Consider the following 72,089-nt stretch of genomic DNA (forward strand, 5'->3'; position numbering starts at 1 on the left):
TTGTGATCCAAAGATGGCTTTTGTAACAATGGAGAAATATAGGACCTTTTAAGCTCAGGCGGCACACATCGTTGGGTCAGAGAAGCGTTAATGAAAGAGGTAATGGATTTGCCCAATGAAGACGCATGTTGTCTAGCAAGATAAGCTGGGAAAGGATCATAGCTAAAATGAGTGGGTTTCAGTCTAGAAATAAGTTTCATCACTTCGTCTGACGAGACTGAAGAGAAAGGAAATGAAGGTAAAGTGGATGAGTTTCCTGTTGTGATGTCGGGGTCTGGAGTAGAGGCTTGTCGAATGGGTGACTGAGAATCACTTTTAAGCCTAATGGAGAGAATTTTGTCCGACCAAAAAGACATTAAATTCATCAACCAAGGTAAGAGAAGGAGGAAGACTGGGTATGGTATAGGGCGGAAAGGATACAATTTTGTATAGTTGCAAAACGTGCTTTAGGTCTATTATCAGTCAGTAACTGCTTCCGGAGCAACTGAGATTTAGCAGATACAATGACCCTTTTATAAGTATTTAGGACTATTTTAACGATCTGGCGATCACTGGAATCTCTAGACGTTAACAATTTGTTCTCCTTCTTCCAGTAGTCTTCCTTAAGCATTTGTAATGACTCTGAGTAGCAGTGGCTATTTTTCTTTGATGGTCTATTTGTACTTTGAAGGTCTAGTTGTACTTCAAGGTATCAGGGAATCCTCCCCACACTGCCCCTGGACCCAACATCCATTTGCTCTGATGGGTCCCGGCTCGGGGTGTCGTTCTCTTGCTGGTCCCCAGACTCCAGCAGAGAACCATGTTACGGGTTCAGGAGATGCCTCAATTTAATACATATGTGACCAAAATGTAGTCTACGGATCAGGCAGGCTTGTGGCCCATATATGCAGAGTTCATACAGATCAGCCTAGGGAGTATGAGTATATCAGCTCTGTTAGCAGATATTCTCCGCTGAGAAGCAGTCGAAATGAAAGATACAGTTTTTTTGAACACTTGCTCAATCTTCTACTTGAAAAGCACATTTACACACTTGCACATTTGCACATAAATGTTGCCCCTTTAAATGAGCTGTTTGCCCTCATTTCATTGTTGCCGCTAGGTATGAATTAATTGCCCCAGTTGAGTGCTTGCTCCATTGTATTACCTGTTTGCCCTAGTTAAATTGCTTGCCCTAATGTTATTGCTGCCATCCTAGCAGCCTAGATTACCCTTTGTCCAACTGTGTGAATTGTTTGCCCTGTGTTTTGCTCCTCCGTAATTATTGTAATGGAATGTTTGACCTCATTTAATTGCTGCCCCACTATGTTTTACTCCTCAGCCTCCTAGGTTGTTTGCCCAGGGAATGATTATGTGCCCCATCACTAACCACATCTTCTTCATGTGCAGATGATCCATGCCACTTGCACACATCAAACAGCAGAATTATACACCTCTACAACCAACTTACATATCTACTCTACCACCGCTCAGGCCATTGCACCCTTGCATCACAGCCACGCGGTACTCCCATCTAGACACGAATGCCTCTATGCCTTCGACAAAGACCACCTAAAAACAGACCCACGCACATGACTGGTGTACTTCCGAATTGCTTGCATTAACTTTTCCCTCACTCGCCAAGAACATAACCCATCTCCTCTTTCCGCTCCACCATGGTGGCGGGGCACCAGGCAAATGCAGTGTTGAGCGGTACAAACCCTGTTAGAATAACATAACATATGATACATATCTATTCCCTGCCCAAGGCTGCAGCTCAGCGCAGAATTAAATTGGTGCATCAGGATGACAACACCGGGATCCGGCTTTGAGCTGCATTGTGACTGACAACGATTACCCAATAATGGTGACAAATCTCCTCTCCATATTCTGCAGGTGCACCATTGTGCGCTCACTATTCGACTGCACCAGAAGAATCCCACCTGCCGTTGATGGTATAGCATCCTAACTCTTAATGCAAGATAGCCAGACTGCACTAACATGTTCTAGTGCGTGTGGATCATGCACACAGGAGAATATAAAATGGCAGCCACACTCGCCAGAAGAAATGGGCCACATTTTTCTCAAATCTTATCAGGCATTGACTGAATACCTGATTGGCCAGATCGCCGTTCCCCTGGTCATGGCACCCCTAGGCATTTATTAATGTATGCCTGTGAAAAATGTGAAATTACAAATATAGCAAAATCCCTGTTTACAAATACACTCTTCGAATACAGTGCCAACTCAGTTACAGAAATTGCTTGCTCAAGTACCTTTTGGCCTTAAGTGGGGGCTTCCCCTCCGAGGATCTCGGATGGAGTAGCAGGTCTGGGTGAAAGGGGTCAACCAGGGAACTATCTCTGCATTTCTAAATGCTCTTATTGTGCCTTTTGCACGGTTCTCCTTCCTGAGGAGTGGCCAAGCTCACAGAACGGTGAGAATTCTCAGTGCTGCTGGAATCCCATTCAGTGCCCTCTTGGGCTCCCTGTGGGCTAAGGGGTATGTCACCTTGTCCCTTCCATCAAGCCTTTCCCTTAGTATGCCTCTCTTTTGTGTGTCCAGATAAAACATTACAATACATTTTTGTATTGTAATTTGCAGGATATATCAAGTGCAACATTAGGTAGCAAGAATTTGACCCAAAAAGTCCATCTTGGGACACATGGCATTGGCGTTCAGTGAAGCACAGTATTGCATTACATTACACATGATTTCTACTGTAGCACGGCACAAGGCCATTGGCGTTCAGTGAAGCACAGTATTGCCTTACATTACACATGATTTCTACTGTAGCACGGCACAAGGCCATTAGCGTTCAGTGAAGCACAGTATTGCCTTACATTACACATGATTTCTACTGTAGCACGGCACAAGGCCATTGGTGTTCAGTGAAGCACAGTATTGCCTTATATAACACATGATTTCTACTGTAACACGGCACAAGGCCATTGTCGTTCAGTGAAGCACAGTATTGCCTTATATAACACATGATTTCTACTGTAGCACGGCACAAGGCCATTGTCGTTCAGTGAAGCACAGTATTGCATTACATTACACATGATTTCTACTGTAGCACAGTACAGGGGCATTGGTGTTCAGTGAAGCACAGCATTGCATTACATGACACATGATTTCTACTGTAGCACGGTACAAGGACATTGGCGTTCAGCGAAGCACAACTGTAGCACGGCACAAGGCCACTTGCAGAAACTGCACCAACCAGCATTCCCCAATCAGGAACTACTCAAAGAGTCACTGAATTCATTTTTTGGGAAACATCACATGGTTAGATCCCACTCCAACATTGAGAGCACATGCAAACCACTAATTCTTTTGAGCACCTGCAAAAACAAGCGTTTTACTAATTATGTATTGATAGACCAACACAATTCCTGACTGGTGCTTATTGTCCTTGAATCACACCCTATAATCTGGTCTAACTTCCCCCGGCATGTGTTAGCAGATTTCTACTTCATCCACACAAATTGATAGGTGCTGTCTGGAGCAAATATCGGTGAACAATTCCATTCTGACAAAAGAACGATCAAAACACTCTCAAATTGACCTTTATCTTTCCGCTCACCGAATGTGTGATTTTACACAGTGGTCTGAAATAGGGAATGGATCTGAGCTGCATGAAGCATGCACTTCCAGATATATTCCCGTTATCATCATTGGCTTGTCTGATTTGTTGATTGTATGGTATAATCCTGCCTGTTGAATGCCGCACCCAAATCAGGCTGCTTTTCTAGACCGATTTGGAGCAGTCTTCAATGGGTAGGACTGTCATGGCATCCGTGAGAAGTGCACCCCTGAACTCCCTTCGGAGCTGGCCCCACCCCCTCCTGCTCTCTACTCACATGATTTTCTTTCATTTGGGTGTTCCACCCCCATAACCCTGCTTCGCATTGCCCCTCAATCCCGCTCTCTTCCCACCCAGAAACATTGCACACCTATCCAACAACACACAAACACACTCACTTACACACACCTGGCTGCTCCATCGTGCCCGCGGCTTCCCACTTCAGCTTGTTCTGCCTGTCAGCCCCCTGTACACACTCATGTGCGGCGGGGGGGCTGGGCTTTCTGAGAGGCGTATGGAAATTGGGATTTTTTGCCATAATAGATTGCAGGCAAAAGACCTGATACTGATTTGTTATATAATGTAATGATAATGGGCCTTATTGATGTATGTAGACTTGTTCATATTCCCACAAATAGCTGTTATTTCCGTCCAAGTCATCTGTGCAACTAAACAGGTGAAGTGCATTGAGGTTTGCAGAGTAATGGCTGAGATGCTCTTTGTTCATAAGACCCTTTTGTCATTGCCAAAAGTAGCCTTTCTTTCCGTATGTGTGCACAGTGATTTTCTACTCTCATTTTCTGATTGTCATTTTGATTTTCCGCAAGGCGTTTCTGAGTTCTTTGTTTTTTAGACTGTATATAATAGGATTGAACAGCGGGACAATAGCGCAGTACAACAGGGCAAAGACCTTGTTCTGATTTAGTGAATACATGGAGGGCGGTCGCAAGTACATAATGATAAGAGATCCAAAAAATAAAATCACCACGGTCAAGTGGGACGCGCAGGTGGAGAAGGCTTTAGATCGGCCCTCAACAGATTGGATTTTCAAGATGGCTGAAATGATGTGGATGTAGGAAATGATGATAGGAAGCAAGGAGAAGACCTGCACCACTGTTCCAGTAATAAAGGAGAGTGTCTCAATCCTGCGGGTGCTGGTGCAGGAAATCTTCATTAGGGCTGTGATGTCACAGAAGAAGTGGTTGACCAGATGGGACTTGCAGAAAGACAGTGCTGAGGTCATCACTGTGTGTGGTACTGGCCCCAGGAAAGCTAATACCCAGGCGCCAGCGGAGAGTTGAGAACACAGAGCCTTACTCATAATGACGGAATAACGCAAGGGATTGCAGATAGCAACGTAGCGATCATAAGCCATGACCGTGAGCAAGAAGAATTCTCCATACACCAAGGCCATGAAGAAATACAGCTGAACCAGGCATTCTGTCAAGGAAAATGTTGGTCTCTCAGCAAAAAAGTCGGCTAGCATTTTAGGGAAGATTGTGGTGGTAAAAGTAACATCAATGAATGACAAATTGGTAAGAAAGAAGTACATGGGAGTGTGAAGCTGTGTGTTACAGCAAACCAGTGTGAAGATAATAAGATTCCCTCCAAGAGTAACCAGGTAAACCATTAGAAAAGCAACAAAGAGGGGGACCTTCAGCTGAGGAAAATCAGAGAATCCAACAATAAAGAATTCAGTGTCAGAGGTCTGATTATCCATGTTCATGGTTGATGAAGTACTTCTAAGACATACGTTCTTTTAAATTGTCTCCTACATGTAGTATTTTGCTGACATGTCAAAATTGCCTTCAGTGCTACCTCAACATCTCCAAAGCATCTTCGCAATATTGGGTTGATGAATTTTTGACCAGAAAAGACTGGATGTGAGTAATTGATGTTCTTTAGAGCATATTGTGTGAATCACTATCAGACACTCTGGGCTGAATATCAGGGAAAGTTGCAAACTCATAATGATTTATATTGAGTTCCCCCTGGACACTATCACTAATAAAGGCATGTGTTTCTGGTGCCATCTGCAAGACATCATGGATTGAACTTATCTAATAAGCTCTTGTCTCTTCCAGAGTTGCATTCAGTTTGAAGTTCAACAGATCTCTGTCCATCAAAAGTCAGAGGTTGGACATTTCCAAATCTGTCAATGGTGCAGGACTGTCCGTCCACTGTTTCGAGTGTTCTGCCGAACCACCTCACTATAGTGCATGTAGTTGAAGAACTGCAAAGTGCTAATGCAGGACAAATGGACATGTTGTATCCTCCAAAATGTGGGATTCAGGTTGAACTGAGGATGATGACCTAACCTCATAAAGAACAAAATAACAGGACATTAATTACCACTCAAGATATTAAAACATCCAATTCACTCATCTCATGCTAAAATGCAAGTAAACATTAATTCTTCAATCCTGAACAGTTACACAGATAATTTAATTTGATTTAAATAAAATGACTCCAAAGTTCTGCTCATAACACCACTTTGAATTCACCATTTATTTTGTGATATTTAAACAGTGAATAGAAGTCAGTGGGATCGATCTAGATTCCTGTGCACTATTAACCACCCTCAGAGTTAAGGTGTGTAAGCTGTTCAAGAAAGGCAGAAAATACCCTCTCCCCACAGATCACCCACTATGATCTGAATAGAAATGTACAGAAAAATTGCCTCGTCGCGCCTTGAAACACTTGTGTAAAGGCACGTTATAAATGCCATATTGTATCATGTAAAGTGCTCCAACACCTTCTTAGGCCTGTTTAAATATCAGAAAAATTGGAAATTGGGGCGGGCAATTCGTGCTCAGATCAATAATCATAAGGTATAGACAATATATAAAATGACACAGTTCTGTAATGTCTGTAGTGAGGTTTATTCCACAAATCAGTGCAGTGGTACAGCCGACACGTGTTTCGACCTCCTGGTCATTTTCAAGGCTGTTTAAATCAAATTAAATCAAAATATTCCATCACATTGTTACAGTAGAACAAGAAACATAATTATTTTCATAATTACACAAAAACAATGTATACAATGTAAATTGTGCGCAAACAGAAGTAATTGAAATGAATGTACAAAGAAAACCCAAACATACCGCATTTCAGGATGGAAACGGTTGGTTGATTCAATTGGATATTCCAAAAAGAGACAATAGTAGAAAAACAAGACAAAAGACCAAAGATAACAAAGTGAGCAAAGAATATCTGTATTGTATAGATCCATCTGCTATGTCTGGATGAGATGATGGAGACACATAGTGGATCGTAGTAAGACATGCCATTGGGATGTGAGACCCATAGGACTATCTCTTGCTTAGAACACCTCATAGTGCAATTAGAGGCTTTTTCCACACTTGTGTTGGAGCATGCTTCATTAAATAAATGACATATCATATCATATCACCTCCGTGGTAAAATTACTTCCTCGGTCCGACTCAATCCTTTGGGGAAGGCTGAAACGAGAGAAGATGTGGTTGATCATTAGTGCGGCAGCCGTCTCCACCTTACAATTCAGGGCCGGAAGACATTTTACCCACTTGGCAAACAAACATGTTACGCTCAACATGTACTCGTTTCCTCTAGAGGAGCGAATCACTGGCTCCATGAAATCAACTTTCAAATCTGACCATGGCAGTGTCATTCCCCTTTTTTTTTAGGGGAGCTCTGTGTGTGAGGGTACTTGGCTGAGATTGAGCACACATAAGACACCCCTTCAAGTAGATATCGAGGACCTGACCCATGTGTGTCTAGTATGTAACATATCGCAAGATTTCTAATGTTGTATGAAACCCCCTATGACTGTCAGTGGCCGCGTCATGGGCATGACTTAACATCAGGCTTTGGAATGGGGTAGGTACCACCCACTGGTCACATCCAGATAGGGATCTCCGTACCAACAAACCGCCTTGGATTCAGAACATTTTGGAAACACTTGGAGATCCTCTTTCTCGGTATAATCTGATTCTGTCGGAGGAAAATTCACGGGGTCTTCAATATGTTGTATGCTCGCTCATTACAAATAATAAAACAAACAAACAATAAAATTTCCCAATAATTGGTTACTCTTTTTATGCAGTAATCAAATTTGCATCTAGGGTTTCTTTACTCCGCTGGGCAGTTGAGAGTTCACTCTTGGAATGGTTTGGGACCTGGTGACAGCAGTGGACTGAATTTCCTCCAACAGGCATTTGGTTTCTATGAAATCCCTGTGAATTGCTCTGGTTTTTGCCAACTGGTCAGCCAAGTAATTCCCAGTTTTGTCTGGTCCCTCTGTTTTGGAGTGACCTCTGATCTTTTTCCAATAGATGATCATCTCATTAGAGGTCACTAGATCATCAATTCATTGGATTAATTTCCCATGCTTGAGTGCTTTGGTATTTGCACACAGCATGCCTCAATTTTTCCAGTTCATCAGGTGTTCCACAAACCCTTTCTGGACATAATCAGAGTCAGTGATTATCAGTTCTTGGAGTTGGTGGTACACAGCAGTGAGGATGGCTTGATGTACTGCCTTCGACTCTGCCACCTGACTACTTTGAGGACCTATTTTTTAACCAGCAGAGGGTTCGAGGGTATCATTCACCAACGCATTACCAATAACAGACACAAATTCCTTTTCACCATATTGTCCTTAGACTTTCATCCTCGAGACAGTTTTCTTGAGCACAGTCATGCAAGTCAGCCAATACTTGCGCGAGAGCACTCTTCTTATTTTGGCCATATTGGATCTCCAAAGGAAAGCCTTGCATGGACAGAATACAGGAGGTAATCCTAGAATGACTTACAATCCATGTTCGTATTCGGTCACTCTGTAAGTATTGCAAGGGTTGGTGAGGAGTCTCCACTATGATGTGCTTCCCTTGGATGAATGGGCTGTAATTCTTCAGCACCCACACGTGCTTTGTCGCAATCATTGAATTTTTCCTCTACAGAGGACAAAGTCTTGCTTGCGTACAAGATTACTTTGTTGACCTTGTTGTGCTTTTGGTACAATCCAGCTGTTAATCAAGTATCTGGGAACGCTGTCTCCAAGAAGACCTCCTTGTTCTTTATGAGGTAAGCCAAACGAGGTGCTTGAGAAAGGCTTCTCTTTAGTTGTTTTACTGCCTCTGATTGTTCCAGACCCCATTACCATTTGACCCCAGCCTAAAATAAATGGACTAAAGGTCGAGTGACTTCTGCGTACTCTTCAATGAACTTTCTACTATAATTAGTGAGTCCAAGAAGGCTTCCTAGTTCTCGCAGAGTAGTAGGTTCTTTCAATTTCAATATCAATAAAATAATCACTTGGAATCACCCCAACGTGGAGACATACCTCATCTTCTGAGACAGTTCAAATAACGTGTCTTTGATTATGTTCATCTATTGTGTATAGTGGATTTTTGTTTTGGATCCCCTGATGAAGTTCAAGCAATTTGTTCCAAAATATATTTGAATGAAACATGTTGGGCATAAGAGAACCCTAAATTGTAAGGTGCGGTTCACTGACCAATTCAGTGGTTATAGTCACCCCAGTAGCAGTTTCAAGGGGTAGACAATTAACAGATAGGTGATTAACATACCTTCAACAAACCAAGAACAGTAGTTGTTTGAAGGTGCTACCTACCAAAGCGTTACTATACACCAGGGTTTAATTTCTTATGTGTTGCTCTGTTTAGATTTGTATAGGCAGGAGCTTTTTTTGGGTGTATAGGTGACACCTACGCAGGTTTGTGTTGTTTTTTATCAGTTTTTCAATATATTTTATTTAAAACTGATTTAGAACGTGTATTGTGGTTTTGTATTTGATGTTTTAGTAAGAGTGCACTATGTTTTACACCTTTTTAAAATGTGTTAATTTTTAAGATTACTGTGTATTGTGTTTTCTCTTTAATAAAATTGTATTTCGTTACATTTGTTTTTCAAAACCTTACACTCGGTCCTTATTTGGTCCACGGACCGAGAGTGGGAGCAGGGGTAGAGTTTGAAGAGGAGAGAGACGGTTTGTTCCTTTTTTTTCTAGTATTGTCCACAAGGCTTTGAAAGGAGTTTGGAACAGGCGTCTATAAATAACTCCATTGGTCTCTCATAGTTATTAGTGCCAATGAGGAGTATCTCCATCATACTGGCATTAAGGCAGAGATCATTGGTGGCACACCACTCCTGAATTGCGGACAGACAGTTTAGAATGAGAGAAGGAGTAGAGGCGGCTGAGGGGAGCCTGAAAGAGAGCTGGGTGTCCTCTGCATAACACTGAAAGTTGGAGCAGAGAGCAGTGATGCAGTGGGGGGCAAGAGGTACCAGGTATTGGTTGAACAGCCAGGGAGAACGGTTTGATCCCTGGGGAACACCACAGGTAGAGAGAGAGATAGAAGAAATGAAGGACCCCAGCTGGATCTGAGAGGGTCGATCAGTGAGAAAGGAGTTCAGCCAGGCCAGGGCCTGATCAGTGATACCCAAGTTATCACGGAGGCGATTGAGCAGGATGGCATGGTTGTTCATATCAAAAGCAGATGAAAGATTGAGGGAAATGAGGACAGAAGGAAGGTTAGAATCAAGGTTAGAGAGCAGGTCTTCACAGATGTTCAGGAGAGCAGTTTCTATGCTCTGGCCTCTCTGAAGCCAGACTGGTGATCATCGAGGCAACCAACAGATTCAGTGTAAAGATTAAGCTGGGTGATGGCCAGCTTTTCCAAGTGTTTTCCCAGGAAAGGAGTAATGGAGATTAGGCGATAGTTAGTCATAGAGGAAGGATCAGCAGATGTCTTCTTTAGGAGGGGGTGCATATGAGAGTGCTTAAGGAGGGAGGGAAAGGTTCCAGTGGCAAATGAGTGATTGCAGAATATGGCCAAGGCTGGAACAAGGGTGTCAATGTGGTCCTTGATGGTTCTGGATGAACAGGGAAGAACCTGTTTTGATGAGAATTTCATAGATCGGACTTGTCTAGAAACATTGTCAGGGGTGAACAAAGGAAAGGAAGAGAAGGGAGGCAGAGAGGATGCCACAGGCAGCTCCAGGAGTGTAGGAGGAGAAGTAAGAGGAAGAGAGGGTGGAAGGATGTCCTGAGTTTTAGTGATGAAATGGGAGGCCAATGCCTGGGAGGGAACAGGAGAGGTAGAGACTGCAGCAGGATTGGCCAGCTCCTTGCAGATTTTTATGAGTCCGGCCGAGTTGATAGATGCCGCAGAGGCACGGGCTTGAATGTGTGCTCTCTTCTTGGCGAGGACAGAGAGTCTGTACTTCCTTTGGAGCAGGCGGCAGGCAATTTTTCCAGAGGATGCAACGTTTGCCCTCCACTTCCACTCAGCCACCCTGCACTTGCGTTTGAGGGTGATGAGGTAAGAGTCGTAATGATGATCAAGAGGTGGGAGATACTAGGTGTTTTTGTACAAAAGGTTTTTGATAGGGCAACTTAACCATAACGTCCCTTTAACAAAGTTTTTTTTGTAGTGAATTTTGGACATTTTTAGTAGGGCAACGTAACCGTAATGGCCCTTTGAGAAATGTTTTTTCAATGATTTACATAGATTGTCTGTACTGTAGGTGATCAATAACATTAGGTAACCAAAATTTTACAAGGGTTCCAATAGTAACACAAAAGCATACTGTAAAGCAACATTTGACTTTACTGCCCATCTTTCTACGAATTGCACAGTAGCATATGCAGTTGCACAGCATCGCCACATGGTGCAGAACTCATACACACTTCACAAGGGTACCGGTGAGTCGTTGATAGTGCGGAAGGACATTGTATATTGTTGTACGAACTTGTAACTGAAACAATTCCTGTGCACAACTGAACAGTGCAAGTTTACATGACAATAGAAGCAAGAGTACATACCAAGGTATTTTATTCAGTGAACCCCATTGCACCCTAAAAAAATGGGGGCTGAATGCCATTGCCAATACAGATTTTGCGGCACTAACCCATTCACCAAAAAAAATAATGGATTTTTTATCTTTAACCGGAACGCCTCTGGCGTTCCCGATTGAAGAAAACAAATCCTTTTCCAAGATGGCCACCATTGAAAGGGAAGGCGGCCGTTGCATACAAAGTCTTTTTTCGCTTTCCATTACAGATGCCAGAAAGTGAAAAAGGGAAACATGTGACCGTAGTGGGCGAAGAAGATTTGTATTTGCTCTAAAATTTGAGGTTATCAGCAACACCTGTAACAGCAAGCCAGTGCCTGGTGGACATGGCGACTGCAAATCAATGTTTTATCTCAACTAGTAAATGGCAGTATATATCTCCCGACATTGTGGTCAGTAAGCATACCTACAGCGTACCCTTCAGAGACGAAAGGCATACCGTTGATTTCTTATGTACATGACAACACTTAGGAAATATGAAAATAGTACCACATGCAAAACACAAAACGTGTGTTTTCGTGCGCAATGAACTGTACATAGATGTATGGAATATACAGGGATTATGCTTGGCAAAAATGCAGTAATGGCAGAAATATTGCAATCAATACCATTACCACTGACCTGTGCACACATTTTTGTGTGTCACAAGGTGAAATGGGTGAAGAAAGGTGTACTGAGAAGTTATAAGGAAGCATTGCTTTTGAAACGTTTCTGTACAGCAAACACTTTCACTGCACCTGATCTCATTTTTCCACTTACAGAAAGATACCAAATCTGACAACATAGCGTCTTCATGCAGAACTGATGTCGGTAATTGGGGCATCTGGGTTTCAGAAAGTACCCTAACGGCACAAAAGCATAATAGATGGCCCTGAGCCTAACGTTGCCAAAGCAAGTGGTGTCCAATAGCGCTCTGGATAACGTACCTTGGCAGCGTAAAGAAATGATTCCATAAAGGCTCACGTAGTGTCATACGCCAACTATTAAAGAACATTCTACAACCTGCAACGTTGTATGGCAGAATATGAAGGGGAACATGAAATGATTAAAAAATACACTACCATGTGAGCAGTAGAAAGGGACTTTTATTTCACAATGCACGGTGTTAAATCATCGCCCTGTTTTCAGTTGCAAAGAAATGGGAAGTTTGAGTCTCAGCAGCACAATTAAAATGTTACCTTTGGTGGTCAAGTAGATTTTTCCCACACAGTCACCATGCGTTGGCGCCACAGTTTTTAACACACACACAGTATACAGTGGCGACACAGTAGTCTGTTTCCTCTCACATTCACTGTCAAGACGACGTCAATTGCTGTGATGAAGTCCATCAGAAAGTATGGTATGTTACTTATAATGTTACTGCCAATGGTGACGTTGTTGTTAAACCAGACTGAAATTATGCGTTGTTGACACAGAAGGCGAATCCCTGTCACACTGATTTAGAAGGCGACGTGAATGGCTGCGAACTATGACACCAGAAAGGATGGTATGTTGCTTCTTACTGCTACAACAGCGTACGGACATAGAGGTCCGATGCGGTCATCCCATTCAATGATGACGCACATACAACCGGTGACGAAAAGCTGCACTTGACGATTAAAAAAAATGTCAGTTGGACGCTGAAGGCTATGGCATTCCCAGTACGGAAGGAAGTAGCTGCGGGTAAAATGAAAAAAATATATCTATCAATACAAAGGCTTTGCGGAAAAAGCGACAATGTACAATATACATAGCAGGCAAAAAAAATGGATTGTCACATAAATGTCATAGGTAATAATGGAAATTGTAGTGACATTGTACACATGGCGCTAATGTGCGATATGAAATTTGAATGGCACACAAACTTCCAAAAGCATTACTAGTAATACATTTGTTTTTTTTAAGACTAAGTAAAGAATGGCAGGTTGGTATACAGGCCTCTAAAAAAAGCTTACATGATATGCACAGACTCCATTTCCACCTCCGCAGTCACACAGTAGTTCTTTGCTAGAAGACTTCCACGGGAACTGCTATTTCATGTGCCTCACAAAACTTTTTGAAGCATAAGTTAGCAAAGGGAATGTTTCTCAAACTGTGACTCCCTCCATTCTTTCTGTCTCTGGTCCCTGTACATCAAGGTCGAAAAACAATTGACCCTTATGAGGTTTGGTGCATCCGCGACCATACTGAGCGACTACTGAAAAAATGAAATGAGATGAATTGACCTTCACTCCGACCGTAAATACATTCTCTTTTTGCAACTACATATCAGCAGTCACTCATGAGAACCGTTTCTCCCGACCACGTGCAGACGCACTCTGTTTATGAAACCGTGCAGATGGCTGCCTCCCATTCGAAAATATAGGACGCCCGTCTAACCGCAGTAATTTTGATGTTGGCTTCTTACATAGACGCAGTAAATAATTGTAGTACATTGTCTACCTAGTTGCAGTGCACGGTACGATAATGGTAACAAGATTAAAGTACTGTTTCACTTTCTACTGCCACTTATAAGTAACGCTTACCTTTCGACACAAGGTTCCAAAAGGGTTTGTTTGCGGTGATTTCGGCGTACAACTCAAAAACTAAGTGACCATGGCGGCCGTATGAAAAGAATGCTACGCACTTGACGCTACGGCAGACCCAATGGGTGAATGCGCAACATCTTGACGTACAGCATGCCATAGAAATATTCTCCACTGAGCGAACAGGGAAGTGGGTCAGCGGAGCGGACATAGATATCACTAATTTTTAGAGTGCTATTTTTTTATCATTTTAAAGGAAACTACAATAAGAATTATCACCAAATTTACAAAAGCACGCTTTTGGGAACAAACCCCAGCCGCAAAATTGATGACAATCCGTCCAGTGGTTTGGCCTGTAGCCGTGCGCAAAGTTTTTGCCCCATTCAGTCTATGGGAAAAAAAGACGTTTTGGGACCACCCCTATAACTTTGGCCCCCCTTGACGAATCCTTTCCAAACTTTGGAAACAAATTCAGAGTAGCCCATGTACTTTCTTTTTACAAACTTTGGTAAGTGTTTGTCCAGGGGGAGCCGAGTTAGAAGCCGCCCAAAAAGTGCTCTTCCTATGGAAACAGCAACTTAACCATAACTACATGGCCACTATTGCGGCCATCTAATATATATACAGGGAGTAAAGTAATTTACAATCATAAAGAAGGTATACAAATCAGGATGAGAAAATAAAGTGTGTAGAAATGTTCATGCAAGGGAAATAAATGTCAATGTGTTATGTGATCTTGTTTTGTTTTCCAAATTGTATGCCTATTTACTGGAGGAAAGAAGTACTGTATAAAATACTTAACCTCTCTTTTACTCTCTGCAGACTCAATAACTCCTAACCTTCACAGCCTATGGGTAGGAGGTAACAAAAAGGGAGGGGTTCCAGGACCACCCCCCAAAATCCTAAAAGAGTGGAGTGCAAATCAGAGCACCACTCCCTCCTGACAGGAAAAGAGTGAACGTGCTCCAACGAGGAAATTCATGAAGTGAGCCAAAGCAAAAAGAAAACAAACACCCCGCTCTCCCTGGCTCTTTTCTATGGGTCAACTGCGTCAAAGACCCAGGGGGGACTTGTGGGGTGCAAATGCAGCCCCAGAGTGACATAGACTAAGAAGCCATGCCCGGCCCCTATTGTGAGATTGAAGCTGGCTAATGAAGAGTGGAATAGAAAAGCTAGTACAAACTGTGATTTCGACATAAGGCCTAGTTAAATTTAAAAAATGGTCTCCTTCCACTGTGTTAAAATGGACAAGTGCTCAAGTGAAAGGGAATCTACCTCAGAGCTTAAAACTGCTGGATATGCCCAAATGAACGGGAAAAGACATTTGTGGCTGGAAATGCTGTTTTTCATAAAATATGAAAAGATACAATTTCAACATAAAGAGGCAGATAGCAGCATGTAACATTGACTTCTATTCAGCGCAAAATGGTGATCCAGAAATCCAAAGTGAGACAAGCATTTAGCAGTTGTTACTAATAAAAAGACTTCTTTTCATCACATAAAACAACAGCATGTCAAGAGAAAGGGCTATTTGGTTTTGTAGAAATCAACACTTTCCTATGTTAAACTGTGGCCTATGGGTGAATAATACAAAAAGTTACCTTATATTTTTTAAAATCTTGTATTGTAGTTATAAACAGCAGGACCAGATGCAATACAAACATATTGGGCCTCATTACGACCCAGGCGGTAAATTACCGCCTGGGTCGTACCTTTACCACCATGGCGTAAACTACGTTTACGCCATGGTGGTTGGCGGACTTACCGCCCCATTCCGAGGTGAGTGGGGCGGTAAGTCCCCATTGACCCATTTACCCTTCCCCATTCCAATTTTTGCCCCATAGGGCATAATGGGAGTGGGGAAGGCGTTAATTACGCCACCGTAAATTACGGTGGCGTAATTAACTCCATGGTCCCTTAGCGCCATGGATTTTAACACCTGCTAAAAGCAGGTGTTAAATCCGCCATGGCGCTAAGGGACCTCGGAATCAGGCGGTAAGGGTCGGCGCTGTTTACGCCGCCGTAAACCCCTTACCGCCTGGGTCCTAATGAGGCCCATTATGTTGAACCCATCTTTACAATTTAAAATGCTACTCTATTAGAATTATGTATGTAGCTTGTTTTCCCCACTGAACTGAAATGTCTGTGCCTCTGAAACATTGACCTCAAGACCTTTGGGCTGTGCCCAGCAGGGAAAGCAGGCCTGGTTTTCGGTTTAAAATACAAAGAATTACAGAGAATTTGATCAGAATTGTGGTAGGTAGCTGTAGATAGCATGGCCAGCAGAAATTACCTTAAGGTCAAACCTCCCCATTAACTTTCCATTAGCCCCAAACAAGGTGTTTCGAAGCCAAAGAGGGGAGGGTAGGATAATATGAGCGAGGCGGATATCCTGGTCATGTGACAGAAGAGAAATTAAATTAAGAAAGGTGGGGGCTATTGTTAAACTGAGGGGAACATGTGAAGCATCGGCAGATTAACATAGGAATGCATTTTCCTTAATAAAAAGCATTGTGTGTTCCACTGAGCTCAACTCAGACTCATATTAAAGGAGATAAGAAGCCCGTCTGTACCATGTAAATGATTCTGGCATTCTCATAATTCTGAGTAACTGGAAACCTGGTAGGGTAATAGATTATGAAATCTAGAAGTGAAATGGGGAGTGCCATATTTTTCACTAGAGCGGTACAGTAGCAAATTGTGAAAAACAGTAGCTCCTCCCAGGAAGGGGGCGTGCCGAAATAAGATTAGTATTTTCCGACTTGCAATAAAATATAGAACTCAAATATATAAATGTGCCTGCAGTTATCAGAAAATTAAGGTCTCTGCCATGTTGTGAGATTTTTAGGAACACTGAAAAGGTAAACCCACCTGTTATTTTGGGATGATGAATCATATGAAGATATGATAAGGCCTTACAACATGCTCATACACAAGTGTTTCATATCTTTCTCCTTCCTCAGCCTCCTTCATCCATACCTCCCAACTCCTTATCCTATCAGCAGGCAGTGGGCGTATTGGGGGCAGGGTGAGGGAGAGAGCTAGCCAATCCGTATAATGGAAATAATGATAATATGTGAGTGTCACCAGCCCTATAAGAGATCAGTTTTCAATCTGAGAGGGGCTTTTCACTTGACTTTTCCACTCTATTCCTAGAGGTATTCCACTTCTGGACTCTTTTTAGGAACAACTAGCAGAGAGGCAAGGAAAGCTACCAAGGCCATCAGGGTAAACCTTGCCAGGAGAAAGGCTGTTTACCTGCAAGGCCTTAAACCGTGCATGGGAGACAAATATTGTGAAATGTAGAAGTTAGCTGGGCCTGCCATTTAAAGAGCCAGAGGACTGGGTGCCGGGAATTATCCTTGCCTGAAGCCTTTGACCAGATCTGTACTGTCCTCAGAGGAGAACTGCTATTTCCCTCGATGCCCCATAACTAAGGCCTCCCATGTAAGTAGATTAATCCAAATGGCAATAAAAGTGTGGGGGAATCTGCCAGCCTTAATCTCCATCTCACATAGTCGGTAGGGGGTGGAACTGGGGAGACCCTTGGCACATTTTATTAAATATAACTCAAATGTATTCCCCCATAGAAAACCACCCTATCCATTTAAATTGAATTGTTTTGGGAACTGCCTGCCTTAATCCTTTCCATTAAATTGTGGTGGAAGGGGTGAAACTGTGTAGACCCTTATCACATTTGATAAAAGTTAAATCAATCAATTGCCATGTCGAAAAATCACGGCATGGGTGTTGTTAGAGTTCAAAACTAACAAAGTTCATGCACATTGTGTTAGAGCCATTGAAGACTATAAGTACTTGGGTAACTATTTTTGTGAAACTCCTGACGTCTGTACAGAAGTGGGTGTCCTTAATCCCAAAAATAGGTAACCCTAAAACTCTGCCTTTCAAGTGATCCTGCCCCAATCAGCGAGCCAGTAATTCCCCTATCCCAAAGGCATTGACCCACTGTCCAGGACTAGTCTGACAGCAAAACGATGTGCAAACGGACAGCTTCAAAGGCTGAGTGCAGCATCATACGAAGCTTCACCTTTTGCGTGTGTGCTTGTTGTCATACACACGCGTGGGGAAAAGGAGTGACGTGAGGAAGGAGGGGGGCACAAGCCCTGTATAGTATACGCACCGCTGCCTCCGCCACACCTAGCAACCACAGTGACAGGACGTGGGTATCGTAATGGCCGCCTAAGGGGTCGGGGGAAGAGATAGCAGTGGCATGTGAACTCCTTCCCCGTATACTATCCCCCCTAGGCATTGCAACCGCTTCAACCAGGAAAGGCCACCGCAAAGAAGAGCGTGTACTGTTAGCACACCTAAGGCTGAGGCGGGAGCCGCCTTGTACGCGTTGAAAGGGAGGGAACTGTAGTTGCAACTCCCACCCACCCCCTGCACAAGAGGGAGGGGTACGACAGAGGGGGATACTTTAGTAAAGTGGGGGTTTCAGGGCCAGAGGGTTTTCAAGAAATGCATGCTTGGTGGATGGAGTTTCTTTGGTTTTGCAGGGGGCTTCTTCTGCTATGACCAAGTATTGTGCCTCTGAATCGTGACTTCTGTGTGTTCCTTGGACTCCCATTAGCTTAAATTGTGTCTTTTCACTCCTTTTGTTTGGTTCCGTGTCCTTTTGCTTTTAAACCCCACTCGAGGCTCTTGGCCCCCATTTGGCCGCTCATTATGGGATTTTCACACCGTCAAAAAGTCTGACCCACTTAATTAATTACTGAGCATGCGCAGACTCAGGACGCATGCTCAGTATGGCACTATGGGATTTTTTGACAAGTAGCAAAAAGTGACGTTACACTGGCATATAGCAATTGCAGATAACGAGCCCTCTTATCTGCTTCTACCCTAATTCCTACACTCTAACACTCTAACACATACCAGCACCCAAAGTGCCAACGCGGTGAGTGAAGGTTGCAGGCTGCACCCCGCTTGAAGGCACGCTGAGAGTACGGTGTGTGTGGGAAATTGGGAACGTTGGAGGAATACAGCGTGGCATCACAACGGCAAAGCCTCATTGAGAAAGTGTTCCTCCAAGTGTCATTGCAGGCCATGGAACTTGAACAGTCTGTACCTTAACTCTTGATGTGTCATCACTGTTTGCTGCCTTTCTTCCTCCAGAGCATGCCGAAGCACTCGTGCAGCTAAACGTGCGGCTGGAGGAGCAGCCGTTACTTTGACTCACAGGAGGTACAGGAGCTACATTCTTATACTTCATTGCCCCTTGAACTAAGTTGGGGTAGTGTAAGTGGGGATGTTACTGGGCTTGCGGTGGGGCCTCAGCCATCTAATTCTTTGGTCTTAATTGGGCTGGATACTGCGTGAGAGGGCCACCGCTTGCTCAGTGGCCTTCTGTAACTGCTGAACCCATATGCATGCATAATTATTTGCCGACCCCATACCCTCACCCGGAATAATTTGGCTCACACATTGTTGTCAAGTGTTGGCAATAAAAGGCTGTAGGTTTTTATTGTACAGATATGGTTATGGAGATAACAATAATCACATATCATGTTAGTAACATACTTTTGGGCACCGGGTCTTGGGGTTACCCCCTCTGGCCCGTGCCCGCCTTCTCATGTCCCACGACTTGTTGTGGGCACCGTACAGTGCCTTGTACTTCCTTTCCTTTGTACCTCTCCCTTATTTGTAGGGTGGGAGGGTTTTGTGGTAAAGAAGCAAAGGTTTGGAAGGCACTGAGTAAACAGTGCACCTCCTGTGTGTTTGGGTCCCCTTTCAGGGTCCACAAACTGTTTGTGTTTTCTCAGAGCATGCCACTCTGTATTTATAAGACCCAGGCGAGCCCTGGGTCTTTGATATGTATAGTAGTGGGGTCTGGTGTTCCAGCCCCCAGAAGGATAGCCGACTGTCTGGCCCCCTGGGGGGGCAGGTCTTTGAACCTGATCCCTGCCTGACTGTTGGTTTCCTTAGGTGCTTAGCACCTTGCTGTATGGAGGAAGGGTGAGGTGATAGTTCACACCTCACCCTTCCTCAGCTTTGTGTTGCACAGACTGCGTGTCTCTCTGGCTTGGGGGAAGGAGAGGAGCAAAGAGGGGGAGAGGTTGGGCTGCCCCTCTCCAGGCCTGCTGATGGTAACAGCAGTTACCCTGCCTCGCTTTGGGCGGCCCTGCAGCATTGTCCATAACTGCTGAACCCATATGCATGCATAATTATTTGCCGACCCCATACCCTCACCCGGAATAATTTGGCTCACACATTGTTGTCAAGTGTTGGCAATAAAAGGGCGTAGGTTTTTATTGTACAGATATGGTTATGGAGATAACAATAAATACATATCATCTTAGTAACATACTTTTGGGCACAGAGTCTTGGGGTTACCCCCTCTGGCCCATGCCGCCACACGTGGGCAGGTTGGCGGCTGACCACGTCCCCCCGAAAGTATCTCCTAGTGGCAACCCCTGGAGGCTAGAGTTGCTGTAATTTCTCTAAAGAAATGTTCCATGCCCAGGTTTGATAAATGAGTGCCGTCTTTGTGAAAGAGATCCGGGTCACCCAGTGTAATGGCCGGGTGCTTTATGAAGCCCAGTCCTCTTGCTGTACAGAATTTCTCTAGCCCTCTGTTGAGTTTTCTTGTAGAGATGTCTTTCGATTTGTAGCAGTTGGCCCCTTGCCATTTCTTTCTGGGTAGGATGGCCGAGAAATATATTTCTGTTCCCGTCCAATTATGTGAGATGCCTGCTAGGGAGGAGCACATATCCTCCAATAAATTTCTCCTTCCAATGAATACCAGGTCATTGCCCCCTAGGTGTATGACCAAGAATTCTGGCGGGTCTCTATATGCGACCAGTTCTGCTCGGTTTTCGTGGATCTCGGCCCATTGTAGGCCTCTGTATCCCCACCATGAAGAAATGGTGTTTCTGAAAGGTGGCCTTTCTTTGGTCTCCTCTGCCCATCGGCCCGTCCTGAAGATAAATGAGTGGCCGACTAGCCATGCTGATTGGAGAGCGGTCCTCCCTCTGCCTGTTGTTTCTGTAGGAAGGGGGAAAAAGAAAAATGAGGGAGGATGGCTATATTAGCTGTGGTCTGATGTATCTTTTGTAGCCATCTGTCTTCCATCGCCCTATGTTTTTTAGTTGTTGGGGAGCTAGGCCTCCTTGCCATGCTAAGGTGGCGGCACCTATTCTGAATGAATGGGTGCCAAAACCCTTGGGGTCCCACCCTGCTTTGCTGATTGCTTTCATCAGCACCCCTTTGAATTGGTAGCGGCTTAGTGCTGAGGCGTCCTTGTGGATAAGAAACCTCCCCCATACCTTGGGCCTTTGCGTGTGATAAAGGTTGGTGATACATACCAGGCAGTTTGCTGCCTCCCTCATCAATGCAACAAATGTTGATGGTTCTTTTGGCCCCAGTTTTTGATTGTTGGATTTCTATGCTGACGCTCTCTTGTCTAATACTGACCTCCATGACACCTAGGCCGTTGGTAGCCTTGGTGCTGGAGGCAATGAGCTCTCCAACACGGAAAGCCCCGAAGTATTCCAGGAAAAAGCCTGTTTTGAATAATAAGATCTCATATGGATGCCAGCATATGGCATCCAGCTGGTTTGCAATTTGTATCAGTTTGTTGAAATCCAGGGGGCGGCGGGTGTCCACCTGGAGGCCCTCTATTCTACCCCATCCTTTCATTGCGTAGGAAATAACAGCGCTCTGCTTGGGGTCTGAATCACCCCGTATTTTTACGAGATTGCAACTAGGTGCCTTTTTGCCCAGTCTCTCTTAAAGCCTTGGTCATGTGCCCATTTTAAAAATATTTGTATGTCTTTAATCGTTATTAACTCTACATGGTTTACGCCTGCGGCTTTAAATGCTGTTTGTAAGCACTTACTGTACTGCGCCCCGGTGGTGCTGCCAGTGCTTTCTCTGCCATCTCTGTTAGGAAGCCTAAGGAGTTGTTGGCACCCGTTATTGAGGTGCCTGGTTCTTGTTGGGCATCCCAGCCATGGCTCTCTGGCACTGGCGTTGATGCCGTTGTTTTGTTGGCACCCATTTTTGAGGCACCTGGTTCTTGTTGGGCATCCCGGCCTGGGCTCTCTGGCGCTGGCGTTGATGCCGTTATTTTTGATTTTCCATTATTGCCCAGTATTCCGCTGGTATTGGCGTCATCTGTTCCTAGGCGTGAGGCGCTAGCTCCCGGAATCTTGGCCACTGAACAAGCATCTGCAATGTTATTATCCACCCCAGTAATGTGCTTTGCTTTGACCACAATGTTTTCTTGTAGTGTGACTGCTGTGATGGCTTGTAGGCCTTTTAGCACTAGAGGGCATTTGGTAGGCCTTCTGTTTATGGAGCCTACTATGGCCATGTTGTCGCACCAGACCAAGAGTTCCGTGTTAGCTACCTGCCTGCCCCAGATGTGTAATGTTAGCCAAATGGGAAATAATTCAAAGAGGGTGATGTTCTTAGCCCACCCCACCTGTTGCCATGAGTTGGGCCAGTGTCCTGCTACCCACTCTGAGTCTAGTATGGCTCCAAACCCCTTACTCCCGGCTACATCTGTGAAAAGGACCCTTTTTGTCCATGTGTTCAAAGGCGTACGCCAAAGTGAGGTCCTGTTGAAATCTTTGAGGAAATTCCCCCAAATTTCCAGGTCTTATTTCATCTCTGTGCCTAGGTGGGATGTGTAGGTGGGGTTTGGTGTATGATTTGATTTTTAGTTCCAGACTTCTGGAAAATACCCTCCCTTGGGGGATTATTCTAGCAGCGAAGTTGAGACTCCCTGCTAATGATTGAATGTCTCTAACTGTGCCCTTGTCTTTTGTTGTCAGGCCTTGTATTTTCTCCAGGAGTTCTGCAATTTTTGTCTTTGGGATCTTGCATGGGCCCTGTACAGAGTCAATTTCAATGCCCTGGAAAATTATGTTGGTGGCAGGTTTGGTAGTTTTATCCTTTGCTAAAGGTATGCCCCACTGTGCGGTCATTCCTTCTAATTTCGCCAGGGCCTTGTTGCATTCATCAGAATTTGCTGGGCCCATTACCATGAAATCATCGAGGTAGTGTAATACTTTGGTCCCTGGTCTCTGTTTTTGGAAAGCCCATTGAAAAAAGGAGCTGAATTGCTCGAATAGGGCGCAGGATACTGCGCACCCCATGGGGAGGCATCTGTCTGCATAGAATTTGTTGTTAAAAGTAAAACCTAACCATTGCTGGGAATCTGGGTGGACTGGCAATAGTCTTAAAGCAGATTTGATGTCTAGTTTGGCCATCAGGGCGTTCCTGCCACATTTCTGTATGAGTCTTACTGCCTCCTGGAAGTGTGTGTATGATACCGCCGGTTCCGTGTGTGGAATGCCATTGTTTAGTGATTGGCCTTTGGGATAGGATAAGTGGTGAATTAGCCTCATTTTCCCAGGTTCTTTTTTGGGGACCAGCCCTAGTGGTGATATTATGTAATCTTTGAGGGGCATGTGGTCCCAGGTTCCTGCAATCCTGCCTAACAGCAATTCCTTCTGGATTTTGCTCTCCACTATTTGGGGGTTGTCCCTGGCCGACTTCAGGTTCATTGGGATGTTCTGTGACCCTTCGCCTTTAAAAGGGATGGTAAAACCCTTGGTGAAACCCTGCCAGATTGCCTCGCTGGTTTCCCTGTCTGGGTAATTAATGAGTGCTTCTCTAAAATTGTTTGGGTTGATGGGGGTTCTGCCTGGTGCCAAACTTGGGGTTGAAAGGGAGTTGATGGTGCTAATCTTTTGCATTTTTGGCTGGCAGTCTGGTGCAGTTGCTTGCTGCGTGGTCACCATTGCAGTTTTTGAAAGCGTGTTTGTACCAGCAGTCCTAACCCAGGTGCACTGGTTTTTTCCCAAATTCCTGCATGGAATGTTGGCTTTTGGAGAGTGGTTTTTGTTCTGCCTGTGGGTATTAGACTTAGCCGCCCATGGCTGGTTCTTCCGAAAGGGCTGTTTATGTTTCTCGTTATCGTTATTTCTGGGACCCTGTGCATTTTTGCTATTTTTGGAGATGTTCTGTGAGGCCTCTTCCTCTGATGGGGGCTTGGCGTTTAACGCGTTTAACGTGTATAAGTCATTTTGGACCTCGTCCCATTCTATGGCTGGCCTCTCTGACATGCTTCTCCTAAATCTTATATCATATGCTAGCCAGGTCTTCCCTTTTTGAGTGATTTTTACTTCTCTTATTTTATCCATGTAAGCCCATAATTTTCTGCCATCATTGGGGAATTTCTCTTCGTATATTGTTGCCAAGATGGCTAAGGCCTGAAACCAGTTGTCCCAATTCTGTTCTACCTGGGCGTTTCTGGCTATGGCTTTCTCTTCTATCTTTTTGGGATCCCTAAAAGCATCTTTCCCTTTGTGTTGGGCTTCTATAAGTGAAAAGATGTCTATGAACTCTTTGGCCCATATGGCTTCTTTGATTGTGGTGTCAATATTCCATGCTAAGCATCTTTTATATATATTCAGGATTTCAGTCTGGAAGGATTTCATTTTTAATTCTAATTGGGCCTTGCAGATCATTGCTATGTCTGTTGGGTTGCTGTTGCTTTTCCCTGTCTGACCCAGTGGTTCTGTACTGGGGGTTGGCCATGCTTTTAAAGCACCTGTTGGGTCTGCTGTAGCTGCAGTTGGCACAGTTGTGCTGGCAGCTGTTGGCATTGCTGGCACCTGTGGCAGTGGTGTGGCTGGGGCTGCTGTTGTTGGGATCGTTGCATGTGGGGGGTCACCGTTATGGTAGGTTATAGGGGTATGTTGGGGTTTGTGGGTCCCTGCTCCCCTGTTTGAGGTAATTGTTTCCCCCTCATTTTGCGCAATCATTGTTGCATTTCCGACATGTTCTCGCACAATTTCGCCAGTTTTTTGTTACCTTTTTTAGGGCCATCTGTCACTTTCTGTCTCTTAGGTGGTGTTGTGATGTCATCTTGATTGGGTGGTATGGGTGTTCCTTCCCTTGGTAGGCCGTACATATTCTCCCTGACCCGTGCCCAACCATAGTGTTCCGCTGCCTCGATGGCTGCCATAAGGTGGGGTGATTTGGGTTTCTGTGCCGGTGTTGTGGGTTCCTGTGATTTTCCTTTGGGACCTGCAGGGATCTGAACCCGTGTCAGCAGTCTCTGCACAGATGTCAAAATGAGCTCTCTACTCGTTGTGCAATAGCACCGTCTATCATGCACATTATAATGCGTGTTGTATTATTTGTGGATTCTTGTGGGTTTGCAAAAAATGCTATTTCCCGTGCTGGGTAACTGTAGAGTGTTGCCCCAAAAAATATTTTGGTTTATGTTCAGACAAACTGCATCAGTGGTCTTTGGTGAGCTGAAATGATTTCTTGTGCCCAGGTTCGAGTTATGCGTATAAACTCTGCCTTTGTTGTTCACTGCAATTAATTCTGTGTGCCCTGTTGGCCTGGGCCTTAAAAAAAGGCCCAAATGCTGTATGAACCAAAAGTTGTCTGCCTACTGCCTCAATTACAATGTTCGTTGTACTTTTTCGATAAGGTTTCCTGGAACGGGGTTTCACCGCAGCCTCGCTGTTTAAACTTGCAATATTTCTATTGAAATTGAGATGCAGCGCGCGTTCCGGGTCCGCCGGGGAGCAGCTGCCCGCGGATGTTTATCTTTGTTGCACGCGGTTAGAAAAAATCGTGTTCTATTTCATGCTCGCAGCCCGGCGTGGCGGCTTACCTGAAATTGACGCTTGACTGAAGCCACCTCCTACGCCGAGCTGCTCTTCAGGTTCCTCCTTCCTTCGTTCGCGCTGGTAAGTCGAGTCCTGCTTCCCTTCGGTATGTCCCGGGAGACTTTCTTTGTTTGTTCAGTGTTCGCCGCTCGCTGCCGTGCAGAGGTTCATGAACAGTGCAATATTCAAAGGGAAACAAAGACGCTGCGAATGCAACAAACTTCAGAGTTTGCTAAAGAAGCAAAGGTTTGGAAGGCACTGAGTAAACAGTGCACCTCCTGTGTGTTTGGGTCCCCGTTCAGGGTCCACAAATTGTTTGTGTTTTCTCAGAGCATGCCGCTCTGTATTTATAAGACCCAGGGAGCCCTGGGTCTTTGATATGTATAGTAGTGGGAGCTGTTGTGTTCCAGCCCCCGGCCGGATAGCCGACTGTCTGGCCCCCTGGGGGGGCAGGTCTTTGAACCTGATCCCTGCCTGACTGCTGGTTTACTTAGGTGCTTAGCAACTTGCTGTATGGAGGAAGGGTGATGTGATTGTTCACACCTCACCCTTGCTCAGCTTTGTGTTGCACAGACTGCGTGTCTCTCTGGCTTGGGGGAAGGAGAGGAGCAGAGAGGGGGAGAGGTTGGGCTGCCCCTCTCCAGGCCTGCTGATGGTAACAGCAGTTACCCTGCCTCGCTTTGGGCGGCCCTGCAGCATTGCCCAACACTGGTGCAACCCCAAAAGGTACCCGCTCACTGCGAGCATGCCCTCAGCGTATTGTGGCCGTAAAAAGCAAAGTCAAAGGGGCTAACACTGGCAAGATGACTGACAATTACTCAGCGCTTGAGGCTCAGAAACAGGCTACAATTAATTCCCCAATTAATTCCTGTGCTAATGGTCACTGTGAGAGCATTTCCTCGGTTATCAACTTGGACAGAACTTATGAATTCCATTCCATGTGTAGGGTCTTGAGAATGTTGTGCAGGCTCTAATGACTCCCAGCACTGGCCAGGCTGTGGCTCTAGACATTATCCGGCCATCTTTTCTACAGGCCATCTCACCTACTCGTGATACATCGGCACTTAGCATACTTCCGCTAAGCCCTGTTCCAAGCTTTATGGGTACTACATCCACGCAAGCTCGTTTTGAGCAGTGTGTGGTAGCTGGGCCGTCTTTGAGAGAAGTACAAGCTACAGCTGGTACTGGTGATACTACTTCGACTCCAAAGCAGGAATCCATTATCACCGTTGTCAACTTCCCCTGAGAAAGTCTGCCCAGGTCGAGCCAACAGGCCAACCTGGATCAATATGATATGATATGATAGTTTATTTGTATAGCGCCTATACACAGTGTGTTTCAAAGCACTTCAAGGCAGGGGAGGGAGCAAGGGAAAATACAATTACATTCTTACAGGCCTTGAGACAACAAGAATGGGTCATTTACTATCGTACGAGGCCTGACGATATTTCAGATAGTGCAAGAGCATTGACAATAAGTGAGGGAAGGGAGGGAAAGGAGGAAGGGAGGTAGGGAGGGTGGAGGGGAGGAAGGTGAGGAACAAACAAAGACTTATCGTACTCGGCCTGACAACATTTCTGATAGTGCAAGGGATTAGACAATATGTGAGGGAGGGGAGGGAGGTGGGCGGGGGAGGATGGAAAGGGGCAAACAAAGACTTATCGTACTAGGCCTGACGATATTTCTGATAGTGCAAGGGATAAGCCAATAGGTGAGGGAGCGGAGGGAGGGGGGCCATGTGGAAGAATATGCTGGAGCTATATACATAGCAGCATGTATACAGCTGGGGACGTGGGGGCATATGGAGGAATCAAACCTGTCAGCTCAGAGTGATACGAGCAGCTCCTGGAAACCTTACTAGACTGCCCACACCTCAAATGTGACAATATGGCGGCCAGTTTGGCACAGGTCCACGCCTCCATGGATCAATCAGTATTACGCGTGGAAAATCTGACCAAGGCAGTTTGCGTGCTAGGTAAAGCACAGGATAAATCTACTTCATTGCTTTCGGTGTCAGCTTAAATGCTAGTAAAACAGCAAACTGGACAAAAGGCGCCTCCTGCTATGGAACAGAGTCCCAGACAGACTTGAGCTGAACTCCATTATGTGGTACCAGCGAAAGAAGAAGAAACCGGCGAAGCAAGCTATAATGTACGAAGATCTGATGACAACCAAGAAAACAACTGCCACTAGTGTGGCCTTTAAACCACTGAGTACAGCAGTGCAAGCTGCGCGAGCCTAGACGGGTGCTCTGCCGTCTAGCTCCCTTAGTGAGTTGGAAAGGCACGTGCGCCTGTCGAATCGTGCTACATTGGTGCAGCGACAAATAGAGCAAATAGAGCACACATATGGAATGCGATGTGGGGGGAAAGAATCTTCAGCCTGAAAGCCCACGCGCTGTCAAACAATCCAGCGTTCAGAAACTGGATCAGACAAGGGCTAACACGGGACCGAGCACCGCAAATCAACAAGGCGGACCCAAGGGTGCCAAGAAGGGCAAGGGACAAACCAAATGAAGGAGAAACAACCTTCAATTTCGAGGGGCTGTTCCCGGTACAGTCGGCTGACACTGTGCCTGGGCCAGGGCGCGCTGCATACAATGTCGCAGTACAAACAGACCTGCACAATATTTAATTTCCAAGAACTTTGGGTGCTTCCCCCTCCCCCGTAAATCATTCAAAGCTTAAAATAACGGCCTTACAAACCCAGAGCATCTTCGGCAAGGATTAGAGTTCTTATATGAACCTCCTGCAGGCCTTAGAATTATTTCACTCTGTAGTTCCGCTTCGCTTCACCGCTAGTAACAATATCCGCATTTTAGATATCTGTGAATCCATGTTCAGGGCTGAAAATGCAACATCTAGTATTTTCTTTTACGTAGAGCCAACATTGCTGGATGTCTTGGAACATCGTCTGGCATTATACAACCTGGGATATGATTGCACTGCAGTAGAGGTGGATGGGTGTACATTTGTGGGCAGCTCGGGTGGTCCAGAGGTAACTAACACCCTCCGTATTCCAGCTCGGGGTGGTAACCCTCCCCCGCAGGAAAACCAAATGAGTAGTGTAAAGTCATTCCAGCACACGGTGTCACAAATCACACTAGGCATGCCTGGCTCACATGGTAGACCAGCACAGCAGGCCCTGCTCCTAACTCTAAATTGCCACGCCCTTCAATTTTACTAAGCTGGAACACCTGGGGTAACTCTCACTAATTTGAAGATGGAGTTCTATTGTCCCATATTGATAAGTGTGCCATCATTGCTTTAAAAGAGACATGGCTCACTGCTCCAAAAGTGATAGACGGCTGGAGCATTCTTTTCTCTCTAGCATCTCAAGGACCATGCGGTAGAACAAAAGGGGGGTTGGTACTTTGTGTTAACAAAGATATTGGCCTTGAGCTGGTGTTACCGGAGTACAAAGATCTTTTGGTTGCCACAATCTCTTTTCCATAAGCCATGCCGTGCCTACCTCATAAGTTTCTTTATGTCATCAATATTTATGATCCTCTGGATCAAATATGTTGTGTTCTGCTAATGGAGACTGTCAAATCAATATCAATAAATTGGGAGGTGGTTCTCCGATTGTGCTATGGAGGGATTTGAATGCTCGAATCCCGAAAATGACCCTAGGGGAGCTGGGTACGGTGCTAGAGTGCACCCTTCCGGGACAGCCTGGAAGGCTCAACACTAGCTGCAAATATGGAGCCAGCTGGGCAGGTCTGTTATACTCTTGATAATTTCGATATGTTGAATGGAACCTTCCCTGCGGATATCCCTCCTAGTTTTATGTGCATGGGGAGGGTAACCAGTAGTAATCGAGGCTACATCTTTGTGTCCAAATCTAGCAAGGTAATTACTGACATGTGCATGGGTGATTGGACTGAAAATGACCGCTTCCCCTTAATTGCAGAATTCAATTTCACATCGGTGAAATCAACACCTGTTGACTTGAGCCAGTTGTCGGTGAGCATTTCTTGGCGCGAGGAAAGTCTGAGGAAGGAATCTAATGAGGCCAGGGTTAGCTTGGGAGCATTTTGCCAAGTCTGGGGTTTCTGGTTGGCGAGATACCAGCATATTGCGCGTTATAACAGCAATACGTCACTACGATTCTTGCACAGAGTGCATCAAGGGCTGTTCAGGTGGGAGCACCGACAAACTTTAAAAGGGCATGTGTTTGTCATTAAAAGGACCACCTACATAGGTACGACAAAGAAATTCATGCCAGAAAAAGAGCCATGAGCCAGGAGCTGTGCTCTTTGTCTAATAAGCAGCTAGTACATGCTAGGGAAGCAGGAACAGCCAAAAAAGGGTACACAGATTGACTGAGAAAGCACACATTCTCTAAAAATGTGCTAAGTGGTGCTATTAATGAGAATTCTGCTAAACATCGAGACTTAAACGGGGTCTCCAGGGAAAGTTGGGAAAACTTTCTGCCACAACACTTTTCAGGAGATGAGCCATATAATATCGCTTAGCATGTAATAAAATCAACATGGCAATATACGAAAAAAAGCACAAGTGATATACATGACATAATCAGGGTGTGTGAATCCTCTCGGGTGCCAGGCCCCGATGGGATCTGTAGCCCGTTTGTTAAGATGGAGCCAGCTGTGTGGGCAGAGGCCTTGGACTGGCTGTTTAGCTGGATTGGCACGTCACAGTCCATTCCCAGGTCTTGGCAGGACAGTATAATTGTTCCTGTCCACAAGGAAGGCAGTCATGATGATCCCAAAAATGACTGCCTGCTGGCTATGCTGGACGTTCCAGCCAAGATCTTTGCTCGTCTACTACTGGCAGATCTGGAAGAATGGGTGGCAGCGAAAAACATAATTCCCCTAAATCAGACGGGCTTTTGTAAGGGCTCCGACACTACAATCAACAGCCTAGCCTTGGTCACAATTATTCAGCAAGTTTGGTCCATTCGCAAAACATCAGTGTACGCCGCACTTATTGACTTTAGTGTCGCATTGATACAGTGGATAGCTATGCTATCCTAAGCTATGGAACACATTGTGCAGCTGGGGCACACCATTGGGGCTTCTTAAAATGATCACCTATCTCCACGATTGTACACGCATGAAGGTACACATAAACCAGGCAGGCAGGACCTCTGATTGGATTGATACAACTAAAGGGCTTAAGCAAGGGTCCATATTGGCACCCATGTTGTTTATCCTTTACCTAGCGGACCTTCGGGGGTAGATTGCCTATCGTTCAGCAAACCCAGCCAAGCTGGGGGACACCAGTGATCAGTGGTTGGGTTATGTTGACGATCTTGCCATACTCCCGGGGTCTGCAGGTAACCCTGGATAAACTTGTACACTACACAAAAAAGAAATGTCTGGTGATCAATACTGATAAACCCAAATGTGTTATTTGCAGTGCTAGGGGCAGGAGAGTGAAGGGTGATATGATACATGGCGGGTGTAACAGTTGAGGTGGTCGCCGAGTTTACCTTAGCATTCAATTGGATGCAGAGCTGCGGGGTACCTGCCACCTGAAGCATATTAAATTAAAACTGTAATTTCCACTGGTCTCATCTGCTCCCTTGCAAATACGGGTGGAGGTTGCTCCCTAAAGGTTAGTCTCCAATTGTATCAGGCCAAAATTCTGTCGACTATCCTCTATGGGGCTGAGATATGGGCTTTAACACATATAGATGGCATCTGTACATTAGAGGAAAGGTTACTCAGGAGATTACTTCGTTTGCCACCTCGGTTGCCCATTGAAGCTGATTCTCTGTCGGGCTTGCTGTACACAGTGATTCTATCTAGAGCTAGGCTCATGCCAAATAGTGACATGTTGAAAATCAGGGCCGATGCAAGTGCTTGGCTGGAGAGGATATCCGACCGAGCCTTGTGCTGGCCAATTGGAAAATTCAAGAAGAACGTGAAGTCAAGACTGCTGTCATACGCCAATGAACAACTAATCATTCATTTGGCTACACAAAATCGGGCATCATGTTTTCTTTAATATTTCCTGACATAAAAGTGCCTTTCAAGAGATATTCAAAGCTTCGCTGGGAAAGCTTTAGTGTGGGACTATGCACAAAGTAGGTTTAAAAGTGTAAAGACAAATGAGATTGTCGGGGCTTGGGAAAACATTCCACGTAATGAACGGCACTGCCGACTGTGTGGCGAAGAATGTGTAGAGTCAGTGAAACATCTGTTAATGTGTTGTGAAGTGCTCCAGTACTTACGGTCCATTGCATTCAGAGTCGCGGGCGTGCAGGTGGTAACCAGGAAGGCTGCATTTATCATTGTTCTATCTTCTGGCGGATTTTTTTTTTTTTTAATTTTGGATATACTGTTTTAACTAGATTGATTGGTTTTAAAAGTGATGATGTGATTATTTATTTTAAAAGTTGGCCTGTTCAACTGTATAAAAGAAAAATACAAATTAGAAAAATTCTTCTAAACAAAGATATCATATATTGAAAACAGTAACAGATAATCATATATGTAAGTTAAAACATATTATATTAAATTTCGGCTGAACCAATATATCAAAGATGTATTTGGCTTTAAAAACAACATCTACCATGTTTCAATCCTGTTGTTAGTGCAGGTCGTTCTTCAGGGCCATGCAACATAGGGGATGCTAGTGCTGTGGAGATACCTACAAAATCAAGTAGAGTGGAATTAGAATACAGGTGTGGATAGTTGTTTAAAATAATTTTATTTGTATTGACAAATGCTCCTAGCTGTATTTTGAGCATGAGTTCACAAACTTAAGTTCTAGCGAGTGAATCCCTGATAACTCTATTAATGGAGGCAGTTAGAAAGGAAAAAAAGGAAAAGTAATTATGTTTTGCCCAGTGGAGATTGCCATCGCGAAGAGTAAAACAGGTGAAGTGTCACTAACTTGCAGAGTTCTTTAAAGCAGTAAAACAACATACATGAATGTCTTTTTAAATAAAGATAGGTTACCTGCAAGTGGAAATGTTACACAATTATACATGTTCAATTAATTTTGTAGAATTCGTACCGGTTTTTGCAGGCAAAAATAAATCTGCCAGCATTTAAGGATACCTTCTACAAAGGGACCTCAGGCGTGCCTTCTTCCATTGCTGGCACTTAGCTGAATCATAGATGTTCAGTGTCACACACCAATTCTACACCAGTAAACATTTCTTAATGACAATGCCTGCCTGAATCTCCTTTAAGATCCATCAGTTTGACAGAGGTTTGGCCACATTCTGCTTGATTCTTGGGAAACACGCATTCACAAAATGACTTCAAAGGCTGCAAGAAGCAAGAGAAAGATTGGGGTAAGGGGTGCATGGATGTGTGATTGAATAGGTGGTTAGAAAGAGGAAATGGAGGTCAGTGTACCTGTAAATGTTATCTAGATGGGATAGCACGTCACACTGTACTGTAGCTTAATCTCAGTAGCTCAATGCACCTGCTGTGTAACTGGAAGGTCACATGTTTGTATCTGGATAGGAATAATTTACCCTTTCATCCTTGTTAAATTGATCGAATTAGTAAAGCTGAAGTGGACACTGGTAAAATTTCATGTGAAACTAACAGGTGCCAGGCTTGCCTGGATCTTAAGTTCATTGTTTGTAGGTCAATACATGATCCTCATTTCAACTTTACCGGTCCAGAAAAAAATCTGGATAAAATGCTGGTAATTCCGGCACCAGCATTTTTTCCAGACCGGCAAAGTACATGACTGCTAGTGGGGGCCACGCATCTTCTGGCAGGTCTGACCTGCCCGTAGATCAGGCCCACACCGGCAGAATAATGACTGACTCACCGGCACCAGAAATACACCATAGGACACCATAGTATGGAACGTTACCGCTGATGCCAGCACCCGTAATATCCCTGTAACACCGGGATATTGGGTGCCAGTGATGGTAAGTCAGGTTTGCCGGAAACCCGCTGGAGTTACGGGCAAACCTGTGATGAGGGCCATGGAGTATTATTCATGTTTATCATATTACAATATAGAGAATTCATAACAGACACAGACCTCTGGGAAGCCAAACGGGCTGGTGAAACGTCAGTCATGCATAATGGCAGCATGACGTTTCATCTTGTTGAGTTTGCTTCCATTTAAAAGCAATAAGCCCCGAGCAAGGGGGGCATTAACACTTCAAGTAATGCCCCGGGGCCCATCGTTACAGGCCTTCCTGTGTGGGGAGATCTGCATTGCACAGAAGGGTCATTTCTGAAGCTTCTGCACATGTTCTCTTCCATTGGGCAGCAGAGTGTGAATTGCTGTCCTCCCATCTATCTGGCTGGCCTCAAGCAAGGGTGGAACTGAATAAAGGAGATGTAGTATATCAGAAATACCTCAATGAAGGCATGGCATTACCTCAAAACTGTAAAGGTATAACACATGCACAGTTTCACCGAGGAATACCATAACAGGCTTAATAACCACAGAGTAAAACATGACTCACAGTCAGTAATAGTGGGTGGTCTCGTCTCGTATGCCTCGCTCCCTGGTAAGTGGCGCGCAGTCATGGCATTACTCAAAGGTGCGCTTACTTATAAGCACTCACCTTTCCTTACTCATTAGAGGACGATCTACTGGGAACGACTTCCCAAAGTTAATTGGACTTAATTACAGCAAATTAACTCGGGGGCACTGCTACTTCAATACTTCCCTCAGGGTTTTATTTCTGTGCTTCTCAAAGTTTGTGCACGGCGTCCCCGCAATCGCTTAGCAACTGCATTGGGTCACTGTGCCCGCACAGTTTCCTCAGAAGCAGCTTTCTGCGGATAATAAAATGGCCGCCGTCCACGTGGCACCAGGGGATTGGTGGCGAGTGCTGCCTAGAATGCCTGACGAGTGACTGTGCATGAATCTCTCTGCAGGCTGCCTGCAATGGTTAATGCTTGCAGATGTCAACGAACAGGAGTGTCCGTAATGGCCTTATTACGTATGGCCATCCTCGTTACTCCGAGTCATGAATGCCCACGACCAATTATGTGCCGCGCCCAGGCACGCAACCAGAACTAGTTCCTGAATATTTTGTAGGCTCAGTCCCTTTAAGCTAGCCCCCTACCACTACTCAGATGCTCCCCCCCACCCTCCCAAAGAGCCTTGCAACCACTGGGCATGCTCTACATGTCCAGGCCTTGACAAGAGTGATTAAAGGACCATTCACAGATATGCAGTGATGCAAAGAATGGGATGAGGCATAGTAGGGCTCGCGCTTATTAAGATTATCATTCAAAACCAGCCTCATCCCCTCCCACATGAAGTGGCAAAGCACCAGGTCTCCCAAAGCAAACAGAAAGCACATCAGACACATGGGTGCTGCAAATACATACAACCATTTAATTAATGTATTAATGATGTGATTCAGTTTATGAATAGACTTTACACATGATTACTATATATTAATAAGAAAAAAGTAAAAAAGTAACGAAGAAAGGAAATAAAAATAAAATGAAGATACAAAATAGTAGTTAAGAATACATACTTCCTAATCATGGTCATCACCACGCCATAAAAGGAATAGTTGCAACAACACTAAAAACAAAAAATAACAACCTCTTTTCCACTTTTCAGGTTGTTAATTAATTTAGCATTGATCAAAGTACATTTCACCTACAGAGCTGCCGCATCCTGCCTCTAACATTGCTTCATCAGAACTGCATTTATTGGGATACGCTTACGCATGGAGCTTAAATCCGTACCTCCATCCTAAACTGACCTGTTACCCAAGGATTCATGACACTTTCTTCATAAACTTTTACAGATTGTCAGAGTTTTCAATTGTTCTTAGATGGAAATAGCCAGACATTTTTTGAATTTAAGCCAGACTTAACTTAACCACTTAATGGCACACAACAATAAATGACTATACATCTTAAAACTTAGAGGAAAATCGAACACAAAAACTCACGCCCCAAAGAAGACACATCTTCATTTCCCACCATGACCCAGTAATATGAGATGTTGGAGCAGTGGGAGGAAAAAGTAACAGCTCTACAGGCATTAGGGATCAAAGGCCCCTTAACCTTGGTCCATGAGGCTACCACCCGCAAGTAGACCTAGCATCAACACGAGGGAGGGAGGAGTTTTGGACTCCAATGCCAGACCTCAGCCATCTACCTAGGGTTGCTGCTCAGGCTGTAGCCCTTGTTTGTCTAAACCAGAAGTGATTTGTATTTGCATTTGTATTTTTTTTATTTGTATTGCGCGCCTTGCCCTGGGGCATCTGGGCGCATAATTTGAGAAGGTAACGGTTACATATATGTAAAAGAAGTTTCGCAAGAGTGACAAAAGCCAGACTTAAAATGAATATGCAATTCTTATAGAAAACCGTGTTACAGACAAATTACATATTTACAGACTGTACTAACGACATTTCAAGTTGTGTGAGGGCATATTACAAGGTATAATAGAGTACACAAATATAAGAATATTACAAGTGCAGAGGATGTGTAAGGAGTCTGACATTGGAGCATAACCATAACGGGCCAAGGTAGTTGGGAGGATGAGGTAGCAGCGTCAAGCTCATGGAGCCAGAGTTTGGTTTTGTTCTTAAAGGAGAGAAAGGAAGGTTCCACTCTGATTGAAGTAGGTAATGTGTTCAGAGTTTGGCTGCAAGGACTGGGAAGCCCTATGCCCCGGATGTCTGAAGCTTGTATCTAGGTACAGTAAGTGAGTTGAAATGGGGAGACCTCAAGGGTCTGTTGGCAGTATGCCGCCTGAAGCGATTGGCCAGGTAGGTGGGCGCCAAATTGTTCTGGGCCTTATATGTTAGGGAAAGGGTTTTAAGAGAAATTTGGTGAGCAACGGGAAGCCAATGTAAATTATGTCTTGCATCAGAGTTGTGTAATCTGCTCGGGAGGTTGAGGGCTGCCCTAATGGCATTATTCTGAGTAACCTGTAACTTATCGATGTTTTTTTGGCTTGTCCCTAAGTAGAGGGCCTTACAATTATCAATGTTTGCCATGATGAGAGTTCTAGCAAGGATAATGCAGTTGTCAGGAAGTGTCTGCAGGCAGTGATAAGTTTGCAAGTGTAAGCCGAAGCAGAGGCAACACCATTCGTTTGTCTGTTGAGGGATAGTGTTGAATCCAGGTAAATACCAAGTGTTTTTGTGTCCTTGGACACTTTGATAGTGTTCCCATCAATACAGAAAGATTTATAAGCAGGGTCAAGTTTGGAAAGTTTGATATGTGAGCGTAGGACGAGTAACTCTGTTTTTTCATCATTAAGGCAGACCCCATGATGTGCCATCCAGGCCTAGAGGACTGTGTATACTTCATTGAGTGCTTTAGAGTCGATTGCATAGTCTCCAGTGATGGGGATGAGTATCTGGGTGTCATCCGCGTAGTTGGAGTACGAAACACTCAGATAGTCAAGTATGTCAAAGAGCGGCTTTGTAAACACATTGTACAGTGTGGGAGAGACACAAGATTCTTGTCGGACTCCACAAGGGACAGGTGCTGGGTCAGCCGATGCAGATGGTGAGAAGACCCTCATAGTTCTGTTAGCCAGGAAGGAGCTGGTCCAAGAATTGGCAGCGTCTGAGTGAGCATCTATTTTGAGGTGGTGACATAAAATTTGATGATCAACCAGATGGAAAGGCCCCTGCTGAAAGATCAAGAAGAAGTAGGAGTGCCAACTTGCCCTTGTCTTTCAGGTCCTCAATTTGTGTTTTTAAGTCAATCAAGGCGGTTTCAGTTCCATGTCTGGGGCGGAAACCTGATTGCCGGAAACCCAATAGTTTATTAGTTTCGAGGTAGTCTTGAATTTGGAGGTAAGTGGCACGATCTAGAATTTTCAGTAAGTAAGGCACAGTGGTAATAGATTTATAGTTGGACGGGTTGCTTGGGTCCAAGGTAGGCTTTTTGAGTAGAGGGATGACCCATGCATCCTTGAGGTTGTCTGGTACAATACCAGATTTAAAAAGAGGCATTTATCAAGGTTGTGAAAAAAGGTGCACGGTCATGGGCAGCCTCCTTAATGATAGGAGCTGGGCATGAGTCACCTTGGCAGTTGGAGGGTTTGAGTTTCTTAATTATTTTTTCACCTTCTCAAATAGAGAGAGGTGAGAAGCTGAAAGGTTTAAAGTCGTGTTTAGGAGTGGGGAGGGTATAGGACGGAGAGTTGAGTGCTAAGTCTGAGAGGTTGCTTCTTTTGGCGTTAATTTTAGTTTGAAGAATAGATATTTTATCTAAAAGTGCCTTTTGGATGTTGGTACACCATGCGGTGTCCGGGGTACATATATCCAGTGGGGCTACAGGGTACTCTAGTTCCTTGAGGATCATGAAGAGTTCTTTTGTGTTGGATTCTGCTTGCAAAATGCGTTTATTGTAAATGTCTTTTTTTTTCTGCAAGTATGGCTTCTTTGGTTAGGGTGTTTTTGTTGATAAGTGACGGTATATGTTTCCAGTGTGCCTCAGCCGTTCTTTTTGTTTTTTTGTGAAGATCTCTAAGATGTGGAGTAAACCAGGAGTTGAGGTGAGGACATGGTTTTTGTTTGCGTAATTTTAGTGGTTCAATGGCATTGAGGGTTTTGGTGTGATTGTAAGTATCCACTAGAACTGTGGGATCGGAACAAGTGGTTGATGCAGAATTAAGCAGAGGGAGAAGTTTCTCAGTCGTAATGCCCTCTTGTTATGGGTATAGATGGATGGGGTGAGATTAGATTTGGGCGTTTGGGGGTTGGAGTTGTTAGAGAAGATTATTTTATGATGATCAGACCAGAAGCAGGGTGTAACTGAGATCAGGTTGAGAGCACAGTTCAGGTCTGCAACCCAGTCAAGGGTACGTCCTTTATTGTGGGTAGGCTCTTTGATGTGTTGGGTAAGGCCAAAGTCTGTTAATGTGCTTGCTAGGTCCAGGGCTCTAGTGTCATTCGCATCTTGGTACCCTAGTTTGAAATCGCCAAGTAGAAGTATTTGCAAGTTAGGCTTAGTATTGGTGGCAAGGATGGATGAGATATCCTCAATGAAGGAGGCCTATATATAAGGTGCACTGCAGCAGTTTGGTTAGGAGAGATGTGTAGTTTGATAGAAAGTAATTCCGCTGATGGGATCTGGAGGTTCGGGATGGTTCTGAATTCAAGGGAACTCTTGAAGATAAAGGATAAGCCTCCACCCTTTGTTTGATTGGTATCCCTATCGCATATGATAATGGAGTAGTTGTCAGGGATCGCCAGGGACAAGGAGGGGCCGGCTGCCGCATGTAGCCAAGTTTCTGAGATAGCAAGGAAGTCTACATTTTCTGAAGTGATCAAGTCCTCGATGTCAAGGGCATGCACCGGGAGGGATCGGGCATTGATGAGCACGCCTTTGATGATCAAGTGGGAATCTGTTACGCGAAACATAGAAACCTGAGCCAAATAGATCTTCCAAACCCTTTGCAAAGCCTGTAAATGTAGATGTATATCTTCTAGTGAGGAAAGAGAAGGAAACATAAAAGTGACATAAAAAGATGAAACCACATTCAGTGAAACAGGTGTTTATGTGCACGAGATCAACATACACCCAGAAGGAGATGTAAGTAAGAATCAGATGATGAAAAAGCCCTAATTCTCAATAGCAAATGGCTAAGCAAATGGCATCAAATAAGCAAACATATCGCCCAAGAAATTCAACAGGACTTTGGGGAAAAGACTTGAAAGGAGAAATCTGTGGTTCCCTCAAAACCAAAGTGTGATTTATAATGGGGTCCCTTACCTGGTGCTTGGGACACCTAGAGGGGGCGACCAAAGGGGCACCCGACCCCCCAAGCGAGAGGATGATAGACCCTGGGTGGGGGGAGGAATGAGTATGATCAGCTAGACACCACACTTAGTAACCATTTCTGTGCATGCGACAGGGACATGAGGTCCGATTACGGGCCTTCACTCTTAAAGCTCAGAACCTGCTACAAGGTGGCATTGAAAAATCATACTCTCCCATGCCCACAGAAGTAAATCATACTCCCCCATGCCCACAGAACTGTAATGTTGGTGTTCCTGGAACCAGTAAAACTGCCCCTTTAGTAGGTTTGAAGCTGGAGAATATTGACAGGGAAATGATATTCCTCCCGACAAGTTGGGGACACTCGGAGACCCCAAAGGCACATTGTAGATCATGATGGCACTTGCCCTACGAAGGGCGTCTGGCCCAGATGCGATTCACCACAATTAAACACACCTTATTTAATTGTTTTTTTTATAACGTGCCTAATATCGCACCTGAGTTTGGTTTCTAAGCACGGATCCGGGATTCAAACCTCTGTTTCTCTGCGTGGTCTTGCGTCCAAGACCAGCGCGTTGCCTCCTGTGCTATCCTCCGTTCACCTAGCTCAGGAGTCCGTGCAAACACTGGCAAAAGACAGACTACCCTGCTCTATTTGGGCAGCAAGCTACTGCCTGAACTGCCACTCCGTCCATCTCCCAGAAACCTAAACAGAACCAGCGCAAGCAGGTATGGCAACCATTTTAAAATGGCTTGCAGATCACTGAACTCCATATTGGGTGCTCCGAGAGTCTGATGTCTCCCTGGACCCCTGCCACGAGCCCGGAGTGAGACTCTCATGTCCTGTGTGTGTCTCATGTGTGCTCTGGGGGAGGGTAGGCTGGTGTATGGTCAAGCCAGTAGATGCTGGGGTTTGCAATGATAATGGGGGGGCGGGCATCAGCGCTGGGAATTACATTTTAAATAGCCCTATGTTTCCTCAAGGTTTGCAATACTACAGATGTTGTACGTAGCCCCAGCGAAAATTTTACAGACTGCAAAGAAAATTAGGCAGGCAGTGGGCTGAATTAGACATATGATTTCCAACAGACCTCACCAACTTAACACGTATGTATATAATTAATCTGCTCGCTCGGCCCACATGGATATGTGTCATTAGCGTCCTTTACCTCCCTTTATTATTAGTAGTTCCATCAACTTTAAAATGTTTTTAGATCATCCTGATCTGTGCTTGTTCTTAAATTTCTCAAAATTCCCCAAAATTGTCTTACTGCCCTGTCAGACTTAGAAGTTGTCATCATGTCTATCCCGTTGGATCTGATATGAATGTAGTACTGTATTTGCTTGTTTTATTCTCTGAGGACATACAGCCAAATAAAGAATTGTGAAATCAATATAAAATGTTACATTGGCAGTCCCGTCACTGTCCGGGTGCAGAAGTAAAGCTTGGACACAGAGGTGACATGTGTTTGGTCATAAACTTTTATTCAATGTAGAAAAAGGGTTTGTAAAATGCCTTTCTGTCCCTAAAGCTAAGAAGGGTGTTTCCTGCCTCAAAGAAGACTAATGAAAAAGTCAGGATGTCAAACAGTCACTGTTGTGCCCATAAACCCTACTTCTGACCCGAACACTCTTATCCTGAATCTACCGTGCAAGGATGTTATCTGAACTGAGGAAATAGTGGAGAAAGTCCCTTACCAACAAAACGCTCCAAATGTCTCTGGTGGTTTTAAGAATTGAGGAAATGTTCTCTTCAAAAATAAACAGTGTGGTAATATCCAGGGAATGGCTCCGATGCCCTGGATTCTGCATTCTTCCACTTAACTAACTCGGGGTTTGTCTTCTTATTATCTGTTTTTTTACAAGCACAAGAAAATGCTCCATAGGTCAGGCAAAGTGTTTCCCTGTTCCTGGCTTCTTTTAGACTTTCCCTGAGCCCAAAACAGTACTCTCTCAGCCAAGGGATTTGTCATCCTTTCCCTGACTTAATCTATCACAACACTGTTTATCTTGGTGGGCCACAGACCCTGTGCTCTATAATGTAAAGTTCACCTTACACTTTTGGCTCTCATAAGTGTGCATATCCCAGACTCGCTATGCAGTAGTATGTCAGCTTGCTGTACTCTCCCGTCATGCATATAAATCTTCTATCTCTTTGGCTCTCAGGGTCCTAGACCCTCTTATCCTTTGGTTCTCATAAGGGTGCGGGTCCAAGACTCGCTGTTCTGAATCCTCACAGCTTGGTTTGCTCTCCAGCCAAGCATAGGATAGTGTCTCTCTGGAATCTGGGGGCCTGGACCATATTAATCCCTTGATTTTGTATGGGTGCGCATCCCAGACTCGCGTTCCAAATCCTGACAGCCTGGTTGACTCACCTGCCAAGTATAGGATACTGTCTATCTTGTGTTTGCGGCAGCAGACCTTTTCATTTTCTTGCTTGTTCCAATTCGGCTCTCTGTTCTCGCTCCCCTGCTTCCCCGGATCGCTAGTCCCACTCTGCCTGCCCGAGTACTTTTGTGCTTGGTTTGTGTCTTCTGAGCCACGGGAGGTTTTTGCGTGAGGTTCCGGCAGTGTTCCGGTGCTTAGTTTCATCGGTCTCGGCTTTGCAATGTTCTTCGCTTCTCCCGGAGCACCTTCTCTTTAGCTGGGGGCTCCCGAGATCCTGGAACACCCAGAGGGTAGTTTGGGTGATGATATCAGTAGTCCTTGAGTCCTGGACTATGCCAGTTCTTCTCCCTTCTCCGTACACAGTGTTCAGCTCTCCTGACTTGCCGTCAGTTCTACAGTGTCACTGACAAACTCCTCTCAGGATAGGGGCTCTCCTTCACCTGGTTTCCCCCATCTACTTTGAATGAGTTTGTCCCAATATGTTTCAGCAGGAGACTAGACCGCTCAGCACAGTTCTCTGGATCAATCTTCCCACTCCTAGCCATCTTCTTCATCACAGTACTTGTATTACCAATGAATGGAAGGCCAGTTGGATTCCCTTGTGTGTTAGTCACTTTCTTAGAATAAGGTTGGTTTGGTATACAATAGAAGATATTAGCACTGTTTTTATAACAAGGGAAGGAGGGTTTGGTTTTGGTAACGAGGGAGGGGGTGACAAAGCGGAAATGTATAGTGGGACTTTTGTACTGTGGATGCACTGCCGTGGCCCCATGGGAATAGTCTCCCCCTAGGGGAGAAGGGACAACATTGACAGATTTACCACAGTACATTGTGTGAATTGTTTGCAAGGCAATGCATCACAAGGCAATGGATGGCATGAACACGTCTTCTTACAGTGGCAACATTGTCATGATTGGGCAAAACCAAAGTGAGTGTGTTCTGGCGTAGGTAAATTTGAGAATATTGGCACAATCAGCATGGGCGTGTCTTCTTACAGGGGCATGAGCAGTATTAATGACAATGCAAACAAGAGTTTTGTTTTTAGGTGACAGTACTGGCATATACTTGTGCAGCCAGAATGGTCTTGTCTTCTTACAGTGGCATTATGGGCATGGCAACAAGAGTGTGTTCGTATGTGGTAAGACAGGCATATTCAGGCTGAAACCTGATCCATGAAGAAACTGCTTCCAGTTCACTAACTATTGAAAGCAGGGCACAGTCAACTGCAACGTCATGTTCTCTTGCAATTGAGAAGGGTCTTTCTTTTAGTCCTGTTGATATCTTGCTAGATTTTGTACCATGAATACATGATGCTCCAACCTTGCCCTGCTGAGTGCTGATTACACGGATTTGCCAAAACAGGAAATTCATAAAATATTATATTGCAATGCCTTTAATTTAGACAAAGGTCAGCAGATTTTGCCAAGTGGCCCCCACAAACATTTCGACCTAAACTGCAATTAGGTTTATGGTATGCACTTAAGAATTTTCAAGTTTTCCCTTTCAATGTATGATATGATATGATATGGCATTCATAACACGCATATACACAAGTGTTTCAAGGTGCGACAAGGCATGGGAGGGGAAACAGAGATGGACAAAAACAATAATCTTTCTAGGCCGAGTGACATTCAGATCATGGGTGGCAAGTGTTAGAAGTGCAGGCAAGTGTCAATAAGTGCAGGAGATGGGCCTGTAGGGTTACAGATACAGACCACAAGTGCAGGGGGTGCCAAGTGGCAGTGCGGGTTTGCAGCTGGACAGGCAGTGACCTGGGCCCGAATTCTGAGGGTTGCAGGTGACCAGTGCATGTATCAGACAGAAGATCAGCAGGGGAGATGATTAGAGAAGGCAGAAGCAAAGAGGAAGGTCTTGAGGTGCTTCCAGAGATGGTTCTGCTGAGGTTTCAGAGAGGCTGGGAGGCTGTTCCAGAGCGAGGCACCAGCCAAAGAAAGAGATCTGGCCCCAACTTGTTCCTTGGAGAAGCGACTGACCCTCAAGGAGTTGGAGGTGGAGAAGGGAAGAGCTTGAGTAGGAAGATATCTCTGTAGTGAGAGTTGGAGGTATTGCGGCCCCAGGCCCCAGAAAGCCTTGTGGACATTGCAGAGGGCCTTGAACTTGATCCTTGCCACCACTGGGAGCCAATGAAGAGATTTCAGTGCTGGAGAGATACAATCCCTGGGCTTGAGACCAAGGACAAGCCTTGCAGCCCTGTTTCTGGATGATTTGTAGAGAATGGAGAGTAGAGGCAGGTAGATTTAGATAGGGGCTGTTGCAGTAGTCCAGCCTAGAGAGAAACAGAGCTCTGGAGACAGCAAGCTTCTGGGGGAAGGAGTGGAAAGGAAGAATACCTCTGAGGAGGTACAGCTGGTAGTGTGACTTCTTAGAGACGTCAGAGATGTGCGGAGAGAAGGAGAGTGTGGAGTTGAAGATGATCCCAAGGTTTTTAGCCTCACAGTTGGGAGCAGGGAGAGGCTCAAAAGAGGCCAGCCAGAGAGTGACAGGAAAGGAGGGAGCAGGAGTGTGGATTAGGAGAATCTCAGTCTTACTGGCATTAAGGCAGAGCTCTGGTGGCGCACCACTCCTAGATAGCAGACAGACACTCAAAGATGTGAGAAGGAGAAGAAGTGGCGGAAAGGAGCCTGAAAATGAGTTGGGTGTCATCCGCGTAGCACTGAAAGGTGGGGCAGAGAGCGGCAATGGAGTGGACAAGAAGTGGCAGGTATTGGTTGAACAGCCAGGGAGAGAGGTTAGACCCCTGGGTAACACCACAGGTAGAGATGGAAATAGAGGAGAGGAAAGACCCAAGCTGGACCTTGGAGGGTCGATCAGAAAGGAAAGAGGTCAGCCAAGCCAGGGCCTGATCAGTGATACCCAGGTTATCACGGAGACGGTTGAGCAGGATGGCATGGGTGACCGCATCAAAGGCAGAAGAGAGATCAAGTAAGATGAGGACACACAGGGTTTGGAATCGAGGTTGGAGAGCAGGCCTTCACAGATGTTCAGGAGAGCAGTTTCTGTGCTTTCGGCAGCTTTGAAGCAGGACTGATGTCACAGAGACAACCAACAGATTCGGTGTGAAGATTAAGCTGGGAGATGGCCAGTTTTTCCAGGAGTTTGCCCAGGAAGGGAGTGATGGAGATTGGGTGATAGTTAGCTGGGCAGGAGGTGGATGGCTGTGGGTTTCTTAAGAAGAGAGTGCACAAGAGAGTGCTTCAGGGGGCAAAGGAAGATTCCGCTGGTGAAGGAGTGGTTGCAGAAGTCAGCCAGAGCAGGGGCCAAGGTGTCAAGGTGGTCCTTGATGATTTTGGAGGAACAGGGGTGAGACATTCATAGATCAGACTTGTCTAGACACCTCATCTGGGGAGAACAGGGGAAAGGCAGAGAAGGAAGGAGGAGAGGTGGCCGAAGAAGGGCCAGAGGAAGAATAGGGAGTAGAGAGGCAAAGGGGAGAGGAAGAGAGGGAGGACAGGATGTCCTGAGTTTTAGAGATGAAATGAGAAGCCAGGGCCGTGCAGAGGGCCTGGGAGGGGAGAGGAGAGGTAGAGACTGCAGCAGGATTGGCCAGCTCCTTGCAGATTTTAAAGAATTTGGCCGAGTTGTTAGATGCAGCAGAGACATGGAATGGATGTGGGCTCTCTTCTTATGCAGACAGTGAGCCGGTCTTGCCTTTGGAGCAGGCGGCAGGCCAGTTTATCAGAGGATGTACCAGAAGCACGCCATTTCCTATCAGCCACCCTGAACTTGCGTTTAAGGGTGGCGAGGTCTGAGTCTTACCAGGAGTTGCACTTGGCTTTGGGCTTCAAGCTGATCCTTATGAAAGGGGAAAGAACATCGAAAATATCATATAGCAGAGTGGAGCATGGAGAGGGCTGTGCCAGGGTGTGAGTCAGCCAAAGGTGGAGAGGGGAGAAAGTGAAGGCGAAATCCTCAACTGACACACGCTTCATGGGTCGGATAACCGAGAAGGTAGGTGGCAGTGCTGGGGTTGGCTTGGCCTGAGGGGTGGAGAGAGTGAGCTGGGAGGAAAGGAGAACGTGATCACTCCAGGAGAGGGGAGTGGTGAGACTGATAGAGAGGGGAAGGTCCGAAGAGATCAGAACATCAAGAGTGTGCCATGCAGAGTGAGTCGGGCCAGAGGGGTGGATAGAGAGTGAGAGAGAGTCGCAGTGGTCGCAAAAGAGTCCAGAGGAAGGACATGAAGCATTCAGGTGGATATTAAAGTCTCCTTGAAAGAGGAGCTGAGTGGTCAAGACTAATAGGGAAGCGGAGAGGTCTGCCTACTCAGAGAGGAAGGAGGTGATCTGACCAGGTGGCCGATAGATAGTACAAATGCTCGGGTACATATCTTGAATCTGCTTCAATGAAGGGGGCGAGGCCACAACGGCCACTAGGAGGCACTGCACTCTTCGGTACTGCATCATGATCCCACAAGGGATGCAAATCTCCAAAATTATTTCTCCATCACTGTCATTGTTTTCAAATAATTCTGCATCTGTCACCTCCTAAAGAGGTACAGTGGGGTCGATACACAGCACTGGGTGCCACTCACACCCATGCTTGTCTGACCCTAGTACACCACCCTTTTTGCTTATACCAACAACCCTTGCAAGTCTAGGGATAGGATTGTGCCTGCCACCAATTCTGGGGACATTACAGGGCGAAAGATAAAAACTGTCGGTACTCTCCAACAGCCCTTGACAATTTGTCGCAACGCCACCACAAGTACTGTTATTCCATAGAACAACCTGTCTGGGTTTACGGGTATCCCCGGGACCACCACCTCCCTTGCCATTGCATGTATTATTACCATTGCTCTTATTGCACACATGCCTGGCATGATGTAAACCATGCCTTGATCAGTGAATGAGATTGTCATGTTCAACTTACTGAGCAGGTCCCTGCCCAGCTGCTTGACAGGAGAAGTCTCAGAATACAATAGGGGAGCGTGCACCACCTTTCCTCCAACCTTTACATCCACATATTTAGTGTATGGAACCGTCAAAATAGCCTCAGAGAAGCACTGTGTGTCAAGAGTTTTGCCCGATAATGGGAAGTCCCCTTCATAGTTGATTTTGCATCGCCCGAATCAACCATATAGACAAATTGGTTGTTTCATATCTCTGACCCTACCAAGGTTTCCTCTTCAGGGTTAAGGTTCATTGACAGGACCGGACATGCAAGAGTTCTCTGTGGGTTGTCCTAATCAGCATATGTATTTTTCTGGGAAATTAAAAGGGGTTTCCACCCACCACGGCTGTGCCTTGGAAGTGGACGTCCATACCATTTGTTGTTCAACTGAATGGGTTTGTGCCTCCTCCCCGTTGAAATGTTTGTGGGGTCTGTATTGTTGTAATGCCTGCTGCTGCTGCACAAGTGGATGGGGTATCTGTGGGGGCAACTGTGTGTAGGCCTGGTGTACCTTGTGGGGTATAGAAGTCATTCTGCCCACTGGCACTTGTGGGGGTCCGTAGGGTGGTAGGCCGTAATTTGGCTGGTCGTAGTTATACCCCATCCCTTGTCTACTCCTAGACTCCCTTGAAAAATGTCCCCACTTCCCACAGTTCCAACATTCTGAACACTCTATTCCTCCCCCTCTGAGTCCCATTCCTCTGAAGTTCCCTCCCCTTGCTCTCCATAACCCACCTCTTCCTCACTGCTGTCCTCCTTGCTACCATTGTGGGCTGGGGTACCGTGGACCCCCGCCCCACTGTCCCTACCGTCCTTCTGACCAAACTGCAGCTATTCTAGCATTCACATACTCTTGGGCACTTCCTGCCATCCCTGTCTGCACTGGTGTCGATACTGGCATCTCCACATCGATTTTGGCAAATTTGTTTTGTACTAGTCTCGCTTCCTCTGTTTGCTGACTTTATCAAATAGTTTTCATCTATTTGCGCCCATGGCACATAGTGCGGCCTGCCAGACCCCCTATGTATAAGGGGCATTTGCACCTTTGCCCTACCCCCGTCCATCCTCTTTCCACTCCCTTTTTTCCTTGCGATTGCCATCTGGCAAACCTGGTTCTCAACCTTCTTTCCCACCAACTCTCCACCCGGGGAGTTTGTCTTGGCGCTTATTCTGCCTCCTCTTCCTCGTCATCTTCAAACTCATCGAACGTACTCTACCCATCTTCCTCCCCTCTGAGGGATGCAAAATTCTCTTAGCCTAAGCTATCCGCTCACTCGCTACCTTCTCCTTCCTTCTCTATATGTCCTTTCTTTATGGCTGTGTTATCTATTCTAAACAAGAAGTCTCCTGCTTTCCACCCATCTGATCCTTACTCTGCTGGTTTATCTGTTTTTACTTCATTCGGTGCTGCCCACAATCGAGTCAATTCGATATGTGCTGCGGCAAGTGCCACTTCTAAGTCCAGTTTATTGACATCACCATGTGCCGGATGTCCGGAGGGGACGCATATGGGGGTGGTGGGGCTGTCGCTGTGGTGGACACATAGGTTGGGTTAGACCTACTGCAGGGTGAGTTGCAAATGGGTATATTCTCCCCCATTGGTGCCCCAACCTCTTTTCTTGTAGAGTCGTCCCTACTGTCATTTTGTGTTCCTCCACCCTCAGTGTCTTCTGTATCTTCGAACATTTCCCAAAGGTTTAATATCTCTTTCCTCTTTCGCAACTGTTTCCCCTTATATTTGGCTGTAAGAAATATGGATATGTGTTTTAGAATTCCCTTATTATGGGATCCCTGCTCTGGCCACGAGCGGGGCATCCCCCTCCTCTTGTTTCCGTCACCCATTGTTTGGGGTACTTCTTGATTCTTTCACGATATAGTGGCAGGACCTTATACATATACTCGATGGGTGTTTCTCCCATTATAATGGCCCGTGCACCTCAGTGTCTCTGCGCCTCTATTAATGCACCGATGTAGGTGGCCGCGGCCCCTCCAGAGAAGTGGCCTGGACACATCTGCTGGTATGGGGGGTGCTGGGATCACGTCAGGGTCACCAATTGAAGGCACGCCCCTAAACGTTCACACCAGAAGAAATTCAACCTGCTAGGGAGGAAAAAGGCCCAAGAAACTCTTACAAGGATAACAAGTTTTTTATTTTTACAAAATTAGGTGCTCCAGCAAAGAACTCTGCTGCCATGGAACATTCTGTTAAAAAAGGGTGCAAGCAGAAACTTAGAAGAGGTGATATAGTCATTCCTACACAGTGAAAACCCACGTGGCTGTCTGGTAGAACCCTATACATTGTCGGTCTACTCCATAGGAGATGCCAGGCCATTGTTTCAGTACTGTCCATCTGTCTGCTGGGCTCATCGTCTCCAGAGAACCAAGGTCGAAGCTACATTTTACTAACAGTGCTACTGTATCATTATACAGTGCAGCTGACAAGCTCACAGAGAGGCACAGGGGGAGTCTGGAGGTCACTGACCCGCACACATTTCACTCATCCCGATCGCGTCTCTCTGCTTCCAAAGCTTCCACCATCGCTTTTGAACTATAATTGACCCCTCCCTGCGCCTCTCATTACAAATCATGTCATTATGAAACAAAGGTAGGGTGACCATTCTCTTAGATCTTTTATAACTGATTGGTTTATGGTCATTGATCTGGGGTCAGCTGGTCTTTCAGAATTCAGGGGTCTTGTGACTAGGGCAATTTTAGGGGCTATAACTTGTAGTTGGCTGGGTGGGGGTCAGAGGCCTGCTCTGGCCTGTTAGTGACAACACATGCAGCAAGGCGCACAGGGCACATTCTTTCTTAGAGAAAACACATAGGCAATAACCTTAGAACAAAGGAGAGTTTCTGTGGAAGTTAGCAAGCAGTCTGGGCCTCTCTCATTTTGTATAATCTTCAGATTTCCCCTTCAGGCTTGTGGCCTGTGTCTAATGGGCTAAATCCTGCATGCCTCATGCTTCCACTATGGCTACTTCATATCTGCAAAATGGCGTCTCTTTATATGCGCACACTCTGTCTACACGTCTAAATTGAGTACAATATTATATATAATCATGTGGGGACCTTTGGAGTACGCCCTTTCCCCCTGGTGAATCACAGTTCTTCCAATGTGAAGTCACACGGAACGTGTGTAATTCATGTGATCTATAGTTTTTGTACAAATGGAAGCCTAAAACAGTATTATGAGTGTGATTCTGATGATATTTATAAACCATAAGGCCGCAGGCTGAGAGCCCTGCAACCAGCTCACAAAAGCTGCATCTTGCAAAGAGATTGCTACGCGTGTTGAAAGTTTCACCGACACGTGACATGTTAGAGTACTCCTGATTAGAAGAAAATACGCTACACAAACAACTATTGGATTACATCTGCGGATTACAACAGGAATGAATACTTAGTGCAGCAGCCATTGTATGCCACAGCATGTCCATTTGTCATGCCAAACAGAAGACTGCTTCTTGGAGCACCTTTTTTTCTCTTGTATAGGAATGGTTTTGGCTAAATCTGGCGGCTTACGCCACTAAACTGCGGTAAACCAAACAATACAAATGTGTTGCGCTCTGAAGACCGCTGCTGCCTTGTTTTCTACCTACACACGTACGCTAGTCTGATGGGAACGTGCACGATGTGTTATGTTAACCAAAGATTGTGTCCCAAGGCACGTGTGGTCTTCCTGGACCAGCCTTCCAAGTGTGAGCCTTGTCACTATGGGGTGCTTTGCGTGGCACTGCCCTGCCCTCACCCCCCACTCGCTCATACAACACAACACAGGCGATGAGTGGAGAGATGGTTTCCCCACTTACAGAAAAAAAACAAGATGACATAGCAATATTCAAAAGGAAATGATGAATGAAAGAAAAAACAAAAACAAAAAAATGGTAACAACATCAGCAATTTACAAGCACACATTTGAGGAAATGAAATGCCTGTCTACGGGTTAGGCCCTCAAGCGTGCACCCAGTACACTCTGCAGGCAGACACTGCAATCATGATGCACACCGAAGTCTGTACCTATTCACAAGATGTTGATATAAACAAGATGGCTGCCAACACTGGGAGTCCTCGTGAACTAAAGGAGGAGAATTCCTGTCTTCTGTGGCTGGTGGGAAGTGCATTCCATGGAGTGGGAAGTGAGAGGTGCAGGCTGTGTTTATGAGGATTCAGAGAGAACGATTGGGTAGATAGCAAACACCTGCTAGCTTTGGGCACTCCTCCCACTTAGGAGATATTCAACCATACAGGTTTTCATGTGGCTGTTTCTGTGCCATTGTAAGCTTGATTTTGAATGCCATTAACCGAACTCCATTGCTTGCTGTGTGCGGGGTAGTTCTGTGTTTTCTTATAACCTTTAAAGATATTAAACTTGCGGGGACTTGAGGACATTTAATCCAAACGGTTAAGTCCTCGGATTACTTCATTCATGGTAAGAGGCTCTTTTCTTATGGGGAGGTGATGGGTTAATGATCGAGGATAAACGCTTTCCTAATAAGCTAATAACCAACACTCTATATTGCTGGCTGTTGTAATGGGTTACCCCTACTGGGAGCATGGTATCTCCCTGTCACGTGACTGGAATGAATAAAAAGAATGAGCGGCCTCCCGCTCATTTAATCTCTAAAGTCACTGAAGATGGTGTGCTGTGTCACTCATTGCGCAGCGCCATGCTAGCGCTGCGTAGCTGGCAGAGGGCCTGTCCTGCAGGTCCCTCTACCATGACAGTGCCCCTTCCGGGCAACGCTGTCACTAATAGCTGTCTGCCATGTATGTAGAGCCCCTGCTGGGCAACTCTACCAGTGGAAGCCGGTGCCCCTGCTGGGCAACACCGGCGTCATCTGGCCTTGCAGGCCTGGGTGCCCCCAGGCCATGGAGGAGCCATGCCGGGTGATCCTTGCCCCTGATTATGCTGCGTGACATCAGCCCGTGTGTCTGCTGGGTGCCCCCAACCTTGGTCTGCCTGCCCTGCTTGACTGCAGGCCAGGACATAACAGCTGTGTCGTAATGGAATCCGCCCCTTCCGGGCATCCCCCTCTTTATTATCTCACTGTTCCCTTGTCACGTGATGCAGGCTCCCCCTCGCTCACGTGACTCGGGATCTTCGTATACACCACATATAGCAGGATTCTGCATTTCTGCGTTTTATTTAGGCACTACCTAAAATTCTGTCCAATTCCTTTTGTGATTTTTTTCAAGCAGTTGATTGGCTTTTCTTGGACGTTTCAGCTTGTTGTAATATTTGCTTTATTAGAAACTCAGGAAAGGTTTAACTCATCAGCTTTTCGGCGGGAATGTTGTAATAAATTGCTCTTGCCGGGCACGCGTGCATAGAAATGTATATTAGTAAGAGGCACTGAGGTCAGTGCAGGCCCTAGACATATAATTCAACAAAGGAGCTCAATATGGAATTTAGGGCGGAGATTGTACGGAAGGTTTTCCTAATACGTGTGTCTGCCTCCCTAAGTGTCTGGTGCAATAGACCATTTTCACTTAGACTGTCTCTCTTTCTCTCACAGGTTCCCAGACACTCTTAATCTTCGCATTTCACAAGGGTGCAGGTCCTGACCCGCAATGTAGCACACTTTCTCCTTGGTTTACTTCCCTGCCAAGCATAGAGCTCCTCCTTGTTCACTTTTATCATCCTTTTGGTTCCAGGTCATCTTACCCTTCACTTCTCATTTGGGTGCGGGTCCCAACTCGCATTGTAGCTTTGCATCCACTTGGTCCACTTTCCTGCCAGGCATATAACCTTTCCTGGTTTACTTCATTTGCAGTCAGGGTCCCACATCCTCTTGTTCTTACCTTATTATCTTATTTGGGTGCAGGCCCCTGACTTGCACTGTATCATTGTATCTACTTGGTTCACCCTCCAGCCAAGCATACAACTCTTCTTGCTTTCCTTTTTTTACAATCATGGTCCCAGACACTCTTATTCCCAACTTCTTATTTGGGTTCAGGTCCCAGACTTGCACTGTGGTGCTGTATCTGGTTGGTTCACTCTCCTGCTAAACATACAACTCTTCTTGGTTTAATATTTTTACATTCTGGGTTTCAGGCCCTCTTGCTTTCCACTTCTTACTGATTTCAGGGTCAGCAACCCTCTTCTTTCAGTTTCTATGTTGAGCCTGTTACTCCCCCACACCTCTAGGACCCCCTAGGTAACCTGCATACCCGTTTGGTTCTTTGGTGCAGATACCGGCATTTCCTGTGCAGCTGCATCACTTCTTGAGGCTCCAGTAGCGGTCGGGTTGACTGGCAGGGTCTGCGGCGGGGTCTGCAGCGGCTCTGCAGACGTTCGTCATCTCTCGGCTGCATGTTTTCTCTCTCGCGCACTTCGCCGGGTCTTGGTGTGCCGACAGAAATTGCTTTGCGGTAGCCTGATTAGTCCTCTCATCCTGGAACACACTTAGGCGCTGCTGTTCTTTCAGTCATGGCTGCCCCTTTGGTTCGCGTCTGCCGTTCTAGTATACAGCTCCCATTTTTCCTCCTCAGAGGATCCTGCTCTCTTGCTTGTGTCCCTGCTGAGCTCCATTCAAACTCCCACATGGGATTGTTGTACTGCTTTGGGCCAATCACTGGACTTGAGAAGCTGGACCGCTCACTCTGGTTCACGAAAGTGATCCTTGGACTCCTGGGCATCTTCCTCGTCACAGTAACAATTTCAAAAGCATTTTCAAGATACTTTGTACTTGTTGGTTTCTTTGCCTTGACGGGTATATTGGATTGACGAATTTGGCAACAAAACACGTTGGCTCTATCTAGAGAGGGGGAAGGAGGATTTAGGGTTGTTGAAGGGGCTGGGTGTAATGAAGCAGGGTCATATCAATTTCTCTGATAATGGACATCCCTAATCCCGTAGAGGGATTTCTTCCCATGTGATCCTCTTTGCTGCATCCCCCCACCCGGGGGACTATTGTACTTTGGACACATCTCACTCTCTCCATTTGAAAGGTCTGCCCCTAGGGAATAGGGGACAACATACTCGGATTCATCACACAATTCAGTCACCAAGGCATCTTCTGCAATACCACCCGACAAAATCTCTCCTTATTCACTATGACGAGGTGAGTTGGTCGCCTTGACCCTATTTGGGTTAGTGCTTTCCAGAGGAATGGCAGAGTGGCTGCATAATGCATACGTAGTTTTCCGGCCTTGAGCATGCAATCCCCATACATACATGTGTATGTTATCACCAATACCCATGGTCCCAGTAGACAAACTGTGTGCCCGAGCTACCTTCATTTCCTTGCACTTGCCTCACAGCCTAACTGCCAAAGCGCACTTTTCCGAACATCTTTGTGCACACTTTGCACTGGCAGTGGGATTTTAAAGGCAGCAGGGGGAATAACCAAGCACATAGCTTCTAGGCTAAACCAGTAGATGTCAGAACACACTCTCTAAGCTGAGCACCAAGCTCCCAGGCTAAGGTAAAGTAGTTAACCATTTCAAAGCGCCAAACACAATCCACTCTGCCCAACTGCCACAGTGCACTTTCCCGCACTTATTTCCCATTATCTTTTCAATCACCCAATGTGTGACCTGATTCATAATTTTTTCGGAAATGACTGTGGGACAACCTGATTTCTGTCCTTGAAAAATATCTTCAATAAATCAATCATATCTTACTGGAAATATCCTCTTTATCACGCTGGACCTGTGGGAATTGTCATATGACCTTAATAGAGTGTGCTCCATGAAGTAACTATGTGTTATATTTCTCTCTATGCAATTATGCAGGTCAGGTGCACTTTGGTGTCCAAAGTAATGGTGGAAACACCATATAGGGCACTCTTACTTCATAAGAGACTTTTATGTTTCAGTGTGAAGTGGAATTGTTTTACATATCATTGTTGTGTGATTTTCCGCTCTCATTTTCTGATTGGCAGCTTGATCTTTCTCAAGGTGTCTCTGAGTGCCTTGACTGTATATAATTGGATTGATCAGCAGGACAATAGTGCAGTGTAAGAGGAAGAACACTTTGTTCTGATTCAGTGAATACATGGTGGGCGGTCGCAAGTACATAATGATAAGCGAACCATAGAATAAAATCACCACGGTCAAGTGGGACGCGCAGGTGGAGAAGGCCTTAGATCGCCCCTCGACAGATTGGATTTTCAGGATTACTGAAATGATGTGGATATAAGAAATTAGTATAGGAAAAAAGGAAGAGAGTCCCACCACTGCACCGAGAGCATAGATAAGTACCTCGAAACTCTGGGTGCTGGTGCAGGAAATCTTCATTAAAACCATGATGTCGCAGAAGAATTGATTGACCAGATGGGACCTGCAGAAAGACAATTTAGAGAGCAACACAATGTGTGGTATCGGCTTCACGAGACCCAAAATGCAGGCACCAGCGGACAGTTGAGAACACAAAGCCTTTTTCATAATGACTGCATAACGCAAAGGATTGCAGATAGCAACATACCAATCGTAAACCATGACACTGAGCAAGAGGAATTCTCCATAAATCGCTCCCATTGTAAAATAGAGCTGAACTAAGCATTCTTTCAACGAAACCTGCTGCCCCTCAGCAAAAAAGTTGGCTAGCATTTTAGGGAAGATGGTTGTGGTAAAGGTTAACTCATAGAATGAAAAATTGGTAAGAAAGAAATACATAGGAGAGTGTAGGTGTATGTTGCAGCAGACCAGTGTGAAAATAATAATATTTCCTCCAAAAGTAGCCAGGTAAATCATTAGGAAAGCAACAAAAAGTGGGACCTTCAGTTGAGGATAATCAGAAAATCCAACAATAAAGAATTGAGTGTCAGTGGTCAGATTTTCGATTTTCATGTTTGATGAAGATCCTTTGAGATATCCATTCTCGTATAGCATCTCGTTCCTCCTACATGCAACCGGTTGCCGACATGTTAAGGGTTGTGTCTGCAGTGGCATGTCAATGTCTCCTGAACAGCTCAACCAGCATTGCTGGATTTCATAGATCCTTGAGTGGAATTCACTGGGTGTGAGTGTCCGATGTTCTTTGGTTTACATCATTGGATTCACTGTGAGTGGTTGTGGGATGATAATCAGCAGATGTTGCAAACTGATTATGCTTGATATTGAGTTCTCATGGGTGAGGACCTCTAGGGATTATTGCTTGCTTTTCTTGACACATATCCCAGGCATAAGGGGTTGAACATTTCTGTTATTATTTTATGTTCTCCTGAGTTGCATTCTGTTTGATCTCCTGTAGACCTGTGTCCATCATGAGTCAGAGGTTGAATATTTCCAGAACAGCCAATGGTGTTCATCCGTCCTTGAAGATTATTGAGTCTTTTATCTTCAAAACGACTGCCCCCGCACAATGCCTGACCCTAAGGAACTGACATCAGTCCATGCAGGTTAAATTGAATTGTACTTTTCTACAGGTATACATTCAGTATGGAGGGTTTCAATGTCTCCAGGGATATGGAAGCATCACAGTATGGTAGGAAGATGACCTGGAGACATGGAGAACACAATACAATGTTATTAACTACCATCCACCCAAGATACTAAACTGCTAATCCTCTCTACGCATACTAGCATTTTAGTAAACATTATTTCATGAATGCTGTACAACTGGACAGATATTTAGGGCTGATTTGAGTAAAAGGACTGCATACAACCCCCTTATCACAGCAAAACCTCTGATTCATGTCTTGAATTTGGGAATTTGGGAATTTTTACCAAGTAAGAGCCAGGCTCAACAGGGTATTGCATCACAGCACATGATAGCTCCTTGAAGGAAAGGGTTAAATGAAGATGTATTACCACAGTTACATAACCCAGTTGGAAAGATCTTCCTCTAAAAAAGCCAATACATATGTATGATACAACACATTTCACATTAGCGTCATAGGGCCACCTGTTTACTGCAATATCTCTAGATACATCTACATCACCCAAAACCGCCATCGCTTTGACACATCTTATCTTGCCAATATTTTTGCCCTAGTCTATCTCTGAGGCACGTCAGAAACAAGGGGGTGAGATGCGCTGTATTGTTTCACCACTAGGTATCAGCTAAGGTCATAGCACCTGCAACTGGGGGCCCTGTTCACAATGCACACACAGAGGCACCCTTCACAGGCCCATAAATTCATATTGTTGAACTAGAGGCTATTGGCACTCCCCTTGGAACCAAGAGCTGAAGGTTCGACCGTCCCAATCAATGTTTTTTTCTGTATGTAGACACTACTGAGCATAATTTGTTTTGTAATTATGTATTTTTCTAGGTCAATTTAGCAGTTCTGCCTGAAGAGATTGATGTCAAGTTGTATTTAAATGTGGCCAGAAGAGTTGTGGTTTTCATAATATTTTTCGTGCAGACTTATTTTATGCTGAAATAAATTCCTGTATATTTTCAAAATATCAAAAACTCAGCTAATTCCAGTGAATGCACATATCGTAGGTACAGTAGCTAAAACCTTTACGGCTAAAACAAGCAGGGTGTCAGATGTTGAGGGAAGTGGCTAGACTAACTCATTTATATTTAGCCATTATTGAGTTCGATCCCTCCCTGGCGACCAATGCTGGCTGTACAATCAGTGTGCTACAGCAATATAAGATATTAAAATAAAAATTGCTTTACCCAAAGATGACCAATGCCCTTTTCCATTCTATTTGTGCAGTTCTGCCTCTTGCCCATAATAATTAATATTTCTTCTTCTATGGCCATTGTCATTTTTACTGGGTCATGTAGAGGAATATACCCCATCAGGATGCCCTTCTTTGTGAAACGCCATCGCCTGCAGCTCTCACTAAATGGGTGACAACAGCTTCCATAAAAATGCTGCTCACCTGAAGCTTCCCTCCACCCCTGCTTCATACCAGAGACCTCCAATATTCAGGCCCTCAAGGGCACTTTGCACTACCTTGCACCTCAAGTAGACAGCAATACCTCCCCTGCACAATGTGACTTGACGCCTTCAAGGTGAACCCCTCCCATAACACGGTGGCACTGCCCACAGAAATGAAAGTATTTTGCCTGAAAGGACATATGCGATATGCTGAGGTGACAATGGTCCTTGTAAAGCATCGCCCATGACATCTTCACCCACACCACCACCACACCCCTGTGTAGTACCTTAGTGAAGCAGTAGCACGGTCAATGCGTACTCATTTATTGATGTGTATAGTCTACTTATAATCAAATTCATGCCAAGTCAATAAATGCAAATAAAACATGGACCAAACAGTAAAGCTGTGTGTATGTTCTAGTTCAGTTTGTGCTCAGGGTCAGACCTGTGGGAAATCAAAATGGAAATTACTGAAAATCAGTGGTAGGCAATCTGTGGCTCTCTAGATGCTTGGTCCAGTCCCATTGGCCCCACCATTTGGTCAAGTCAAACTTGACCTGGCGAGAACCACACACACCCCTGCATCGTACTCTGGCCTGCTGTGCATTGCAAGGGTGCAAGGGGGGAAGGTGAGGGACCCATCCAGCCAGGCCATCTTGATCTCTGTGGCTGAATACACCAACACATTGAAAGATATAGTGCAGTAAAGTCATATCCTTGCCCTCTTCACCACTCCCAAAAACAGATGTTTGAACATTCAAATTGAGCTGGGTCTTGAAACTGAAACACAGTTACAATGCTACACAAACACCCAAGCCAATGAATTCTGTGAATAGACTGGTCACTGCTCATGTGTCCCCCTACACGTCCTTTCACTATCCATGTACCTCCAGCCATGTCTGCACCTGCATGGGGGACGCTCTCTGCAGTAATTTGCATTGTGAGGTATGCAGACGCTTTGCTGGAACCAGTTTCAACCAGGCAGTGCGGGGGATTTATTGAATGACTGAAGATTCAAGATATTTTTTTTTTATTCTCTATTATCCATTTGTAAAACATGGATGTTATAATATGGATAGCTGTTTCCATGGTGTATGTATGATGTAGTATGGTTCTGGAATCTTGTGTTTTCCAGAACCATACGATTGATGAGACAACACCATAGAGGTCGCACCTCTCTGTGGACCTATATATCTTTAATACATAACTGAAGAAATACAATATTTCCATGTCAGCAAACATTTTGTTTACAACAAACTGGCAATGAGGATCATTCGCTTTCATGAAGAGGTCCCCGTCAGAGAAATGACAGACTGAGGCGTGCGAAGCAAGATGAAATGTAAAGCTACAAATGAAGAGGAACTGGACGAAGTATCAAGGGAGCGGCGAACCAGTGAAAAGAAAAAGCAGATAATAGTGAGTTGCGATTGTAGATTACAAAGCATTATATTGGATGTACCTGCCTGCCGACGTGTGAAATGTTTACGGTTGGAAGAGCCACTTTCTGAAACTGTGCGCGAGCAAACGTCTGTGATATATTAGAAGAAAGTACCTAAGAAAGCGTCAAATACGTGTGGCCATTTTAGAAACACTAGAAGGTTGCCATGATGACCACAATGATAATCATACGCACAGAAACTCTCACACGGAGCAAACTGCAACAAACAAAACAAACCCAGAACTGTGCAGATATTTATTTAGTACCAATAAACATTACAGACAAGCGCATCGGAACAAATTAAACGGAGTGAACGAACTGAAGGAAGTGAAGGCATTCAAATAAATTACACGAGTGGAAATTAAAAAAAATCCTTTTTTTTCCTTCAACCGAATGGACATGTAATGATATAAAAGAAATAAAGAAATACAAACTCTTTTTGACAAAAGTATAAAGAACAAGTGAAGAACAGAATTGGGTAAACTGTCAAATAAGACAAGAGTCATCACACTTAATCAGACCAAAATTCAATTAATAGAGCAAACTAAATGCAAAACATTGCTGCTCCAATTCAATTCCTTGCAAAACCAGGACATCCGAAATTCACTTGGGAACAATGGCTAAACAGCTTTCAAGTATATCTAAGAGCGATAGGAGGAGCTAAATTCAATGATGATCTTAAAGAAGCCTTGTTACTGAACTGTGTAGGTGTTGAAGCCCTAAGAATATTCAGGACATTACCAGATGTAGTTAATGTTGATGATGGTTCTGAAGAGTCAGCCACCGGCTCTGGCAATAACAAGATATATGAATTGGCTGTAATAAAATTAACCAGACATTTTGGGAACAAAACTAACATAGTACTAGAACAGTACCATTTTTTCTCTAGGCGACAAAAAAAAGGAGAATGTGTTGACACATATATGGCTGCTCTAAGAGGTCTAATATCAACATGCAAGTTCACAGGGATAGCAGATGAATATTTGAGAGATCAATTAGTCTTACAAGTTGCAGAATCTCGAATCCAACAACGTCTGTGGCAAGCGAAAGACCTGACAGCCAGATCAATGGAGTTAGGAGACAAAAGCATGAAGGAAATGCAGAACAAAATCGAAAGTGGTGAAGTAAGGTGCATTCAAGACATCCAAGAAGGAACTTCTGACAGGGATGAAGAGAACTTGATTGCAATGATTAGAAAAATAGCAAAAGACAATCCTAACAATAATACCTGGAAAGAGAGAGAATCAACTTATAGAATGCAAGGCAGGTGCTACACATGTTACAGGTACAGACCCAACAATATTGAGAGAGAATGCCTGGCATATTCTGCAGAATGTTACAGGTGTGGTTATGTAGGTCACTTTGGGAAAGTATGCCGAAATGCCAGGGGTAGAGGGAGAGCTGGGATGCATCCCACAAGTAGACTGCAAAGAGATGGGAGCCAATTTATAAAGAACAGTATAACGAACATAAAGGCGGGTGAAGGAATTAGTGGCCTGAGCAGTTTGCTGTCTATCACCAATGAGATGTAAGAACAAGTAAAAATCCTGACACTATCACCAGTTGAAGGAGGTGTAGGTTAATGGGTGTCTATGCTACTAAATGGTGTATCATTGAGACTAATGGTTGACACTGGCTCACCATACACCATTGTAGATATAGAAACATTTGTGAAAGAACTGAAAGGGAGAAGAGAAGACTTGTGAGATACAAGAGTAAGAGACACTGGGTATGGAAAGACGCCCATCAATAGAATTGGATATGCATGGGTGCATTTAAGCTTCAAAGGAAGGAAAACGTACTGTAAACTGTATGTAGCTGAAAGTGGGTTCTCCATTGTAGGATGGTGGGAACAAGCTTCCTTACAAATCAAAATACATCCAGGAGAGAATGTTCCCATTTACGGCATCACTGAAGACAGCTGTGAGACTAGTGAAAATCTGGCAAAGAGACCATTGGTACATTAAAAGGATTTAAACATCGGATTGTGCTAAAAAGAGGTGCCAGGCCTATAGTTCACGAAGTGAGAAATATTCCAATTGGTACAAGGGAAGCTTTACAGAAGGAACTGGTGAGATTGTGTGAACAAGACATTATTGAACCAATAGAAAGCTCAGCATGGCTTTCACCAATTGTTATTGTGCATAAACCAGATGGGTCAATCAGGATGTGTGTGGATTTAAGAGACTTGAACGCAAATAATTGGATGGATAGACGTCCGTTGCCAAACATAGGGGAGATGTTAACAACAATGAAGCCAGCAAAGTTCTTTACAACACTGGATTTATCATCAGCCTATCATCAGGTTGTAATAGATGAAGAGTCGAGGCACCTCACGTCTTTCATCACTCCATTAGGGGCATTCAGATACAAGAGGATGCCTTTTGGGCTGGCATCGGCAGCAGCTATATTTTAGAGACTGATGCATCAGTTGTTTGATGGTCTCCAAGGAGTTCATTATTTTCAAGATGATATACTTATTTCAGCAATGACTGAAGAAGAACACAACGCAAAATTGTTGGGAGTATTACAAGTTATCCAAGAAAGAGGTCTCACACTCAAAATATACAAATGCATGATAAAGAATAATGAAGTAACCTAGTAGATCCAATCCTAGGTATTTCTGAAACCATGAACAAAGATCAACTTCAAAGTTTTCTGCGGTTGACAGAATACTATTTGAAATTCATACATCACTATTCTGACAAAACAAGATATATGAGAGAATTGATGAGTGAAGGTATGAGGTTTATATGGTCTGAAGGATGTAGAGGAGAGTTTGAACAACTGAAGAAGTTTATTAATACAGCTCCAACACTCAAAATGTTTAATTGCAGTGCCAAAATCATAATTTCTGTGGATGCTAGTAGTATTGGGTTGGGAGCTGTCCTCGAACAGATACAAGGGGGCACTGTGGTACCTATTGCTTTTGCCTCTAAAATTTTAAGGGGCGCAGAAAAAAGTATTCCACCATTGAGAGAGAAGTGTTGGGAGTGAGCTGGATTCTAGAACATTTTAAAAGTCTCATTTGGGGTGCACCAATTGAACTGAGAACTGATCACAAGCCATTAATTTATGCATTGAGTTCTAAAAGTACAAAACTAACGTCACCACGGATCAAGAGGTGTATTCTGGACATTATGCAATATAATGTTATGGTGAAGTACACTCCAGGGAAGTCCAATGTTGTGGCAGACTGTTTTTCGAGGTTACCTTGGGACTGCGATGGTAGCAGTATGAAAAACGATGAATGTACAGAGCAACAAACCACAGAGTGTATAATAGCACACATCAACCCAAGCTTTTCGAAAGAAGAATGGACCGCAGCGGTAGAAGGAGATGTTGAACAGGAACATTGGAAAAGAGCTATTAGAAGCGATTGGAGAGATGTTGATCAGAGTATCAGGATGTGGGACAAGATAAGGAATTCAATTTCTTGTGATAACATATGTATATACAGAGGAGACCATATCATCCCACCAGTGTCTTTGAGAGAGAAAATAATGGACATTGCTCATGAAGGTCATGTGTGGAGGAGGTTAGAAGAAGTATATTGGTGGCCCAATATCTGGAATCAGATGGAACAGCTAGTAAAGGAGTGCACAGCATGTGCTGTCACTAATAAAGGGAATAAGGTACAACCAACACCGTTACAACCTGTAGAAGTTCCCAAAGCTATATGGACCAAATTAGCTATTGATATAACTGGGCCTTATGAAACACTGGGAACCCAAAAAGTGTATATTATAGTTTTAGTTTTGGACTTTACATCCAAGTGGGTAGAGTGGGGTGTAGCAGAAGGCACAGTTACTGCTACCAAAGTGGTGAAATTCTTGGAAGAGATTTTCAATCGTGAAGGAGATCCTCAAGAGATGATATCAGATAATGGAGTACAATTCATGTCGTTGAAAGTACAGAAGTTTATGAAAGAAAGGGCCATTGAACACAGAACAACTGCCTTGTACCATCCAATGGCCAATGGACTAGTTGAAAGAATTAATGGATTTATAAAGAACATTATTCAACTAGCAATTGCCAACAACCTGTCATGGAAAGAAACTTTAAGAGAGGCGCTGAACACTTATAGAGTTACCCCACATTCAGTCACAGAAGAAGAACATTTTACGCTAATGAGGGGAAGAGCAGCCTCTAATAGACTTAGACCTGCTTTTCTTATGTTGAAAAGAAGTAAAGAGCTTAACATGGAGGAGATTATAAGAAGAGTGAAGAAGAGACAGGCTGAATACAAGAGTTATTATGATGACAACAGACATGTGAAGGAGAGCATTATCAAAGAAGTAGATTGGATCTGTATTAAAGAACCAAAGAGGATATTGAAAGGGGAGTCCAGATACAGGGTTCCACAAAGAGTAGTGAAGTGTTCAAGTAAGTCTGTAATCCTTGATGATGGCAAGAAGTGGTCCTGTGATGACATCGTACCATCAAGAGAGGGAAGTCCACCGGAGGAGGAGTATGTGGATGAAGATTTCAGAGACGATGTTGGGAAAAACAGCAGTATTTCAACAAAAAATAGAAGGCTCATACTGAACTTTAAAAAAGATTTTGTTTATCACTGAATGACATCTGAAGTCTATATCCCATGATGTTTACACAAGAAGTTAACACTAACAACCATATCCTTTAAATGTTGTGTTAGGCAATATTGATAAGTACAAGAGATCAGTATATGTTGAGAGAGTACTTTATTATAGTAATTCTATGTTATGTTTATCTTTTTTTTTTTTTTTGTTCTATTCAATTTTCTCTGTTTACCCTGACCACACTTTGTTTTCTGATTATATGGAGGGGGAGATGTTATAATATGGATAGCTGTTTCCATGGTGTATGTATGATGTAGTATGGTTCTGGAATCTTGTGTTTTCCAGAACCATACGATTGATGAGACAACACCGTAGAGGTCACACCTTCCTGGGGACCTTATATCTTTAATAAATAACTGAAGAAATACAATATTTCCGTGTCAGCAAACATTTTGTTTACAACAATGGATAAGAATGACATTTCCGTAGTTCATTGTATACATTTATGGTGATAAAGGATTGCATATTTGTTCCTGCCAAATTGTCTTCTCCGACCACCTGCAGGACATTTTTCACATCCCCAAATGGCTGCAGCAAATGTCTTATGATAATACCCTCAAATAAATCTGTGTGTTGTCATCTGCCTTGTTCATGGGCCAACAGATGATTTGATGCCACTGACTCCGTATTAGTGGGGTGCCCCTTCCAGTATCATAATGCCAGGTGAGAAAGACATCAGAGCAAGGACATTGTGACATCAGAGACACAGCTGCATCATGCACTGTATCAGATTGCCCTGGCATTATGTATATAATGGAGGGGGCAATGGATTGGGATGAGCACAGCTCCCATGTTTATTGTCGACTATAATAGAGGTAGTCACGCATGCTTCCCACTTTTAGTGCCTATCTCACTAAACAAAAATGAGATGGTTTTTAGTTTTTATTATGAAAATGTACAAATTCAGACACGTTAGTTCTAGCACTCTAGGCGAGATCCTTCTGCACCTCTCTGGCAGTCTTTGTGTGGACTCCTACTCCCATGGCACTGTGTTGAGTTTTTGTTGTTATCTGTTTTTTGTCCGGTTTGTTACTTGTTATGCGCCCTGATGCCTGCGGGCTTTCAGTGCTTTATAAGCATGCAAATACAAAATACAGATACCTCCCTAGCCCTATATCCCTACTGCCAGTGGTCCTTGACTCCCTCAGGACTTTATATGGGAGCTAGCAGGGTAGTCAGCTTGTCCTGGTGACCTTCTCCTCTTGCGGGCCATCTCTAATCTTTTCCCCACATGCCTGTCTCATCTCTATTCCACCCTCCTCTCTCTATGTCCCTCTCTCTCTCTCTCTCTCGCTCTCTCTCTCTCTTCCCCTCTCTCCCTCTCCCCCCTCTCTCTCTCTCTCTCTCTCTCTCTCTCTCTCTCTCCCTCTACACTCTCTCTCCAGGTCTTACTGCAGTCTACTCATCTCTCCCCTCTTCCTATACTCTGTTTCTTGGCTTTATCTCTCTCTTGTCTGCTGTCTCTCATACTGTCAACTGACCTCTCTTAGTCTGTCCCTTTTCACTACACTCTCTTTCATGGTTTTATCTTTCTCTTTCTCCTTTCGCTTGTAGCTACCCACCAGCCCCCATCGGGTCCTATCCGCTGCCCTCCAAATCTCACTCCTTCCAACTGCACTCTAGCCCCTGTTTTCTGGCCCTAACGCAAGCCAGGGAGCACCCATTACTGGCCTAGGTCAGCACGGTCCCCATGCATACCACCACCCCCACCCACCAGTCCACCTGGATAGGGCAGGGTGCTGCACCCACCAAATCAAATTGTTGTTACAGGAGACACTCCTCTTTATTTGTAAGAATAAATCGAATGTATTATTTGTTTTAGTTGATCAAGCAACTTTACAAATATGTACATCTCTTTAGCAATAAAATGTTTACAAAACTAGAATAACAAAAAGGAAAACAATACTATACAGTCATGTACAAAGCAATATTACAATGAATCAGTAATTGTTTACATAAAGCTTCTTTTTCCCAAAGACCACATCTAAACACTGGTTCAAATTGCAAGTTCTGCTCAAATCTCTAATCTCATTAAAAACCTAATTGTAGCTAAGTTTATCGATATATGATTAGCATTCAAAATCATTATCCACATTTGGTGTGGAGTTAAAAGATGGTATTCCCTAAAAAACGTGTGAAAATATTCCCATCATAGTGTGTTTAGCTTTGTGCATTGTACTAAGAGATGTTCAAATGTTTCGGGCTTGTTCAGCAGATTACAAAAACTGCAGGTGTTTTTAGTTTTGTCCTTAGCTCTTGACGGTAATACGGCATTTGTAGGCCAAACGTCAAAACGTAACCGCATGATTTGTGTACGCTAGATTTGGTCTGGGAATTTAACCGGATATGTAGGGATCTGGTTTGCTCGTTTTAGTATAAAATGTCCAGTAGAGAAGATCTTATATTTTTTGCATTCATACCAATTTGTGTTCCAGTCTGCGAGGCAGCATTATTGTGCAGCACGATTAGGATTGTTGTCGATCAAAGTCTGATCAATGTCAGCTTTGTTCATATATAATATGCAATATTGTTTCCATGATGTTAAGGGTGACTGTGGATTTTCTCCTAGTGAATGAGCTAAGGGTGGTATAAGAGTATCTTGGAACATATCTCTGTTCATGCATATGTTATAAAGCATTATGGTGTTCCATGCGGATCTGCGTGATATTTCTGTCGCGGAAAAGTCAGCGACGGAAACGTTTGCATGGGAAATGTACGCACTACAAATGTTCGTACATTTCCCATCCGAACATCCAATAAAAAACCATACATACATACTCCCCCACCCACACCCACAACGCACCCACAACACACATCCACCGTCACCCCCAACATACCCCCACCATCCTACTTACCGTTCCTTCCTTCGCGCTGTGTCCATGCAGCGCCAGTTCCCTTTCACTTCCGTGATCAGGAACCGGCGCCGCAGGGGCTTTTTTTTGGGGCAGCTGCAGGGTTTTCCCCCGCAACCCCTGCTCAGTACACTATATAGTATAGTGAAAGGGGTGCCACCGCAGTCCCCGGCTTTTTTTTTTTGTTGCTCAGGTTAGCTGCAGGGTCAGCTGTAGTGCGCGGGGTGTTGCAGGGGGCACCCCACCAGCCCCATACCGACCCCACCGAAATGTCTAAACACATACCACAAAAAGTTAGAACGTTTTGTAGTTAGAACTTTTCCTGATGTGTGTTTTAGGTCGTTTGGTATGGTTGGTAACTTTTATTCAGACATTTCGTCTAAAACCGTTCCAAGCTATAATCACTTTTATAGATAAGGGTCCCAGTTCATATCAGACTGTTTGAATTGGAAAACCAGGGGGTATTGGTAGGATGTTCTTCCAGAAAACAGCTTCAAGATAGGCCCAATTCGGGTGATTTGCCGACAGTTTGGTTTGAGCTCCATAGGCTATAGTTAGAATGACCTTTTCTTTATAGAATTTGATTACTGGCAAATAGGAGAATTTCCAATATTTCTTGTAAATGAGTTTTGCTTGAGAACATAAGGATTGGATCTTATATTTCACAATCTCCTTTGTTATCATTCACATTAATGCCTAGATATTTATAATCATTAATTATTTCCAATTTGTGTACTCCTACTGACCATGAATTGTTTTTGTTCTCAGATTTGGAATGAGCCTTAAGATATTTGATTTGCTTGTATTTATAGATAACATGTTTTCTAGGGCAAATTGTCTTAGCCCCTCTAGTTGTCTCTGTGACCCTATTAGTGTTTGGTCGATTAGGACCAGATCGTCCGCATAGAGTACATTTGAAATTGGATGGGTACAGGGTTTTGGCAGGAAAGCTCTTACGGACTGGATGTGTTTATTCATGTCTCTAATGTAAACATTAAAGAAGAGCAAGGCTGCCAGCACGCAGCCTTGTTTCAAACCCCTAAAAGTTGGGATATCTTTTGTTAGTAGGCCCTCTTGGGATAATTTATTCTTTTAACATGTTTCCCTTTCTATTCCCTAGGATTCACCCGGCATGACAAACGACTGACTGGGGAGCTGCTACTTCAACTCATTGGGATTTCGATTTTCCTGGCTGTCATTGTGGATTATCTGGAGGTGGCTGGGAGCTTGTTCGTCTGCCATTGGTTCCAGTGAGAGGTGCCCAGGTGTTGCAGGTTAGAGGATTGTTTCTGGTCAGGAGCAGCTGCAAGATGCAACAACTGTCAATGAAAAAATTAAAAAAACACTACTGCAGACCTCCTCAGGACACTTGGCAGGATGGAGAAAGTCTAGTTCCAGTAACGGTCTTCACAAACAGGTGACGACAGGCGTCCTTCCAGTTGCAGTCATGGAAGCTGCTCTAGGCAGGATCCCTTGACGCTGAAATTCGAGGAGAAGGTGGCTTGTGGCATGAGCTGGTGACTACCAAATTTCTGGGTGTGACCATGGAACAGTGTTGGTTCTGACGAGGTAGCCGACGAGAGAGTTGGTCAGACAACTGGGTAGTCCAGGGATATTTCTGAAGGCTTAGAAGGTCAGGAGCCTGGAGAATGCATCTATACTAGTTGGCCCCATTAGTCCAAGGGCTGAAGCACTGCTCTGGGTCTTTGCTTCGCAGATCAGATAGTCAAACAGGGCTTCACAGGGCCAGCCACAGGAAAGGGTGCCGGGCCACTTCAAGAATCTCTTTCGGATCTTCAGTCGGCTGTTCTTCTCCAAGTGATTCTTGGCTCCAACGATGATCTGAAGAAATTACTGCAAGAGTCCTCTTCTTATCCAAAATAGGAGCTGGAAGCAAGTCCAAGCCCACCATTCAGACAGCTAGTTGTTGTCCATTCAGGGACAACTAATGATTTTACATTTATACATTTATCCTGTAAGCAGTAGAGTCATCAACATGGCAAGGGGACTTGTAAGCAGTAGAGTCATCAACATGGATAGGGGACTTCGGGACTTTGTAGCAGTGGAGTCATCAACATGGAAAGGGGACTTGGGAGCAGTAGAGCGGATGTCAGGCCGCAAGGTAAGATTTATTTTTATTAAACCCACCCTTAGTGCCCATGTGTGCGCTAAGCGAGTGCCAAGGAGTGAGGCAGTATCGGGGAGGAGCGGGGAAGAGGAAAGAGGCGCAGGCCAGCAGCACTCAGGCTGCTTGGAACACAAGCTTATACTGGCGAATGCAGCCTGCGTTCCGAGCTTCCTGATTGGTCAGTGCCCCCTTCCATGGGGCCAATGAGTATCAATGTCATTCTTGACCCTGCGGTCCCTGCGAACGGTTCGCTAAAATCATACCTTTTATGAAACAAATGACTTTGGTGGATTCCTTATAAAGAGCTGAATGCAGGATTCTGACACCCCAATCCCCTCTGTGTTAAGAGTCCCACAGCATCTCCATTCTCGCGAGATTTTGATGCACAGCTGCCTAGGAAATCAATGTAGATGCATTTATGGTTGTGTGAACGCCGAGGTGTACATATGTAGGGAAGGGAAGCACCCGGATTGCCATGCCTGCTTGCACACATGGCATTTCAACTCTCATTGCTGCATGCAGGGATCAACTCCTGCAAAGTTGCCCATAAGAAGTGGTGGGCTAGGAAAAATGCAGCCATGGCACTTTCTGGTTGCTGTTGTGTGCTGTTCATTGCTGTTGGTGGAGAGGTTAGGACTGGGTTTGGCCTACCAAAATGTCACACAAGCAGAGTTGGGCTAGGACATAAAGTAAGCCAAGGCACCAATACCAAAGTGGCACGCCTTTACAAATGTCACTTTGATATTTGTCATGACAACCCTCATTACGACCCTTGCGGAAATCGGAAAACGATGGCGGAAATGCAATACCGCCATCGAATAGCGCTCGGTGCGACTATGACCCGTCACCGCAAAGTACGAAGCCATTAGCGACACCATAGTGAACGCCAACACTAACTGCACCAAGCACGCGCGCGCGCGCCATGCGAAACCGCAAACACCACCATGGCGCAAGGGTACGCCAATTCCGACCCTAGCGGACATGTACCTAACGCCATCAGGCATGGCGTAATGTACCATTCCGCCATGGTGAGAAGTACGGCATCGCGAATCAACCGTAAACGGCCCCACTGAGTGCCTGTACACCGCTCCCTGCCCACAAAGTACAACTCCCCGTAGGTGCAATGAAGTCACAATGCAACCAGTGAAATGTACAAGTCACCCATGCATGGCAACGAACAAAAGAAACACAAGAGGGGCCAATGGGAGCTGCAGGGCACAGATGGCACGAATACAGAAGCCATCCCAATGGACATGACCACAGTCCCCTACCAAGAAACGCACGCAAACACAGGCACCTGTGACCAGCAATATTCCTAGAATCACATCATTCCACCAGTCAACCTGGCTGACCGGCATCTGTTACACAAAACCCAATCCCCCGCCCCTGAGCATGACAACATTCAAACTGTCATATTGGCAGCCCCCATCCCTGACCTCACGGGCTTAGTAGGCAAACGCGCCCAGTACAGTACCACGCAACTAAACTCCGAAGCTGGAACCCAATGCAGATCTCCTCACAATACATCGCCCCCCAAATAGGCATATGCCACATCACTTGCAAAGAAAAACGCTACACGGGCCAAATCAGAATAGAAATTTTATGCACATCAAAGTCACCAAGCCCATACAGCCATCAGGCCATGAACTCCAAAACACCAATCACCATTGTGGGCTGCATCCGCAAGAAATGACCAGCCACTACTTGTGTGTCGCCCTGTTCCCCCATGGTACACAGAGCCACATTCACGTACGAAAAGGCAATATGGAAGCGCACAGAACCGCAGGGCCGTCCCAATGGGGAGGCACTAGTCCAGCTGAAAGGCCGAAATGTTGCTCCGAGCCACCAGTACTGCGTAAGGGCATGTGGGCCATTGGCGATCGTCCCATAAGATCGTAATGCTGCTCCACTGATTAACATGAAGCAGCAGGTGTCGGGAGTAAAACCCATCTGCAGGAGTGGCATACAGATGGCAGTGGCAAAAGGGGAGGAGATACCTGTCAACCAAAAGAAAAGAAAAAGAACAGAATGGCCATCAGAACTACATTCCAACAACTCACTTCAATGATCACACGAAATCCACAGCCATATGCATGCTAGCCCACTCCAAAGGATCATCACCACCCCAAAACCACTTGCGACTCATAACCATCTATATCGAGGTGCAAACACCATCACAAACGAGTGTACCTGTGCATGCGTCTGTCAAAACAGAATCCATCAGATGGGAATGTTAACGTGCATGGACACAAGTGTCTGAGGGCGCGTCGAGACAGGGAGGGCTCAACAAGGCCAGATAGACGATGGTCCCACTATGGCAGCCCTGCATCACATAGCGTAGGGGAGGCGGATAGATCCCAAGAAGCCCTGTACATGGCAAACTCTGTATCAAATCACCTGCCCATGCATCCATTCATCATTCCCTCATCCCGGGATCAAAACGCCTGAATAATTACTCACATAACATTAGAAACATCCATTGAGTCTGTGCGTTATGCAGCCTGCAAAATCCACAGTGCCCCAGCCCGTAATTCCAGTGTTGTGAAGTAACATGTATTTGGGAACGGCCGGCCTCATCGCCCACGTAGCTATTGCGCATCCCAAACTATTCATATCAATCATTGCTTCCTCGCCATGGGCCCTGTCTCAAGGACATTGAACAATAGAACGTTATATTTGCAGTCAGACCTGTGGGCATCTCCTCGCCGCTAGCTGGAAACCGAAAGCGCCGCCCTTCGAATTCCTCATTTGCAACATCACGTCGAAAAGGCATCTGTGGCCGTTTGAAATCACTAATTATTCCATCGAGTGCGGCTGTGTGTGAAAATGGCAACTGCCTTCACCCACAAATGGGACGCCCCGCCCGTCGTTGCAACTCGGTACAGTGATGCATGAGGGCCCACCGTTACTCGAGTACTACGTTCCACTGACCCTTCACAAGTCTGTTCGCGACTGCACAGATAGTATGTGAAACAATGGGACCACAGCAGAATGAACATATCAACCAATCTTACACGGCCATCGGGTACAAATACATGATTGCAATAGCAAGATGCCATTCCCCGAATTGCAGCGTTGTGCGCGGGACGTGCTCGGCCAAAGGGGAGAGCAGTTTGCACAGGTGGAATTAATCACCACAGGTGGAGGCCATACAGCCTGAAAACACATAAATTGCACAGCCAGTCTCCTCCCACAACCACACCGAAATGCTACCGGCAGGACTCGCGATGTTGGCCCTGGGGGACCTGATAGCACTGCAAGTGCTCCAACTCCAAGAAGAAGACGAACACCAACTACAACCAGCCGCACGGAGGAGACGCAGGAGGAGGAGGAGGCCAAGGCAGGGCCAGCAAGGCCCACCAGCACAGCCACTACCACCACGCAGGCAGCCCGCAATCCCACGCCTCCGAGCACATCCGTTCAACCTCACTGATGAGCAGATCCACACCCTCTACCGTCTGGACCGGGACACCATAGCCGCCATTGTGGACATGACACAGGCTGACCTTGTCAGCATGATAGATAGCCCAACCGCCATCCCACCCCTACTGAAGGTGGTGTCTGTACTCCACTTCCTGGCCACAGGCACCTACCAGCACACAGTCGGACAGTTGCATGGCATTTCTCAGCCACTGTTCTCACGGACACTATTTCAAGTGCTCGATGCCCTCCTGCAGCACGCAGACGACTACATCTCTCTACCACGCTCGGAGCAGGAAATTACCAACACAAAAGTGGGAT

The 72,089-nt window shown here is 45.0% G+C and overlaps 1 protein-coding gene and 1 long non-coding RNA gene across 2 annotated transcripts; both read right to left on the bottom strand.

Annotated features, from left to right (window-relative positions):
- Nucleotides 1–4,355: 4,355 nt before the first annotated feature.
- Nucleotides 4,356–5,288, bottom strand: LOC138579695 (olfactory receptor 8D1-like). The gene has a single exon (XM_069649933.1). It carries the CDS (start codon nt 5,286–5,288, stop codon nt 4,356–4,358), a length of 933 nt encoding a protein of 310 aa, XP_069506034.1.
- Nucleotides 5,289–12,484: 7,196 nt separating this feature from the next.
- Nucleotides 12,485–58,860, bottom strand: LOC138579471 (uncharacterized). The gene is made up of 3 exons (XR_011304014.1): nt 58,789–58,860; nt 32,120–32,197; nt 12,485–13,075 (listed from the first exon to the last, which is right to left on the bottom strand). It is a non-coding gene; the product is annotated as an uncharacterized lncRNA (long non-coding RNA).
- Between the last annotated feature and the right edge of the window lie 13,229 nt (nt 58,861–72,089).

The sequence above is a fragment of the Ambystoma mexicanum genome, chromosome 3p, assembly GCF_040938575.1.
Source record: "Ambystoma mexicanum isolate Mex_15411 chromosome 3p, UKY_AmexF1_1, whole genome shotgun sequence".
Taxonomy (NCBI): Eukaryota; Metazoa; Chordata; class Amphibia; order Caudata; family Ambystomatidae; genus Ambystoma; species Ambystoma mexicanum.

Bases quoted from the DNA above. Each gene is read 5' to 3' on its own strand.
- LOC138579695 (XM_069649933.1), bottom strand. From the start codon at position 5,288: ATGAACATGGATAATCAGACCTCTGACACTGAATTCTTTATTGTTGGA.